The sequence below is a fragment of the Apium graveolens genome, chromosome 7 (assembly GCF_009905375.1).
Source record: "Apium graveolens cultivar Ventura chromosome 7, ASM990537v1, whole genome shotgun sequence".
In the NCBI taxonomy this organism is placed as follows: domain Eukaryota; kingdom Viridiplantae; phylum Streptophyta; class Magnoliopsida; order Apiales; family Apiaceae; genus Apium; species Apium graveolens.
The window spans coordinates 231,128,820-231,200,908 of record NC_133653.1 but is presented as its reverse complement, the minus strand read 5'-3'; the positions used below and the strand labels follow the sequence as shown (position 1 = coordinate 231,200,908).

Below are 72,089 nucleotides of genomic sequence, written 5' to 3'. Positions count from 1 at the left end.
CTAGTTATGCAAAGTTTATGAAAGGTATTCCCTCTCAAAAAGTGAAGCTAGATAATTTAGAGACTGTTGCTCTCACGGAGGAATGCAGTGTTGTGCTGCAACAGAAGTTGCCTCCGAAGCTTAAAGATCCAGGAAGTTTCACTATTCTGTGTAATATTGGAAAAGTGTCTTTTGATAGATGCTTATGTGACTTGGGAGCTAGCATCAATCTGATGCCTTTGTCAATCTTCAAGCAGTTGGACTTACCTGATCCAAAACCGAATTATATGACCTTGTAGTTGGCCGCCGTTCTATTACATATCCGCAAGGTATTGTGGAGGATGTCTTGGTCAAGGTTGATAAACTCATCTTCCCTGCTGATTTCGTAATTCTTGATTTCGAGGAGGATAAGAAGATTCCCATAATCTTGGGAAGACCTTTCTTGGCAACTGGCTGAACCTTGATATATGTGTAGAAGGCTGAGCTCATAATGCGAGTGATGGATCAAGATGTAACTTGTAATAACCCCAATTTTTGGAAATTTTTGAAACCCTTATGAATAGTGTTTTGCTGAATGAGAAAACTTTTCATGCCACACTATGTAGGGGTTCTGATATGGATATTCTGAGATATTATTAGTACTCTATGAAGTATATAAGTGTATGTAAAGATCGTCAGAATCCAATTCCGAACACTTTGGTTTTTCCCGGAAATCCACAAGATACGGAGAGATTTGAGTATAAGGTAACAGGATAAAAAGGATTTAAATTAAAGGATTATAATAGAGGATCATAAAAAGGAATATAATGTATTGAGAAAGGTTAAGGGAACCTAAGTAATAAGATCCCGGGTATGATCCTTCAAACGAGAAACGAGAACGAAAGTTAAGCGAACCGTATAACAGATCAGCGGTCATTAGGCAAACAATTAGAAGCTAATCAAAGGGATTAGTGGGGGATGATGTCATCCAACCAATAGAAAGAGGACAAAGGAGGGGTGATGACATCACAAAGTGATGCAAGCATGACATAAGAGGGAAGGAAATGTGGTGGAATATTAGCCACACAAAATCAAGGGTAAATGGGTAATTGACCTAAAACAAAACAAAAACAACCAACCAAAAATCAAATCAAAGCAAAACCACAAAAATCTCTCTTTCTTCTTCATCTTGCTCTCGGCCTTTTCAAGAAAAACAAGGAGGAGTTTTCAAAAACTCAAGCTACACACCTTCAAAAATTATAAGGTTTGTTTCTTTAGCTTCCATAATTCATAACTTAGTTATGCTATAAGTTTGGATCCAAGAATCCAAGGTTTACCTAGTTAATCAATTCCTAAAAGTTTAGGGTGAATAGTAACTTTCAAGAACAAATTTTTGATTCTTGATTTTATTTGTAAGGACAAGGTAGCTTAAGCATAGATCAAGGCTTCCATGGGCTTTCCAAGGATCTTTCATTGATTAAAAGCTTCAAGAAGGTATAAAACTTCAAACCCTAGCTTTACTTTTGAGTATTAGGAATGGTTTTGATTGTTATAATTCATGAGGAGCATGATCCTTGTATACTTAGAGTGTGGTTGGATTTGTAATGAGTTTGAAGTTGTAAATCTTGATTATTGGTTAATGAACTTAAGTATAGCTTTTAGTTCATGTTTGAGGGTAGTATAAAGTTCATAATATTGAGTTTTGGGGCTGTTAGGATGTGATATGGATGGACTTTGATTGTATGAAGGAATTGGGGTTGTTTGGTGATGGAATTGAATGGTATAAAATTGGGAAATCGCGTAAACATAGCCGTCGTAATGCCCGATTTACCGTAGACTGTTTTTGTTCTTAAGATCAGAACCCTTGAACTCACTGCTAGATTATGACCACTGCCATGATTAGATAGCTCATGTTATGAGCTTCGTTTTGATATGTAGTTCGTTCGATTCCGATGCACGGTTTAGGAGAAACGACCGTTTCAAGTAACGGCGTTTCGCGAACGAAACTTTTTCCCTCGCCTTACTTTGAAAAATAGGTTAAAGACCAAAAAGGGTTAATTAATGTATGAATCATTTATGGTAAGTGTGTTAGGCAGTTGGTAAGACACTCGCGAAGGAATCGGTTTAAAACTCGTAAAGGTTAAATTATTAAAAATGGTGGAGCCGAGGGTACCCGAGTGACTTAAGCAAATCAGTGAGCGCAAAACAAGCGTTAGAGTCTAAGTTAGTTAAAGTATAGATTTACAAGTGACTTTGGTTTAATTCCAACTTACTTGTTGTTTATAGGTTACCAGACTTGCCCCGAGCCTTTTATCACCCCAAGTCGCTCAGGCAAGTATTCTATCCGTTATACTGTTGTTGTGATGTATATGTGTATATGCATGATCTTGCGATAAATGCATATTTGTTATTAGCAAATTCTTGCGATATATTGTAGCATGTGATATGGTATATATGCATGCCTGTTTCATATTCTTAATTTATATATCTGTTGGTTCAGTTGATAATACCTATGCTAGAGGATAGCGGTAGCTTGCATATACCCTTAGTATAGGGACCCAAAGGTGAAAATATTTTCTAAAACCGGGAGTCGAGGATCCCGAGTAATCTTGTATATATGGATATGGATATATATATATATATATATATATATATATATATTTATATATATATATATATATATATGGTTATAGTTTTCCAAACTATTAATCGAATAAGGTTTATTCGATAACTTTAACTTTATTTATTTATTTGAATATTATTTCGAATATTATTCGAGGGCTTATGACTCTTTTATATATTATTATTGAATATTATTTGAATATTTATTCGAGGGCTTATGACTCAGTTTATATTATTTAGTGAATATTATTTGAATATTCATTTGAGGATCTATGACTCCGATTATTTGCTGAAATATATTCTTTATTTTATTAAAGAATAAGGTGTTAATAATCAAACTTATTTTCGATTATTCAAATAAAGATAATACTTTCATATAAGTATATCTTTGGTTATTTAATACTCGTTTCAAGTATAAATTTTAATACTTCTACTTCAATTATTTTTATAAAGACTATTCTTTATGGGAATATTATTTAAATAATAATATTCGGTCATTTTCTAAATATTCTGGGGACTGATTTACTTCATTAAATCAGCTTTACTCCAAACACTCTTTAAAGTGTTTTCGAGTCTTCAAAATGATTTTTAAAAGTCAGAGTGGATCCCAAAACTCTTTTTTTTTATATTTAAGATCTTCCTTTTAAGGGGATTTAAATACTCGCTCAAAACCTGGGGAATCCGGCTCTGTGGTGTATTTTATATTCGCAACGAGGTTGCTGTTTTGAGAAAACAATTTGATTACTTGCCCAATGTTCGGGAAGTAAGTCCATTTGATTGAGTCGACATAAGCGACAGGCCGGGGTACGGTCTATTATTGTGTAAGTGGCTGGGTGGCAGTCCATCAACGCGTGAGGGGCCGGGGTACGGCCTAGCGCGAGGTCCTAATGCGGCCAGGGTGATGACCGGTGAGGAATTCATCCATCTACAGTAGAAAAGGTTACTTATTGGTATCTTTGCCTGATCAGCGAGATATCGGGTTTATGCCAAAATTCTTTTCCTTTCCAAAATTCATTGGATGTTTCAAACTCTGTTCATACTTTACATAACAGAGGTTCCAGGAAATGTTTTAGAGATATATATATGTGGATATATATATATCGGGACTAAATAAAGTATCTCGTAACTTTATTTCATTCAATAATATTTCAAAGATTGAATCTATTTAAATCTTGTCTTGTAGTCTCATCTATGTGATGAACTTTTGAAGCTGATTATAACTTGAACAGTGGTAGTTCAAGTAGTATTGGGAAAGATATAAGTATATTGGGGTATTTGGTAACCTCATCTTTTAAACTTATATCTAGTTAATGATTGTCTTATGAATGACAAAGATTTTCGGAAAAACGTTGAGACAAGGTTAGATATATGAGATCACCTTGCAACGATATTTTTATATATACAGTTATAAACTGGAACTCTGTGTGTATTATGCATGGAAGAGGACTTCCCATATTTTGAAAAGTATATATGTATATATATATACTGAATATTTTGCGACTTCATCGCATTAAGATATCAACTTGGTTCATTTCTTTTGACCAAGACTTTCATGAGTATTATGAGTAGGCTCATATATTGTAAATCATTATACATATTATTTTGGTGGGCTTGCTGCTCACCCTTGCTTTCTTCTTTCATCACACAACAACAGTTAGGAAAGATGGCCAGACTCCAGCAGACCCAGCGCAAGCGCGTGGGAAGCGTCCCGCGTCTTCCCGTTGATGTTGTAGCTGCTATAGCTGCAGAGGTAGATCTATTGTAGATCAGACCATCTACTTTTGAGAATCAATTATGTATAATTATAACTTGTGGCAGATAATGGCAATTAACTGTAAATTTATCAAGTAATCATTTTGGGTTGTAATAACTTTTAAATTGTGGATTCAAAGACTTGTACTTATTTAAATTTCATCTCTGAGACTATAACGGGTTGTGGTGTGTGTTAGTGTGGGGTCACAGCATAAGGTTATTTATTATTAATTAAGTGAAGTGATATTGTGGAAAGAAAGACCGTGACGACCCGGATTCCCGACCCCGGATCTGGGGGTGTTACAGAAATGGTATCAGAGCTAAGCGTTATAAACCTCAGAGATGATGGGACGTTAAGATAATAAGTTAACTAAGATAATAAGAACTCTTGCCAAGTTCATAGTCGGGCTACCTAACGTAGTACTGACAGTTAAAACCCTTATGGGAACCCTTATAAATATCGTGATAGGAGCGTAGTTCGTTATCGTATATGGTAGCGGGACTCCGAACCCTGAGGTTGAGGAGCAACAGCGCGATGATGTTTTATTACTAATTGGAGATCGGATTGTGGATCCGATAGAGCGTCCTAACGCAGGACCGGATGATGTTGATATTGAGGATGTTGTCCTAGAAGGGATAGTTGCTGAGGAGGATCCCATGGAGGATCCTGACAAGAATGGATAAAGGACCACTGATGAATTGATGACCATGGTTAGGTCAACTACCAGAGGTAGGATTGGTCGATCACTACCGGAGGTTCGTTCAAGTTTGTAAAGATAGTAGCCCCCTTTAACGCGACTTACTCGTAAGACTGAGAAGTTCGAATGGACAAAGAAATGCGAGAACAACTTTCAAGAACTGAAGCAGAGGTTGGTGATGGCCCCTATGCTGGCGTTGCCGGATGGAAAAGGATATTTTGTGAAGTGTAGTGACGCTTCGCACAAGGGCTTAGGGTGCGTGCTTATGCAGCACGGTAAGGTAATCGCGTACATGTCAAGACAATTAAGGTAGTATGAAATTCGATATCCCCGCTCATGAGCTTAGGCTCGTGGCAACAGTTTACCCTAAAGATTGGAGGCACTACTTGTATGGAGAGAAGTGCGAGAATTACCTAAGCCATAAGTGCTCTAGTACATTTTTACGTAGAAAGAGCTCAACATACGCCAGAGGAGGCGGTTAGAGCTAATCAAGAATTATGATTGGGAGATTCTTTATCATTCGGGGAAAGCCAATATGGTGGCTGATGCCCTTAGTAAAAAGGAGAGACTCAAGATGATAATGTCTTTTGGAGAGTTTATAAGAGATTTTGAGAAAATGGAAATAGTAGTGAAGGTAACCGGAGCCGGTACCGAAAAGCTGTTTGAAATAGCAATACAGCCTGAATTATTGGAAAAGAACATATTGTGCCAGTAAAAGTGATGAATGAAGGCAGAGAGCCAACAAATAGATATGAGATTAATACCGAGAGAGATGATAAGGGAATAATGAGGTATTCCCATAGAATTTGGGTTCCAAATGTTTAAGAGCTTAAAGATGAAATCTTAGATGAAAGCTAGTTTGAGGAATAAGAGTTAGAGCAAACCCTGAACGTGATAGTCAGGGAGGTTGCCACCAAGACAAAAGGAACCCATAACATGATGAAGTGGAAAATGAGGATTTAAATTATGTAAGATGACCCCAATTATGGGGAGTAGGAAGAAATATTTAGACTAAGGAAACAGAAAGTCGAGCGAGATAAGGAGACCCGAGACGGTACTCCTATACGGAAATTCATGAACCTGTCTAAACAGAACTTAGACTATTATCCCCAACCACCACCTTGAGGAAACAATGTGGTGTGAAATTCTTTCAGGACCTCTAAGTCGCTAAGCTCTCAGAGTTCCAAGGAACAAGCTGGCCCAATCGAGGCAAGAGCCTGGCTAAAGGAAATATAGGGATCATTTGAGATTCTAAATGATTGACGAATCTCAAAAGGACTGTTTTGTCACTTACCCTCCTAAGAGAGAGACCACCCGCTGGTGAAAGACCAAGAAAGGCACGGAGCCAGAGGTTAGAATAAACTGACTTAAGTTCAGTCAATTGTTTTCGGGAAAGTAATTCCCAAAGATAAGGAGATAGTGTTAAAGCTTTGGAGCTAGAACAAAGGCAATAGAGTTTGAGGAATGATAAAGGAATTGGGTATGAGGAAACCCTAAAGACTCGTAGAAATAGAAATAGAAAGTATGCATTCGTCAGGATGAGGGTGATTCACCATGAGTTAAAATTGATGGTTGAAGGCATAAGAGTTATGTATATTTTATCCCCTTTAAGTTGGGAGGATTCGAGGAAACCTTGAGGTAATTCGAAGGATAAATAATGAGACGCGGATAGATTGAGGAGACAAGAAAGTAAGAAATTAAGAAAATTGGATGAAGGAAGTGACCTTTAAGAATGTGAAGTGTAAGACCGGTGGAATGATACCCAGAAAGGGAGACGCCAGGTATGAAAGATATCCCAACATTGAGGTGACTGTTGAGATAAACAATAAAAGTAAATAAGGAATTATTAAGAAGAATTTCACGTTGAACACGACCAATATCTTCCAGAACATCCTTGTTATCGTTACCAAATTAGGCAAGACAAGCGGATGACCATTATTATCTTTTGGAGGCCATATGGATTGACCTCAATATGAATAAGGATGCTATTATGAAGTTAGGTATAGACTATCGAGGTGGGAATGATGAATATGATAATCTATCAAGGATATATGACTTGATTTATTCGTGGAAGGATGCAGGTACCTTTTAAAGGTGGAATTAAGGAAAGAACATTGGTAACTTAAAATGAATCCTAGGGGAATGCATACAGGTTGGCATTTCATCTTTAATAGGGATAGTATGAGTTTTGACAGGGTGAATTGGAAAGGATTAAGGTAATAACAACCTTTAAGAATCAGTGGAGAATTTTTCGGAAGTATATAGACAATGGTTCTAGTAGTAGTAAATGGTATTTTGATATGCCCTGTATCTAAGGAATACAGGAGGAACGATTCAAGGATAACCCTAGAGGTTTTACAAGGAGAAAGGTAATATTCAAAATTTTCAAGAATAGAAATGATTGATAAAGGAAATATGACGTAATTATAATGTTGCCAAGTGGGGCACGTGTTAAACCACGAGAAAGTATGGATCGAACCAGTAATGGTCGAAATTGTTCAGGGCAATTAGGACTTAAGATAAAAGATGTTCTAAGTATGATTAAGAGTCAGTCTTGACAGTGATTAGCCTCTAAAGATTGAGGCAATAACTTATGGAAAAATGGTGATATTTTTTTTTATTTACTCATCAGATATTAAAGAAAAGCATTTTCACATAAGCTGTGATTGAAATAAGGTAGAAAATTTATTTGGAGATGGTTAAAGTGACATTGACTGTAAGGAAATTTTACTATCAGGAAAGGCCAAAGAGGTGGCCGACACTTTAAAGGTAAGAGGATAATTATAGGCGCTTGTGCCAAAAGAATACAGTGATGATGGTTAAAACTGTGAAGGTTGTATTATGGTTTGGAAGATTGACATTCCTTCTGATGACTGTGCAATACCCAGCCGTAATAGTAGTTGGTAAAGGTTTAATTCGTGTAATCGCCATGAGCGGGCTATCTATCTTAGAAGGTATTATCTTGAGAATGAGCCTGGACCATGTTTCAAAAGGACTAAACGAACCTTTGAGTAAGTCTTCTATTTAAGGCATATGATTTAGAATGGTATTAACCTGCTATCGTTGCTTTGATTGAAACTCTTCTAAAATTTTATCTGCTTCATGTCATGTATGTATGTCAGGATCAGGAGTGTTCTTCATGAATCAGAAATGGTGATTATGTTACCTCCTTAGAAGGATTTGATACGACATGTATGGACTCCGTATGGTTAGCTATTAAGATTTTATGGAAAGTGAATGATGACAGTGGGTCAGTGGTGGACCATAGTAAGGCAGCAATGATTCTGCGAGTAACGAGCTGATTACAACCGTGAGAGTTGTATTGGAATGGGTGTTGAGATTGAGTACCACTAATCGGGTCGTGGTAGTGTATAAGTTATCATTGATAGACTAATTAAGTAGAGTATCTACCTAGTGAATTATTATTCTTTCTTATCAATAGAGAGTCATATTATTATACGAGGAAGGTTACGGTGCAAGCATAGAATTCTAGTAACGATGATATCTAGAATGAAATCCCAGATTCGATTTTCGATATCGAGGGAGTTTCAAGGTGATTGTGTATAAGCTCGAGGAAGAGCATGGGTCCATAGAATGATGGACGGAATAGAAATATTTAGGCATGGGAAATGCGATGCTATAATACTTGATGTTGATATAAATACATATATGTTTTGTTCTTCTATGACAAACCTCTATAGTTCAGAGGTAGGTTCCAAGCCAGATATTTTGTGGCAGTATATTTTTTTCATATATACAATTCTCTTCAGTTCGTTCTTTTCTCTTCTTTTCATTTCATGTAAGCTGAGAAGAACAACCCTTCCAGAAGGGGAGGTATTGCCGAATGACTATCTATCTGTGTGATAGAAGCCTAGTAGGATACCATCTATTGTTTAATTGCTTGTCAAGTACTAAAGGCTGGCCACCTTCTGTACTAACTATGCAATATAACAAGTGTTCATGATCATAGTGATCTCTCAACAAATTCCTTTACTTCTATATGATTGATCAAACTTTGGGAAATAGAAACAGCAGAAAAAGGAGTAATAAAGTTGTGGTAGTATTCGAAATGGAAACACATTCGTGATACTAAGGTTGAAGTGGTTATTAAAAGGTTATAGAACGCTAGCGAGCAAAAGTATAACCAGTATAATATTAGGAACGGAAGGTAGTAGCGATTACGAACTGGAAAAGAATGGGTATTGAGAAGCAAAAGTTCTAATGCTAAAAGCTATAATGAGAGTCTGTGCAATAGACTTGAAAGAATTTGGAATGATCATTTAACGCGGATTAAGTTATCTTACGATAATAGATCATGTGTCATTATCGAGATGTCGCCTTATGAGATCCTTGAGGGAAGACAATGTCGATCTCCCTTATGTTAGGATGAAGTTGTAGAGCGCAAGATGCTCGGATCCGCAGTAGTCTAAAGGACCAAGGATATGATAGATCTAATCAGAGGACGGCTGGTAGTAGCCCAAGATGGACATGATAAGTATGTTGATTTGGCACGAAGGGATAAAGAGTACGAAATAGGGGACCTAGTAATGTTATAGGTATCCCTTGGAAAGGATTGATGAGGTTCGGAAAGAAAGGAAAGCTAAGTCTACAATTTGTTGGACCCTCGGATATATTAAGACGTTTGGGAGGTTAGCATATGAGCTAGCCCTACCCCCGAACCTGTAGCAAGTTCGTAACGTGTTTCACGTATCAATGTTAAGGAAGTGTAATTCAGATGCCAGATAAATAGAGGCATATGAGCGCATAGATATGCAACCCGACGTAACCTATATGGAGCAACCAGGAAGGGTTATAGAGTGAAAAGGAACAAGTGCTTCGGAGAAGGATTATCAAACTAGGCAGAGTTTGGTGGTAGAACCACAATGTGGGAAAATTTACTCGAGAGTTAGAAAGTGTAATGCTAAGAAAGTATCCCCATTTGTTTTCTATTTGATTCCGGGACGGAATCCTTTTAAGGAGGGGAGACTGTAATAACCCCAATTTTTGGAAATTTTTGAAACCCTTATGAATAGTGTTTTGCTGAATGAGAAAACTTTTCATGCCACACTATGTAGGGGTTCTGATATGGATATTCTGAGATATTATTAGTACTCTATGAAGTATATAAGTGTATGTAAAGATCGTCAGAATCCAATTCCGAACACTTTGGTTTTTCCCGGAAATCCACAAGATACGGAGAGATTTGAGTATAAGGTAACAGGATAAAAATGATTTAAATTAAAGGATTATAATAGAGGATCATAAAAAGGAATATAATGTATTGAGAAAGGTTAAGGGAACCTAAGTAATAAGATCCCGGGTATGATCCTTCAAACGAGAAACGAGAACGAAAGTTAAGCGAACCGTATAACAGATCAGCGGTCATTAGGCAAACAATTAGAAGCTAATCAAAGGGATTAGTGGGGGATGATGTCATCCAACCAATAGAAAGAGGACAAAGGAGGGGTGATGACATCACAAAGTGATGCAAGCATGACATAAGAGGGAAGGAAATGTGGTGGAATATTAGCCACACAAAATCAAGGGTAAATGGGTAATTGACCTAAAACAAAACAAAAACAACCAACCAAAAATCAAATCAAAGCAAAACTACAAAAATCTCTCTTTCTTCTTCATCTTGCTCTCGGCCTTTTCAAGAAAAACAAGGAGGAGTTTTCAAAAACTCAAGCTACACACCTTCAAAAATTATAAGGTTTGTTTCTTTAGCTTCCATAATTCATAACTTAGTTATGCTATAAGTTTGGATCCAAGAATCCAAGGTTTACCTAGTTAATCAATTCCTAAAAGTTTAGGGTGAATAGTAACTTTCAAGAACAAATTTTTGATTCTTGATTTTATTTGTAAGGACAAGGTAGCTTAAGCATAGATCAAGGCTTCCATGGGCTTTCCAAGGATCTTTCATTGATTAAAAGCTTCAAGAAGGTATAAAACTTCAAACCCTAGCTTTACTTTTGAGTATTAGGAATGGTTTTGATTGTTATAATTCATGAGGAGCATGATCCTTGTATACTTAGAGTGTGGTTGGATTTGTAATGAGTTTGAAGTTGTAAATCTTGATTATTGGTTAATGAACTTAAGTATAGCTTTTAGTTCATGTTTGAGGGTAGTATAAAGTTCATAATATTGAGTTTTGGGGCTGTTAGGATGTGATATGGATGTACTTTGATTGTATGAAGGAATTGGGGTTGTTTGGTGATGGAATTGAATGGTATAAAATTGGGAAATCGCGTAAACATAGCCGTCGTAATGCCCGATTTACCGTAGACTGTTTTTGTTCTTAAGATCAGAACCCTTGAACTCACTGCTAGATTATGACCACTGCCATGATTAGATAGCTCATGTTACGAGCTTCGTTTTGATATGTAGTTCGTTCGATTCCGATGCACGGTTTAGGAGAAACGACCGTTTCAAGTAACGGCGTTTCGCGAACGAAACTTTTTCCCTCGCCTTACTTTGAAAAATAGGTTAAAGACCAAAAAGGGTTAATTAATGTATGAATCATTTATGGTAAGTGTGTTAGGCAGTTGGTAAGACACTCGCGAAGGAATCGCTTTAAAACTCGTAAAGGTTAAATTATTAAAAATGGTGGAGCCGAGGGTACCCGAGTGACTTAAGCAAATCAGTGAGCGCAAAACAAGCGTTAGAGTCTAAGTTAGTTAAAGTATAGATTTACAAGTGACTTTGGTTTAATTCCAACTTACTTGTTGTTTATAGGTTACCAGACTTGCCCCGAGCCTTTTATCACCCCAAGTCGCTCAGGCAAGTATTCTATCCGTTATACTGTTGTTGTGATGTATATGTGTATATGCATGATCTTGCGATAAATGCATATTTGTTATTAGCAAATTCTTGCGATATATTGTAGCATGTGATATGGTATATATGCATGCCTGTTTCATATTCTTAATTTATATATCTGTTGGTTCAGTTGATAATACCTATGCTAGAGGATAGCGGTAGCTTGCATATACCCTTAGTATAGGGACCCAAAGGTGAAAATATTTTCTAAAACCGGGAGTCGAGGATCCCGAGTAATCTTGTATATATGGATATGGATATATATATATATATATATATTTATATATATATATATATATATGGTTATAGTTTTCCAAACTATTAATCGAATAAGGTTTATTCGATAACTTTAACTTTATTTATTTATTTGAATATTATTTCGAATATTATTCGAGGGCTTATGACTCTTTTATATATTATTATTGAATATTATTTGAATATTTATTCGAGGGCTTATGACTCAGTTTATATTATTTAGTGAATATTATTTGAATATTCATTTGAGGATCTATGACTCCGATTATTTGCTGAAATATATTCTTTATTTTATTAAAGAATAAGGTGTTAATAATCAAACTTATTTTCGATTATTCAAATAAAGATAATACTTTCATATAAGTATATCTTTGGTTATTTAATACTCGTTTCAAGTATAAATTTTAATACTTCTACTTCAATTATTTTTATAAAGACTATTCTTTATGGGAATATTATTTAAATAATAATATTCGGTCATTTTCTAAATATTCTGGGGACTGATTTACTTCATTAAATCAGCTTTACTCCAAACACTCTTTAAAGTGTTTTCGAGTCTTCAAAATGATTTTTAAAAGTCAGAGTGGATCCCAAAACTCTTTTTTTTTTATATTTAAGATCTTCCTTTTAAGGGGATTTAAATACTCGCTCAAAACCTGGGGAATCCGGCTCTGTGGTGTATTTTATATTCGCAACGAGGTTGCTGTTTTGAGAAAACAATTTGATTACTTGCCCAATGTTCGGGAAGTAAGTCCATTTGATTGAGTCGGCATAAGCGACAGGCCGGGGTACGGTCTATTATTGTGTAAGTGGCTGGGTGGCAGTCCATCAACGCGTGAGGGGCCGGGGTACGACCTAGCGCGAGGTCCTAATGCGGCCAGGGTGATGACCGGTGAGGAATTCATCCATCTACAGTAGAAAAGGTTACTTATTGGTATCTTTGCCTGATCAGCGAGATATCAGGTTTATGCCAAAATTCTTTTCCTTTCCAAAATTCATTGGATGTTTCAAACTCTGTTCATACTTTACATAACAGAGGTTCCAGGAAATGTTTTAGAGATATATATATATGTGGATATATATATATATCGGGACTAAATAAAGTATCTCGTAACTTTATTTCATTCAATAATATTTCAAAGATTGAATCTATTTAAATCTTGTCTTGTAGTCTCATCTATGTGATGAACTTTTGAAGCTGATTATAACTTGAACAGTGGTAGTTCAAGTAGTATTGGGAAAGATATAAGTATATTGGGGTATTTGGTAACCTCATCTTTTAAACTTATATCTAGTTAATGATTGTCTTATGAATGACAAAGATTTTCGGAAAAACGTTGAGACAAGGTTAGATATATGAGATCACCTTGCAACGATATTTTTATATATACAGTTATAAACTGGAACTCTGTGTGTATTATGCATGGAAGAGGACTTCCCATATTTTGAAAAGTATATATGTATATATATATACTGAATATTTTGCGACTTCATCGCATTAAGATATCAACTTGGTTCATTTCTTTTGACCAAGACTTTCATGAGTATTATGAGTAGGCTCATATTGTAAATCATTATACATATTATTTTGGTGGGCTTGCTGCTCACCCTTGCTTTCTTCTTTCATCACACAACAACAGTTAGGAAAGATGGCCAGACTCCAGCAGACCCAGCGCAAGCGCGTGGGAAGCGTCCCGCGTCTTCCCGTTGATGTTGTAGCTGCTATAGCTGCAGAGGTAGATCTATTGTAGATCAGACCATCTACTTTTGAGAATCAATTATGTATAATTATAACTTGTGGCAGATAATGGCAATTAACTATAAATTTATCAAGTAATCATTTTGGGTTGTAATAACTTTTAAATTGTGGATTCAAAGACTTGTACTTATTTAAATTTCATCTCTGAGACTATAACGGGTTGTGGTGTGTGTTAGTGTGGGGTCACAGCATAAGGTTATTTATTATTAATTAAGTGAAGTGATATTGTGGAAAGAAAGACCGTGACGACCCGGATTCCCGACCCCGGATCTGGGGGTGTTACATAACTTTTAACGTGTTCAATGCTATGAAATTTCCTACGGAAAATGAGGAGCGCCTAAAGATGGAGTTGGTCGATTTTGTGGTTACTTCAGAACTTGAGCAATTGCTGAGGTCTGATGCCTTAGAAAAGGCTTTATTGGGAAATTCAGATAGTGAAGATGACGAAGGTGAAGAACAATTGCAATATTTGAATGCTTCTCCCTGGAAGAGGAAAATAGATATGCCTTTTGAATCTCTTGGAATGGAGGAATTGAAAAAAGCTCCTAAACGCCTCAAGCCATCTATTGAAGAAGCTCCCACTCTTGAGCTTAAGCCTTTACCTGAGCATTTGAGGTATGCGTTTTTAGGTGATGCATCTACTCTGCTTGTTATTATTGCATCTGACCTTTCAGGTAGTGACGAGGAAAAGTTTCTGAGGATTCTGAGAGAGTTCAAATCGGCAATTGGCTGAACTATAGCAGATATCAAGGGAATCAGCCCTTCTTATTGTATGCATAAAATTCTGCTAGAGGAAGGTAGTAAGCCTATAGTTGAGCAGCAAAGAAGACTTAATCTGATCATGAAGGAAGTAGTGAAGAAGGAAATTCTTAAGTGGCTGGATGCAGGAATTATTTATCCCATTTCTGACAGTTCTTGGGTGAGTCCAGTTCAGTATGTACCGAAGAAAGGAGGTATCACAGTTGTTGCTAATGAGAAGAATGAGCTCATTCCTACTCGAACAGTCACGGGGTGGAGAGTTTGCATGGACTACAGGAAGCTGAACAAAGCCACTAGGAAGGATAATTTCCCTTTGCCCTTCATTGATCAGATGCTTGATAGATTGGCTGGTCATGAGTACTACTGTCTTCTGGATGGTTATTCAGGTTACAATCAGATTTGTATCGCTCTCGAAGATCAGGAGAAAACTACCTTTACTTGTCCATTTGGTAATTTCGTCTTCAGACAAGTTTCTTTTGGTCTGTGTGGTGCACCAGCCATATTTCAGAGATGCATGATGGCCATCTTTTCTAATATGATTGGCCAGAATGTGAAGGTGTTCATGGACGACTTCTCTGTATTTGGCGATTCTTTTGATGAATGCTTGCAAAATCTTGGACACGTTCTCAAAAGGTGTGTTGAGACCAATCTGGTTCTCAATTGGGAGAAATGTCACTTTATGGTGCGTCAAGGCATTATTCTCGGGCACAAGGTTTCTAATAAGGGTCTTGAGGTGGACAAGGCCAAGGTGGGGGTCATGGAGAATCTTCCTCCACCTATTTCTGTTAAGGGAATTCGCAGTTTTCTTGGTCATGCGGGTTTCTATAGGCGTTTTAACAAAGACTTCTCTAAGATTTCAAAGCCATTATGCAGTTTTCTAGAGAAAGATATCCCTTTCAAGTTTGATGACGAGTGCCTTGCAGCTTTTGAGACATTGAAGAAGAGTTTAATCACAGCACCAGTCATAACTGCATCTGATTGGAATGAACCTTTTGAGATGATGTGCGATGCAAGTGACTATGCAGTTGGAGCAGTTCTAGGGTAGAGGAAGAACAACATATTTCATGTGGTGTACTATGCTAGCAAGACCCTAAATGGTGCTCAACTGAATTATACTACTACGGAGAAAGAACTTTTGGTTATTGTCTATGGTTTTGAGAAATTTCGATCTTATCTACTTGGGACTAAGGTGACAGTTTTCACTGATCATGCTGCAATTCGTTATCTCATCTCAAAGAAGGACTCGAAGCCTAGATTAATTAGATGGGTTCTTTTGCTTCAAGAATTTGAACTAGAGATCAAGGACAGAAAGGGGACTGAAAATCAAGTCGTTGATCATCTCTCGCGTTTAGAGAACCCTGATGCTACTTCATTGGATAAGACATGGATAAATGAATCTTTTCCCAACGAGCAGCTGTTTGGAGTGCAAGAAGAAGAACCGTGGTTTGCAGATATTTTGAACTACCTTGTGAGTAATGTCATGCCTCCCGACTTATCTTATACTCAAAGGAAGAAGTTTCTACATGAAGTGAAGTGGTATATGTGGGATGAGCCATTTCTTTTTCGTCAAGGAGCTGACCAAATCATCAGGAGATGTATTCTTTACAACGAAATGGAGGGGATCTTGCGAGATTGCCACTCAACGGCTTATGGAGGACATTATGGTGGAGAAAAGACAGCAGCTTGTATTCTTCAAGCAGGTTTCTTTTGGCCGACCTTGTTTAAAGATGCTCACCAGTTTGTTTTGAAATGTGATCATTGTCAACGTGTGGGTAATATGTCTAAGAGGGATGAGATGCCTCTTAATGTGCTTCTAGAGGTTGAGGTCTTCGATGTTTGGGGAATTGACTTCATGGGGCCATTTGTCTCATCTTGTAACAATCAGTACATCTTGTTGGCAGTTGATTATGTGTCGAAATGGGTTGAGGTTAAGGCGTTGCCAACGAACGATGCGAGAATAGTGCTTAATTTTATTCACAAGCAGATATTACAAGGTTTGGAACTCTAAGAGTCATAATCAGTGATGAGGGGTCGCATTTTTGCAATCGCAAGTACACTGCTATGATGCAAAGGTATAATGTGAATTATAGCATTTCCATGGCTTATCATCCTCAGAAAAATGGTCAAGCTGAGGTGTCTAACAGAGAGATCAAGCGTATTTTAGAGAAAGTTGTGTGTCCATCAAGGAAAGATTGGTCTTTGAAGCTTGATGAAGCTGTTTGGGCATATAGAACAACATATAAGACTCCATTGGGAATGTCGCCATTTCAGTTGGTTTATGGTAAGGGATGTCATTTGCCTGTGGAGCTCGAGCATAAGGCATATTGGGCTTTGAAGAAATTGAATCTTGACTTGGATGCGGATGGAAAGAAGAGGATGCTTCAATTGAATGAACTCGACGAGTTTCGACTTCAAGCTTATGAGAATAACAAAATGTACAAGGAGAAAGTCAAGAGGTGGCATGATCGGGGTCTAGTGCTTAAATCATTTGTGTCGGGGCAACAAATTCTTTTATTCAACTCTCGTCTCCGTATTTTTTCCTGGAAAGTTAAAGTCAAGGTGGTTAGGGCCCTTCATAATAAAAACTGTGTTCCCACATGGAGCGATGGAAATTTTTGAGAATGATCTGGTCCAAGCATTCAAGGTAAATTGTCGGAGGTTGAAGCATTACTATGGTGACACGGCAAACCGCGAGGTGGTTAGTGTCGTTCTATTGTCCATTTGAGATCAAGGTTCTACGTCGAGCTAGCAACGTAAAAGAAATGCTTTTTCAGAGGCAACCCAAGTTTGTTGTACATTAGTAGGTAGAGAAAGCAAAAAGAAAGGAGAAAAACACAAAAAAATCAGAAAAAAGAATAAAATTCAGGGCCAACTTCAGTAGCTGAGCGCGCCCGCGCTGATCCAGCACGCGGCCGCGCTATTTTTCCAGTAGCCAGATCAGCGCGCGGCCGCGCCGTTTTTCCAGAAGGTGAGCGCTCCCGCCCTATCCAAGCGCGCGGCCGCGCCGGGTCCTATTCGAAAAAAATTAATTTCAGCAAAATAAAGAGAAAAATCGGAACTTTTACTCCAAAATCAATTCCAACCCGATTTTTACTCTTCCACATCCCATAATTCCCTCTCCCAATCAAAACCATTAGTCCCACGATTCCCATAATCAATTCCCACTTGTATTCCATATCTAATTCTCACCTCTCCACCTATAAATACACACACTTATACACAACTTCTCCACCACTTCACAATTCTCAAACACAAATCTCTCTCAAACACTTAGTTTTTATTTTCTCTTATTCAATCCCAATGGCACCGAAGAGATATAGAACGTAAGTAGGCAGCAGCAGCACCGATTCTTCATCGGCGGGTGGTGTGAGGCCAAGGTTTTATACTCCCGAGGCTAAAGAGGAGTACACGAGGCTTCTCTCAAAGCCTATTGCTAAACAGCGATGTTTTATGCCATTAGGGAAGGATGGTAAGCTGTTGGAGATGATTCTTGAGATAGGTTGGGTTCCTTTTTGTGAGGCTCCCGCTGCTGTGCCCATGAGTGTTGTGCGGGAGTTCTATGCTAATGCAAAGGCGGAGAAGAATGGCTTCACGGTGGTTAGGGGGATTACTGTAGAGTATAGTGTTGATGCGATAAGGAAGGTGATTGAGCAACCCATGAGGAAGCCCGGTCAGGACACTTGGAACGATAAGACTCCCGAGGACTTCAACTTGGATCTGATCGTTGCGACTCTGTGTGTGCCTGAGACTTACTATAAGTTCAAGAGGGGCACTACTGATTACTTCACGTTCCCTGTATCGTGCATGAACAGGTTTGCACTGGCTTGGAACTCGTTTATTTATGCTAACATCATGCCATCTTCGCATGTGCATGAGATTACGGTGGAGCGTGCTCATCTGCTGTGGGGATTCTTCAGGGTGATTATATTGATATGGGGATGGTGATTTATCAGGGGATTTTGAGATTTTTGAGATGAGGTACTACAGATGCTATTCCATATGCGTCAATTGTGATGAAGTTGTGCGTGGTAGTTGGTGTTCATTGGCCCGCACATGAGCAGCTGCAGCTTCCCAGTGCTCCTATCGACAGTTCTACACTGTTGAGTATGCATGAGTGGTATGGAGGGAAGCCCGATCCTAAGGGGCTTGGGTATTCATATGATCATCTGCCAGGTGGTGTACCCATGGATCAGGCTACTGCGGGAGGTTCTCAGCATGCCCGTAGAGCAGCATGGAGAGTGCAGTCAGGAGAGGAGGCTGGTTCGTCACAACAGCAGCAATCGCAGCAGGAGGCAGCAGGAGCAGAGGTTGGAGCTGGTTTGGGTTCGATGCAGTATAGGAATCTAGCACGGAGGATGGATGTGATGCACGACATCCATAGTCGGTTTGCACATGATCTCACCCAGGCACTTGGGACAGCTTTCAGAGCTACCGGTGTTGACATCTAGTGGCCAGTATTTGGTGAGGATTCTGTGTATCCGCCTCCTGACACGCTTGGCACTCCACCCATTGAGGGTGATGATTCTGATTTGCAGTAGGTATGCCTGAATTCCTTACTATTACCTTCACTGAGGACAGTGAATATTTTAAGTTTGGGGGTAGTAGTTGAAGGAATATGTTTTGTGTGAGTCACATTTAGTTGCATGTTCATGATAGTTTAGTATATTTAGTTGCATATACATATTTTGCCATGTAGTATTTTTTTGGTAGTTTTTATGGTATTTTATTCATTTAGTTTCATGCATCTGCATTATAACATGATCTCTTAGATGATTTTTCCGATTAATTGGTGATATTGATGTTAGTGTAGTGATATCGTATTTAGTGATGTTAAGTCTTCTCGAATTGATTTGCATGCTAGAGACACTTGTATTTCACTAAGTCTTATAGGTTGCTAGAGTGCTAGATCATGATCATGGTTTGTTGGTTTATCAAGGTTTAATCGCTTGTTTATATTTAAAATTTTGGATATTCTCTTAATAATAAAAGACATGGATATTTAAAAATTGGAGAAAATTGGATTTCATTGCTAGTTGTTGTGGCTAGGTGTCAAATGGCTAGTAGTCGGCTCATATTTATATGAGTAGTCTAGGGTTGGGCGAGATGGAGCGAAACGCACTCGTTCAGAAATTTATACAAAAAGGAAAGAAAAAAAAAGAAGGAAAAAAAGAATAAGTGTTATGTATAATTGATCACGAGTGGGCTCTTTAGTACTCGAGTTATTAAGTTCTTAGGGGACTTTGCGCCTAGTGACCTAAGGCTTTATAGTCTAGGATCCACTAACCTAACGCTCGCTACATAGGTACTATTGTATAAGTCTTTTGTGGACCTCACTCATTGCACGATCAAATAAGCATACTTATTTTGTTTTTTAGTAAACAAAAGTGTGAATCCATGTTAACTCCGATATAAGAATTGAAGTGTTATAAGCTATTTTGAGTCTAGCTTTTATTCTATTTATAAACTTGCGATTGCTTTGATAAGTAGTGAGTCATGATTGTTGATCTAGTTGCGATATTATATTTGTAAGCAGTTGCACACACGCACGTCTCTGGTTTGTAGATTGATTTGTGAGATTTGATTGACTTTTATGCGAGTAACTGCATTTGCTGAGGTGTTGCTTGTTGATTGGTTTAGTTATTCTATGGGGATCGTTGCATTCATTTAGTTGCATTCATGCATATTTTTTATTTTTTGTTCTTTAAGTCAGTTTATACTTGAGGACAAACATCGATTCAAGTTTGGGGGTATGTTGAGTGGCATTTATGACACTTTATAATGATCTAATAAGCTTTGAATTGATGCGTTTGTACTCAAGTCGTTAAGTGTTTTGACGTGTTTTCTAGTGTTTTTGCATTTCAGGCATTATCTAGGTAATCAGGTGAATTAACATTGTTTTGGTGCTAATTTGATGTCAAGGTGGTGTTGGAATAAAAGCTTGTGGAAAGTCGGCTCAAATCTGTAAGAAAAAGAAAGAAGTCAAGTTTTGGCAGAAGTCTAGCGCGCCCGCGCTGATCAAGCGCGCTGCCGCGCTCGAACTTCAGAGAGCCAGCGCCCGCGCTGATCAAGCACGCGGCCGCGCCAGGTCGGGTTTCAAGAATCATGTTTTGAATAGAAGGCTGATTTTTGGACTTCTCTTCTGATTACGGCTGCTATATAAATAACTTTAGGTCGTTTTTGATAATATATCAAGCCGGAGACATATCAATGAGAGCCGTAAGAAGACCATGTTAGCACGATTCAACAAAGACGAATAATATCTTATTTTTACTTATAAATCTTTGTTCTAAGTTGTAACTTGGATGCTAGTTTTCTTATTTTTGAACCTTACACTTGTTTTGTACTCGGTTTTATTTATTCATTATAAAGACTACATTTATTACACCATGCTTCCATTGTAACCCACATTGATGATGAGTCCGACTATGGGCTAATCATTATCGTGGGGTTCTAGCGGATTTAATTATGGATTTCTTTAGTTAAATTGTTCGATTCCTTAGTTTCTGGTGATTGTATGATAACCTAGTATTGGTTGTGCGTATTCGTCTTATGAGTGTCGCGAACTTATAAGATAGTGTGTTAATTTTTAATGAAGCGAAAGTGAATTTTAAGGATTTAGAACTTGCCATGCTAGCATAGGTTCATATATTTTTTATGCATGATTCGTAGGTAATTTTAACCATCTTACTTGCCCTATGCAATCAAGATAGATAACTTGTGCTTAAACCGTTATGTTGTCAAATTCTATAGACATATAGGGTCTTAATATAATTGGTGTATATTCAGCTTCTATCTCTTTTGTGGATGTCTGGTAGTATGGTATTCGTGCAACGAAAGTTGGCGTTTATCAGTTTCGTGTTATCTGATTAGTGTCATCACCATTGCATGTTAAGGTTAAGAATAATAAGGCTATTGAAGGAAGTATTTAATGAAGTTAAAATCCCATGTTTGTCATATATATTAATTCAATCAATCTTATTCCCTAGTTATAAATGTTAGTTTAATTCTTTGTTATAATCAAACTCAATTTGTTATCGTATTAGCATTAAATAATAGCCATACATTGTTGCTTAAGTGCTTAAATTAATTAGTTAACCAAAGCCAGTCTCTGTGGGAACGAACTATAAAAGATTCTATACTACTTGCGAACTCGTATACTTGCGTGTATTATTAGCGCGTTTTTAGCGACTAACAATGTACAAATGGCTCATCAAAATTTAGTGTGATATCAGGATATATAGTATCAGTATTTTAGGATATATCAGGATTTAGTTGATCAACATATGGTACTTCATTTTCAAATCTAAGATGTTCATGATCATTGACATCTTCTAGACCTGTGATCTTCTTATCATCAAAAGATACACAAATCAATTTCATAACCACTCTTGTTCTCATATTATAAACTCTCAAAGCTTTTGTTAATAGTGGATATCCAACAAAATATCTTCATCATCTTTTAGATCAAATTTTATGAGTTGTTCAAGATGAGTTTTGAGAATAAAATATTTACAGCCAAAGATGTGAAAGTACTTCAAATTTGGTTTCTTTTCCTTTACCATCTCAAATGGTGTATTTCCATGTTTGTTTATCAGAGTTGCATTCTGTATGAAGCAAGCAGTTTGCACAACCTCAACCCAAAAGTAGGTTAGAAATTTTGCTTCTTCAAGCATGGTCCTTGCAGTTTCTCTCAGAGTCTCATTCTTTCTTTCAACAACTCCATTTTTCTATGGAGTTCCAGGTGCAAAAAAATCATGTTTGATCTCTTTGTACTTATAAAATTCTCATAGTGTTGTTCTTGAATTCAGTTCCATTATCATTTCTGATAATCTTCACATTGTATTTTGATCCTTTTTCCAGTTGCCTCACATGTTCTAGAAGAATAGATGAGGTCTCATCTTTTGTATGCAAAAAATATACTCATGTATACCTTGTGTCCTCATAAACAATGACAAGTGTCTATCTTTTCTTGGCTATAGACATTACATTAACTGGACCAAAAAGATCATTATGTAATAAGTAAAATGATTCAGGAATTGAAGATTCAGTCTTAATCTTGAATGATGATCTCTTTAACTTGGCCTTTTGATATGAGTCACATAGGCCATCAGGCATAAAGACAGTATTGGGCAATCATCTCACTAGATCTTTCTTCATAAGTTCATTGATGTTGTTGAAGTTCAAGTGAGAAAGTCTTTTATACCAGTTCCAGTTATCTTCTATTGTTGCTCTACTTAGCAGAAAGATTGCATAGCCGTCAATATTTGTGGAAAGCTTGGCTTCATTTAAATTGTCATGTCTGTAACCAATCATTGCAACATTGCCACTTAAATTATTGACAATTTCACAATATTCATCATGAAAATCCACATGGTAACCTCTGTCACAGTTTTAACTCACATTCATCATATTATGTTTGAGTATTTCAAATAGAGCTACATTCTCAATGATGACATTCCCAAGTTTTATTTTGCCATATCTCAAAGTTTTCTCTATGTTGCTATCTCCATAAGAAATACTTGGGCCTGCCTTCTCCATAAACTATGATAACAGGGCTTTATTTCTAGTCATATGTCCTGAACATCCACTTTCCAAGACTAGGGTATTTTTCCTATTATCCTGCAATCGATTAGACCATTAATTAGAATTTTTAAGGAACCAATTTTGCTTGGATCCTTTGGCCTTATCAAGTTTATTAACAATTACAGTAGAAGTCATTATATCAGAGTTTATGTTAAAAATTCTTGATATTAGGAGATACACATGCATAAATAACTTTTGTTTTATTTAAAGAGGGTTTCAGTTCATAATAATCATAGTACAAACTGTGATACTCTTTACATGTGTAAACAGAATTCCAAGCACTGCCACAATGAAAACAAGGGTGTTGTGGTTTATATCTAACTAACCTGTTCCTAAACTCTAATTAAGGGGGAATAATATTTATTTCTTTATTATCCCTGTAAGCAATAACAAGATGATTAGCACTACCACAGTTTAGTCAAGCATTTCTAGGTGCATTAGGAATTGGTTTATACTTATTTTCCATATTACCACCTACTTTTCCATTTCTGTTTTTCCTAGGCTGTTTTTCCTTATTTTCATTTTAATTTCTTTCAGCTTTTGCTTAAGTTGCTTCTGAGTCATTAAACCAACATTCACCGAGTTAGCCTTAACATCATCAGTTTTTAAGGTTGAATTAAATCCTGATGTCGAACCCTTCTCATTTACTGATTTGAGTCCATCATAATTTAAATCAAACTTAAAAGGTGTTAACTTAGACTTGTTCTTTTTAATCTGTTTATCAGTGTTTACTGGTTTAAGATTCCCATATTCAATTTCCTTTTCATTCTCAGTACTAGGTTTGTTTGCATAACCTAATCATGATCCCCAACAACCACTTTCAATTAAACCCTGAGTTATTTTTCCTGAATTTGTCCAAAGTTTTATTATATCTCTTTCCTTTAACAATTCTTTCTCAAGATAAACATGTTTTTTCTAATAATTTTTCTTTAACATAAGTAACATCATCTTTTTTTTTGGAATTCTTAACATAAAAATCAACTCAGCCTCTAGATGATCATTTCTTTTCTTTAATTCAGAGTTTCTAATTATAATCATAGCATTCTTAAGAGTTTGATCCCTATAGATAACATGCAAAGTTTTTAGAAATAATCTTAACTCGCAGATATCATCAGTATCAAAGGCAAGAGTTGTTTGAGGTACCTTAGTCTCAGTAATCTCAGATTCACTATTAGCATTTTCCCTGAGAGCATAGTTGATATCTTCATCAGAATATGAAGTGTTAGCCCAATCTTTCTTCTTGGTGATCAAGACCTGCTTCTTCTCAGCTCCTGGCTTCCTGCAATCAGTGGCATAATGCCCAACTTCATCACAGTTATAACATTTAAATCTTTGATTTGTCAACTTGTTAGGAATATGTCATAGGCTTGATGATAAGTTCACCAAAATACCTTAGTAGATTTAAAGTAGTGTTTTTGTAGCTTTCAACGAATGATTTACTTTAACATCCGTTGGGAGAATAGCTTATATATTGATAAGTTTTGTAACACATTTCTGCATACCACAATACCTTAGAGATCTAGAAGTTGTAGGATATTCAAAGTCGTGTTGACTACTAGATTGATATGCAAAATTGGTTGGCTAATTGTATATATTAGATGCCTTGTAATTTTGTATAAGTAAAATGGAGTTAACTGTTATAAAAGACTTTTAACGGATGATTGTACAAGATTTCAACGGATGATCCAAGTCACACTCAACAGATGATCTAATGAAGTTTCGACAGATGATCCAACACACTTTCAAAAGACGATCCAATGATATTTCAATGGATGTTCAAATTCAAATTGCAGTTAATAGTGCTTGACAATCACATGGGTTGATTAGATGCAAATGGAATGTGGCAGCCTATTTATAGGTTTTAGAGTACAAATAAGCATTTTCATACTAACTTGAAGATATTCAAAGATGCTGGATGGAGAAATGAAGAAGCATGTAATTAGATCAAGACATTTTTGTCTTATTAGTTTGTCTTTTTATAATGTAACTTGGTGATATATAAATCAAGAGTAGCAAGTAGAAAAAGTAAGTAAGCAATTAACAAGAGAAATAGAAAAGATTGTATCTGTAAAAAATATCTCTGTTCTTTGTAATTCTACTTGTAAGCAGCTGTGTGCAAACCTTGTATCACAGAGTTCACGATTTTATATATATCTCTGGTGGAAAAGTTCAATCCACCAGAAAGTTTTTAAATACTTGTGTTTAATTATTTTGTGTTTGATTACATTAATATTTTCATTCCGCATTTTTGCTTAATCAAACACTGTCATATATATATTTGAGATAGTCAATCTTGAAATAAAAAAGAAACCAGAATTACATTCAATCCCCTTATATAATTCTTTGTTAGATTGTTTGGGAATAACACAACTTTTCCTGACTTGTACTCCTTCTCATCATACTTTCTGCAGTTCTTCTTATCATAGCTTGAAGAACTGGAACCTCTTCTTGAAAATCTCTTTCTTTTTTTGGAGTCCTTGTAAGCCAATTTCTTGAAGCTTTTCACCATCAGGCAGCCATTTGCAAAAGCTTCTCATCATCACAATGATCACTTTTAGAGTCTGTGGAGATATCAATATTTGATTCATCAACAATATTTGATGACTCGGTATCAGACTTTGCAACCATGACATTTCCTCTTAAACGACCCTTTCTCACATATCTTTCCCTTGAATTCTCTTCAGCCTTCAATGCAACTGGTTTTGATTTTGATTCTTTCATTTTGCTTCTTTGCTCCCTCTCCAGTTCATGAGTCTTCAGCATTGCATAGATCTCATCCAAAGATGTATCTTCAAGATTATTGTTATCTCTTATAGATGTGACTTTCAAATCCCATTTTGCAGGAAGTGCAAGAAGGAATTTCATATTCGAGTTTTCTGGATCATATTCTTTGTCCATTAATGACAGATCATTCAACAGTTTTTGAAACCTGTCATAGATTGATGTCAATATAATCATTGGAAATGTCATCATTCAAAATGTAGCTCTGATAGAAGGACTGAAGCACAATCTATTGAGTATTAGTCAAATTACCTACAGAGGATACTATGTTGTATTTTATGATACTCACTGTGAAGTAGTTCATAAAATTACAAAGAAAGTTGTCTTCAAGGGATACATACATGGAAACATCTATGAAGCCAAATTTCATGCAAATACTGATGGAACTGAAACTTGTTTAATAAGCAAAACATCAATAGATGAAAGTTGGAACCGAAACAAGAAATTTTCTCATCTTAATTTTAACAATGTCAATGAATTAGTGAAGAAAGAGTTGATAAGATGTCTACCAAATATGTACTACTCCCCTGATATTTTGTGTGATGCATGTCAGCAAGCCAAGCAAAGAAGAATCTCTTTCAAGAGCAAGTCAGAATCATCCATCAAGAAGTCATATCAAATGTTACATCTGAATCCTTTTCGTCCTGTTAATGTCATGTCAATCAACAAGAAAATGTACACCCTAGTTGTTATCGATGAATATACCAGATTTACATGAGTATTTAATTTAAAAATCCACGCCAATATTTAAAAAAACATACATTACGCACATAATTGTATTTTAAAAAGTTTCGTCTAAAATAAGATCATAATTAATAGATGTACTGACAAATATTTCGATATTTGGTTGGATACTTCGATTATAAAACATAATTGCTAAATGCAGTAAATATTTGCTCCGTGCAGTAATCTGCAATTACTATAATAACCCTCTCTAGCTTTCTGTGAAACACCTGGACATATTATTGCATTTAATGTAACAACTATACTATTCAATGCAATTGATACGTACGTAAATAATGTTTTAATTTATTCGAATACTCTATCACTTGTTTTTATTTAAAATTGTTTTCTCTATTTTTTAAATGACGTTTGATTTTTATGCACACACTTCTAAATATATTGACCGCATAGTTAGAATAATAATTTTCAATTTTTTATTTCTATAAAAATATATAACTAAAACTTTAATTTACAAAAAGAAAATTTTAAAAAATATTAATTTATATATGCGATCAAAGGAATTAGAATTGTGTGCAAGAAAGTCAAATGACATATAAAAAATAGAAAGAGTATCTTATTAATACTAAATAATAAGCATTTAGGTGATTTAATCTTAAAAAATATCTCGAACATAACTAAAATTGATGAAAAATTCAATTCTTACATGTACAAAACAAATAAATAATAATAACTTGTTATTAGTTTAATTTTTTACAAAATCGTAAAATGCGCATTGCCTGATGCGGCATCCAAAATGTCACATTTACGCGGTATTTAGAATAAAAAATTTGAATTGGAGTGTCCGGACATTAAAATTGAAAATGAGATTTTTTGAGTCATCTCCTATTAATTATATACAAAATATAGTTTGTTACTTTTTTGAAGATCCCTTTTTAAATAAAAATTTAAATTCAAATTTATCTTTAAAAATAGTTTAAAATAATTTATCGAACTATAATTATTTTATTACATAAGATTAATGTAAAAAATAAGTGTCTTACGACAAAAATATATGCAAAAAGTAAGTTTATTTAATGATTAAAGTCAAAAGGTACGGGCATAAATAGAGTTATAAACAATAATATTGCACGTAAAATCATGATGTTTGGATTAATATTCATAAATGTGTCTATCTTGATCTCTCCGTCTTGACTTAAAATTTAAAACTTTAACCTGAAACTTTGAAAGAAGGGCATATAAGTAATCTCTCATTACTGCATGAAGTAATTTGTTAATTTCTACCTCTTCTTGTCTATAATTCTCAATTAAACAAAAATTTTAAACATACTTATATATTTTATGCCATATTTTTTAAACCAAGTTTGCTCTACTTATTGACTTCTTGCTATTTATTCAGCTACTTGTAGATTGAACACAAGACTCTACTTGTTTTCCCTTTGCTGTAATCTCTCTCTCAGCAGGTAATGCCCTCCTTTCTTTATTTCTTTATTCTATACTTCTTTTTATAGATGCTCTTTTTTTAATTAATAACAACATATCTATATGTATTGGGGATTTTAATTATGTGCATTTGAATTAGTGATGCCCACATTTTTAAATGTCATTAGTTTGTAGTTGATTCTAATGTTTTTGAGTTTTGGGTTGAAACTGTTTGATGAAAGTCCCCTGTGAATTGTTCTCCCTAAGTATTTGTTGGGACACGCAACGTTTGTTTTACAGAACTACTAACTACTTGGTAAAGCAGTAACCTAACCTAAACAGATATTTTAGATTATAATGTTCATTCTCTCGTAAGGCCTCGTGTTCTTCGACTAATCAAGTAGATTGTAGTTAGGTTAGAGCAACTCCAAGTGTCACGTGGCATCATCCTTATGAAATTATTATTAAATGAGCTCCTAGTGATTTAAGATACAAATTTGTCTTCTCACTCCAACAATCTTCCTCAAATTCATCTTTATCACATTTTTAGTACATGCCGTGGTGGCTCACAGGGTAGAGAAGCAGAAGAGAAGCAATAGAGGCGGGTAAGTCTGTCGGCTAGAAACAAGGCCAAATAAATAAGGTTAGGAGTTTAGGCTCCTTAATTCCGACCTATGCATCATGATTGCTAGTAATGGTCAAGTCTCTATATAGGGATTCTGTATAATTTACCATTAGACGTGTTTCTAGTAAAAATCTGATAGGGTTTAGTATTAAGATCATAATATTTAGCATGAAAAATGGTTATATTTCCATTTTTTTTTAATTCTGGCATAAAAAAACTGGATGGAAAATTTGTGGGTCAGTTCCACGCCTTCTTAATATGATCAACTTATCCAGAGTTTGACTTAGTTTCAAATTCCCATCTCTTTTGTGGTTAAGATAGCTAGGGTACTGATTCTACTATGGGAAATCAACTTATCTTTTACACTTGTACTCTTTCTGTTCCTAATATGTATGTATCATTTCACTGTTATATTTGTCCTTCATAAAATCATGGTGCCATATTAAGAACTAAATTGTGTTTTCATTTCTTTATTCTTATCTACTTTGTTCTGTGTACCTCTCTACCAACTAACTTGCTATATTTTTGAAGACATACATTCTCTATGGTTGAGAACCAGTGGATCTTTAAGTAGATTCAGCTTTCTGTATTATAATCTTCTTACAAATTTATGTTTACTATTTTGGTTTTCAGCTTTGGCATTTGTAGTGACCAAGCTTACTGACCGATTTGTCTTCCAATTAATATTTTAACTAATGTTTTCATGAACCAAACAACTCTATGTTTCCAGATTAGTTTTATTTTATTAGTTTCCTTGTTCTTACAAAATTCTTCATTTGCAATGTATGACTGATTGACTCTGGTCTCTGTAAACCATGTGATGCCTTACCAATTTCTAACCAACTGACAATCTTATGATTTTCGATTTTCAGGTGGTGAAGGTTGAGGCTGAGTGTGTTCCGCTGCTATAAAATGCACCATGCAGACAGTTACAGTTGTTGCATTGCTCTTTTCGCTCTTGTTTTTATTGTCAACACGCTACCATTTTGTCATGGAGACTTGTTAGTCTAATCTGGACCCTGTGTGCTGTATTTACTTTGTTGCTTCGAATAACCCTAAAACATTCCATGGCCATGGAATATTTGTGTGTTTGACTGTATCTCATTTTAATAAACTGTGCAGAATTAGAAGGGCCCTGATTGTCGGAGAGGAGCTGCAGAAGGAAACTTTGCCATTGCAAAGTGGTTCCTGCCTTTACCAGATGAATGGTTTAAAATCAGAAACGTGGTATGAAGTGAAGATATCATATCCAGCTTCTGTATGTATAGAACATATATATTTTTACTTCTTGATATTTTCAAGGGTATTTTAATCTCATTTTCAATAGTTTAACAGATTCCTGCTAGCTTTGCTCTTCAACTAAAGCGAGGTGATTCTAATTTAGAAATGAAACAACAAAGAAAACTACTCAACACTGAGAAGCTAATATTCGAGACTGGTGATGTGAAATTGCTTAGTGAGCAGGTCTGCCTCCCGCCTTTGACTGTCATTAAGTTCTCTTTTTTTTTTCTGAGGAACTCAATTGTAACCTTTGGATAGGGTGGTACGTTCGTGCTGGTTACAGTAGAGCCTGAAGGGATTGTTGCAATACCACGTGTACAAGAGAGGGAAAAAATCATTTATAATATAGGTATTAATACATTTTCTTATATCTGAAACCTGACCTCAGAAATTACACATACATTTGTGACTTCCACGCTTCAAGAAAATCATAGCAAAATTTGATAAAACTTTAGATTAGCCTCAGTTGTGTATGAGTGTTTAGTTTCCATCTAAAGACACAAACATTTTTTCATCTTCCAATTTGTGCATATTTTCTCTATCATCTACAAATCAGTTCCTGGGAGACATTTTCCATGCATTGTGTTTGAGGTAAGATTTCCCTTTCCAATAAACTGGTGAAAATGATGCATGGGTATAATTTTTTTCTTTTTATGTTTCTAAAAAAGTGGTTTAAAACCCTGTCAATATGATTTAAGAAAAAAGGTCTTTCTATTTTGATTTGGTTGTTTCTTCTGCCAACACTTAATAGTGTAATATTTGCTTCATGTAAAATTCCCATCACGGAAGTTTTTTTTGTTGAACTTGTTGATAGAGTCTTTAATCTTGCACTTGTAAAATCTGCCTAGCTGTCTTAGGTAGCAATTTTACTTATTTTGCAGCAGTTCAACTATTAATTAATTTTGAAGAACTATCCGGTGTTTTACGAAATACTTTCTTGCTTCATGTTCCTACTTGGATTCCATCGTATGTAGTTTTCAGATCTACAAGAGAGTACCAAAGTCAGTAATCTGTCACCATTTGTCGTGTTTGTATCATCCAAGGGGCATACTGTAAGTTAATGTTAAGCAACGTAAGCACCTAAGCAATTTCCTTGATTTCTCGTCACTCAAGTAGGCACCTAGTTAAGTTCATGTCTAAGTTATTTGTCCGGATAACTAATAGGCTTGTTTTGGTGATTTAATGGGGACGTGCTTTATTGCTTTGGAAGTTTCTAATTATTGAGAGCAAATTTATTTCTCAAAGTTTCTTATCCGTAGCCAATTTTCAAGAAACAGCGGTTGTTTAGTAAAAGTGTTCTCTAGGATTGTTGGATTGGTTAAAAGGCTTTTAGAAGATTGTTGTTCTGGAGAAGATGATACAAATTAATTATTAGTACTAAACATGGTCTACCAACTTTGGGGGATTAGTAATCATAAAAATGTTTCAGTAATATTTTTTTATATTTAAGCTGCACCACTATGCAGATTATTTACTCCCTCAAAGATTAGAATGTCATTGCATAAGCACATTTTGTAAAGAATAATAAATAATTCATACATATCCCGTAAAAGTGCATTTTGGGAACTTGGTATTCCATTGTATTAAAGTTTATGCAGAGTTTTCTATTGAAATCAGTTTTCACCAATTTCATCTTTTAAACATGTTTGAGGCCATCTCTTTAGAGATTAAGGTTTTACTATTTACAAAATCAATAATTTGTGTTTCCCATGTACAAAATGTTGGCGTACTTCTCTGGTTATAATCTCTCATACTTGGACCTTTTCATTTTGGCAGTTTGTGATGAGCTATTGTTAGGAATCCCACACAAAGCCTGGTGGGTAGTAATCCTGGTAGTGATTTGTTTGGGGCTGGCAGCTGTAGTTCCATATTTTCTTCCATCATATTTGCTGCAAAAGAATCTCCGTCTACAACAAATCAAAGACATTACTTCCAAGGATTCTTGATCAAATTTTGTTGAGCATTTAAGATTAGTGCACAAGGTGAATGTTTGCTGAAACTAACATTAGAGACCTTATCCAAATGTGTAAGCTAAAAGTTGTACCAATTACCTAGTAAATTTTCCTTATTTCTCCTTTTCAAGAGAGGAAAATCTCACATGGCATTCAAAGTTTTAATGTTGTTACTTGTATGGCCAGTAAAGATGTATATTGGTTTCAAGGATACCATAGACTTCTGCCCCCCCCCCCCCCCCAACCCAACTTGCTGAATTTTTTTTACTGTAACACGAACACATGAATTTACGGACAGTTATTTGGTCATGGGTATCAATTGTTGTGAAATATTGATCCTCTGCTTTAAGGACATTATTGGAGGCAGAGGGAATGGTATTCAAGACAACCAAGTAATATTCTAAAACAATAGCTACACAAGGGTAAGGCTCACCAGTCACAGTCCTGCAATGCACCCTGAAGCCACCACTGGTGCCTTCACATGACACCCTTACCTCTTCACACATTTCGAGGTGGAAAGGCAACCCTATCATGATGCCCCTGTGTCCATCTTTCTCACCAACCTGTACATTTCCTCCCTCTATATATACGCACTCATCCCCTAGTATCATCCCATCCCATTCACATCTTATACACTTGCCTATAAACGCTGCTAACTCATGGATCAACGAAAGCCAATGAGCCAAGTTCACCATGGAGGATCACCTCAGAATTCACACCAAACTGTCAAGTTCTTGGCAGCTGCAACATTTGGAGCTGCATTAGTAGCCTTGGCCGGGTTAACCTTAACCGGGACAGTGCTAGCCCTTGTCATTGCCACCCCTGTTCTAGTTTTGTTTAGCCCTATCTTGGTCCCAGCTGGAATAACGGTGTTCTTGGTGACTGCTGGTTTCTTGTTTTCTGGTACGTGCGGGGTGGCAGCGATTTCGTTGTTGTCGTGGATATATAACTATGTCGCCGGGAAACATCCACCAGGGTCAGACCACTTGGACTATGCAAGGTCAAGAATTGCAAACAAGGCTAGGGACATGAAGGAGAGGGCTCAAGAATATGGAAATTATGTGCAACAAAAGGCTACAGAGGCTACACAACACCAAACCCAAGCTTAAAATTATTTTTAAGCTCTCAATCTAGCTCTGTAGTTTGTGTGTGTGTGTTTAATGTGAGTGCATGGTAGATGCATTGTTATGCAGGTGTTTAGTGTTTATGTTGCGAGTCTTGAGCTATGTTTGGGGAATGAGGGCTGGTAATAGACTCTTTTGTGTTTACTGCAGCTGAGAATAAAAGTGACCAGTGTTTGAATGTTTAATTTTTAATTATTATTGTGTTTAAATGTTTAATTTCACAGATTTAGATTTAAGTAATAATTACATGATAAGAGGATATGGAATAATTTAGTGGTGCTCGAAAATAATTACATACATGATAAGTGAATTTATATTATCAATTGTTATTAAGAATAACGGATATCAAATGTAAACCCCGCAAATAATCTCGATTGGTTCCGCATTTATTTCCGGATTACGATATATTTGGAGTCCATTTGAATCGATTTTGTGTAAGTATCAGAAGCTAGCTGCAGCCATTCTTTGAAATTCGATTGTACTGGCATCAGGGCGTGTAAAATGGTTTCGTGATCAACTTTGCATATGGGACAGAAAACATTGACAACCACTCTTTTAACTTTGAAGATGGTCTTTGGTACGAAAGCACCCGTTTACAACCCTCCAAACAAAGAATTTAGTTTTCGCTGGTTGTTTCAGGTTCCACATTTTGTTCCAGAAAGCTTTGTTCCCATGCAAGTTGTCATTCACACTGGTATCATGGATACTTTTTACAGTATTTTAGCCCATTCTTTCTTCATTCCAAAACCAAAAATCCATATCGGTGTGTCGTGAAGGAATTGACAAGATCAGCCTAGCGTCTACGTAATTAAAAATATCATGAATCAAACCAGTATCCCACTCATTCGTACCCGGTCAGGCATGAAACAGTTTTATCCTTGATTGATTCTTGTTCAGTGTGAATATAAGGATCGTCAGCTTGGGGTAACCATGGGTCACCCACAATATTAACATTGTTTCCGGACCCAACTCTGCGATCGAACAACTCCTTTTTTGAATACACTTGGGCTTCCAGTATGCTTCTCCAAACGTAAGTTGGGTTGTTTCCAAGTTTTGTTGTGAGGAAAGAACCAGTTGGATAGTACCTCGCCTTGTAATTTAGTAACCAGACTGTTGTTGTCAATTATTAGGCTCCAACCTTGCTTGCCCGGTAAGCTGACGTAGAAATTTTGTAATTTACGAAAATCCAGTCCGCTTTGTGATTTCCTTCTGCATATTCCATCCCATGACATTCAAGGTATGCCTTTATTCGTGTTGTTAGATGACTTCCACCAAAATCTTGACATAAAACGCTCCATTTATGTGCATATATGTTGATGTAGCAAGAAGATGTTCATAGCATAATTAGGCAAGGTTTGAGCAATAATTTTTAAGAGGAGTTCCTTCCCTCCTTTTGACAGCGTTCTCTTATCCTATCCCTGAATCTTGGCACGTAGATGATTCTTCACATACCCAAAAATGACATTCTTTTTTCTCCCTAGAGTGTTAGGAAGGCCTAGGTACTTGACATTTTCGTCTGCTTTGTTCAACCTAAGAACATTGCATATCTCCCGTCTCATGTCCTGATCCCAAAGAAGCAAGGATACGGGTGCGGGGATGCGGGTGCGTAGTGCGGGGATACATGGATTCGGTAAATAAAATAATATGGGGATTCGGGTGCGGGGGGATACGGCACATATATTTATTATAAATATATATTTGATGTTATTAGTGATGAAATCTATTAACAAAACTAATAGTTTTATGCAAATTGTATCAAATACATGATATAAGCATCTATAACACAAGAATTTAAACTAAAATTACTTATATATGTAGTATAAATATCAAAAAAAATATGTATTTTAGTTGAGAATTTTTGAGAATTTTGAACATCGGAGTGTCCCCGAGAATCCGAGTATCTGATACGGGGGTGCGTGAGGATACGGGAATTCGTTGGGTGACCGAAGAATCCCTGCTTCCTAGCCTGATCCGTGTGTTACATCTGAAAAACGCAGAGGATTTTTCAGCATTTATTTTCTGACCAGAGCCTTGCTCAAAGACTTGCAGCGTATTTATTGATAGCCCTATCCCAGGTCCCAATTAACAAATGAACGAAGGACGCCCGGACACGTGATAACATCCCCACTGTCCAGGTGGCCCGGATCTGGAACCTTCCAACGGTCCGAATCCGGGGACACGTTGGTCCATTACAGTCGTAAGTCGTCCACGCGTTTCTCAATCCAAAACTCAACAACGGCCCAGATCCAAGTTACAAACTGTTATGTCCAAAAATTGGTATAAACATTATTCAGGTGAAAATAACAGAATAGTCAAAATTGAGGTATAAATGCCTAAAATTAAGGAATAGATAAGACTACCTTCCTTATTGAAGGAAAGTAGGCGCGCCCTTTGTATGGGAAGGACGCGTTCTCTATTATGGATGACTGATTGTAGATGCGCCCTATGTATAAGAAGGCGCGCCCTCAACATAGGGAAAAGGCGCACCCAGTTACTTGGTGGAAGATGAGGAATTCTCTGGTAGATGCCCACTTCTGGTAAATCTTAGGGCGCGCCCAGAGTGAATAAGATATCTTAGGAAGGCTTTTAACATGGATGCTTGGATGGGTTCTTTGTAGGATTTGAGGAAGATGGAGATTATTATTACTAACCTATTTGATGTAGTTACTCTATTGAAGAACTCCTTCCTATACTACATCTACAGGAAGGCGGTGTCCGTGGTCAGAGGCCTCCAGGGGTATGTCTGGACGGAAGGCCTCCTCCTGTAGTCAATGAGTGTCCTCATTGGGGATGTGGGGTGATTTCTGGTGTGTGCTTTGGGAGCTCTGTCTCTGTAGTCAACGGGTGTCCTCGTTGGGAAACTTTGGAGTATCCTACAATTTGCACCCAAAAACTTGGGATCACTTGTCCTGTAATCTAGTGAGCGCTCCTTATCGTGGGACAAGGATGCGTACAACATTTGGGATGAACCACGACTATACCTGTGTCCACAGACTAGAGAAACAGCTGATAGCGGAGGGTTATCCTTGGCCAGGGAGATGCCTTATCCATGAAGTCTTGAAGCCGTGGACGAGCCTTGGGCCTTTGTGGTTGGGCCTCATCGGCGGACATTCCTAAATCTAGTAGAAGACAGTTTCCATGGGTTTCCTATTGGGCCTCGGGACAAGATATCTAAGCCCATTAGGTTTCTTGTTCCCCAAGAACTACGTTGGCTTGATTCCCTATAAATAGGGATACGTAGGTAAATTGCAAGAGGTAAGAAGCGAGAGCACAAAGGAGCCACCACTAACCCTAAGCAATCTCAGCCACCAATAACACCACCAAACACTGTTCATCTTTTCCGACGAATACTGTTCATTGAATCCACCGATTACTGTTCACGTTTCCGACGAAGAACCACCGTCACAGATCTTGTTTCCGGCTACGAACCTCAGACTTTGTTGCTCCCAAATTCCTCCGTCAACAAATTGGCGCTAGAAGGAGAGGCTAATCAAGATCTGCATCTAGGAGGAAAGATGTCTCAATACCGTGATGGAAGTTTTTATGATGAAAGCTCTAAAGAAGAATCTGATCATGGCTATGACCACTATGAACCCTACGTTCCACCCATGACTGATCGCCCCACTCCAGACGTTGGGGGTCAGCCGCCTGTACTGATCAGCAACGCTGACTTGTTGGAATAACTGTATCGCATGGGAGATGCTCTGAACGGTTTCGACTCAAGGCTGAGCACCGTGGATCGACGCAAGACCAGAAGGGGCCTTCGCCATAACCGTGCTGCTCACGCACCTGAGAAGGCTCCCATGACTGATAGAGATGCCTTGGCCGGTCGCGGTCGAACTGAAGGTGGACGTGTGCCAATAACCCCACGACATCTGAACTATTCCAATGATGTATCCCTGATCGTAGAGCTTGTGGAAGAGGATGCTGATGGTCGAGAAATACTGCGGGCAGATAACCGAGGGGTTACTCACCCGCACCGATCCGGACGTAGTCTTGAGGAACGTCGGCAAGCTGAGTCCATGCCGGAGAGTGAACAACTAGACTTCGCAGCTTTGAAGGATCGCTTGGGGATCCGCTTGAACGATGATGACCTAAGGATATTGCTGCTAGAATTGTAAAAAAGCGCCGATCGCGGAGATGTGATGCCCTATGGTACAACGCGTGTGCCCCTGAATTCCCACAAGAATCAGGAGCGTCACCGCGATCATGAGAGAGCTCCTCCCCGCAGATTGGTGGACCGGTATAGTCGAGGATATGGAAGTGACCGTTGGAGGAGACCCCAATGGAGGGGAAGAGGCGGAGGTCGAGGTAGATACTTAGATGGATATCTCCGCAACAACTATCGTGGTCGCAGGGATACCCACTGGTATAACCGAGCAGAAAGCGATAACTATGCCGAATACGATGATCACAGGGATGTGGAAAATTATGATCACGAGATGGCTCGGGGTCAAGGAGAAAATCTTGGGGAATATTAAGGTTGAAACCTAGAAGTGATTGTGATACCCGAAGATGCCCAGAACACTAACCAACAACAAGCTCTTCCAGGTGGAAATCAGGCAGAAGTACCTCCGCCTCACCCCCAAGGTCCACAGCCTCACATGCAAACTGTCCCAGGTGTAGGAACCTTCAATGTGGATGATCTGAAAAGGTTACTTAACCACTTGGAAGGAAGAGTAAAAGTCACGGCCGAAATTTCTTCTCCATTCTCTGTGGCGGGAAGAGAGGCACAGTTGCCAGCCGGATATCGCAACACTACTAGCAATCTTCGTTTCCATGGAAGCTCAGATCCTGTGGAATTCTTGGGCCGATTCAATATAGAGATGGACGTGTATCAAGTCCCAGACTTGGCTCGATGTCGGCTCTTGGCGACGACTTTTAGGGGGAGCGCCAATCAATGGTTTTAGAAGCTCGGACCGGGAGTGATCACTTCCTGGGACCAAATGAAGACCATGTTCCTGACCAAGTTCCAAGCCGCCGTAAGGTATGCTCCCTCTGTTACAACTCTTGCCAATGTTAGAGAAAGGGAAAATGAAAGCTTGACATCCTCCTTTAAAAGATTCAACGCTGAGTTCACCAGCGTAAGAGGGGCTTTGGATGAAGCTTTGAAAAGCTTTTTGATAGCTGGGATAAGGCTCAGATCGGATTTCTGGAAGCATTTACAGGGAAAAGACCCAGCCACTCTAGCGGATGTCTTTGCTTTGGCAGAGTCATTTAAAGCCATGGAGCAGTCTCTGGAAGAGGTACAACCAACTTCGCAAGCAAGTCAGAGAAGCAAAGCAAGGAAGAGGGACAGATCTCCAAGCCCAAGATATAGAAGGAGTAGTCGAAGCCCAAATCGGGTAAATACCACGACCACAAGGAGGGAATGGAGCCCTCCCTTGAGCTATGACTACAGAGCAAGCAGGTATATGCCTTTAGCCGCGTCTGTTGAACATATCTTTGAGGTAAACAAAAATAGAGGGTTATTTAGAAAACCTGAGGCTCTGTCATCTTGGCAAAGTAAAGATAAGAAGAAATATTACGAATACCATGAGTCATCCGAACATAACACACATGAGTGTCGGCAACTGAAGGATGAGATTGAAGCACTTATCAAGGAAGGATATCTTGGTGAATGGGTGGTTAAGGAAGTATGGAGGCATAAGGATGGCGACGACAGAGTAAAGGAAGAAGGAGGCCAAGTCCTTCAAGGGTTGAATAATAAAACTTTGGAGGAAAATAAGTTCATCAGGGACGACAACATCCGAGCAATCTACGGAGGAGATCAGGGGATGGAATGCAGTAATAGAGCCTTGGAAAGGTATGTAAGGGAAGCCCGGTTCAGACTTCTAACCGATATTCATAGGGTGGAAACTCGACCACCCAAAGTATTTAAGGGCGAGTCCATGGACATCACCTTCAGAGAATCAGATGCCCGGTGGGTGCATCACCCCCACAATGATACACTGGTCATTTCCATCCAGATCGGGACCAAGAATATTCATAGAGCTTTTATAGACAATGGAAGCTCGGCAAACATCCTCTATTACAACACCTTTAAGAAGATGGGGCTACATGATCGGGACATGTTGTGAGAAGACTCTTGGGTCTATGGTTTCTCTGGCACGGGAGTTAGAGTTATGGGATCAATTCGATTGCCGTGTACCTTGGGGGAGAGTCCGTTGTCCGTGACAAAGATGCTCGAGTTCAAGGTTCTAAATCAGGAGTCGTCCCACAACGTGCTGCTCGGGCGACCTTTTCTTAGGGAAATGAGGGTCATCACTTCGATCCACCACCTTACCATCAAGTTTCCAACCCCAAATGGTGTGGGCAGCATAAAGGGTTCTCAATATGACTCTCGAGAATATTACAGGCAGGCTATGAGGGGCTTTAGGAGAAAGGATGCCTACAATGAAGATGCGTCAGATGATGAGCGAGAGAAAAGCATCGAACAACCGATCGAGGAAATCCGAGTCCATTACTATGTCTAGTAAGAAGACGAGCGTCCCTCTGAGTTACCTCCAGCGATGTTGTTCTTAGAAGACACAATCAGGATTGAAATATTGGAGGAAGAAGAACCCCCAAATGACATAGTCCAAGCAAACTTCAACGGAGAACGGCTTGAAGGAAGATTTGATATCTTACAAAGTCTTGGACAAGATGTGCATAAGGTAAAAGCCCCTCTCCCTGAGGGTGCACCCTTATCTTCAGTAATTTCAAAAGAAGTTGATGCTCTTTTCCAAGAGGATGCGCCTTCTAAAGAAGTTGATGCTCCTCTCCAAGAGGATGCGCCTTCTCTACAGAATGATGAGGATCGTAATCAGCTCGACTTAGATCCACGGATACCAATGCCAACAGAAAATATGAGGTCGTCGGAAGACACAATTGAAATCCCTATTGATGAAAAAGATCCAGTAAAGTTCTAAGAATTGGATCTCAATTGGCCCCAAGATTGAAAGAAGGGCTTTCAATATTTCTCTTGGCAAACCTTGATGTATTTGAGTGGGACCATTATGATATGGTGGGAATTTACCCGAAATTTATGTGCCATCATTTGAACATTGATTCCAAGCATAAGGGGATCAGGAAAAAGCGGAGGGTCGTAAGTGGAGAAAGGGAAGTAGCCTTGGCAGAAGAAGTGGATAGACTCTTGGATGTAGGACTAATTAGGGAATCTTTCTACCCAGATTGGTTAGCAAATCCAATGTTAGTGAAAAAACCTAATGGCAAGCGGAGAACATGTGTGGATTTCACCGATCTGAACAAAGCGTGACCAAAGGATAACTTCCCTTTGCCAAGAATTGAACAGTTGGTCGATGTCATGGTAGGACATGCCTCGATAAGTTTCATGGATGCATACTCCAGGTATAATCAAATTCCCATGTATTAGCCTAACCAAGAGCACACCTCTTTTATTACTGATAGAGGGCTCTATTGCTATGTTGGGATGCTGTTTGGTCTGATTAATGTTGGGGCCACTTATCAAATATTGGTAACAAAATGTTAAAGAAATAGATTGGGAAGACCATGGAGGTATACGTAGACGATATGCTTGTAAAATCTAAAAGGGTGGAAGACCACATAGCGGACTTGGCTGAGATGTTCCACATTTTGAGAAAATATAGGATGAAGCTGAATCCTCAAAAGTGTGTATTTGGCATGGAATCAGGAAAATTCTTGGGATAAAAGGTTAACCACCGAGGGATTGAGGCGAACCCGGCGAAAATCAAAGTTTTGTTGGACATGAAATCTCCAACTAGTGTTAAGCAAGTGCAAAGCCTGACGGGAAGGATTGCGGCTTTGAATTGATTTGTCTCAAAGTCATCGGAAAGGTGCAAGGAATTCTTTAAGGCAATCAAAGGGATGGGGAAGGATTTCATGTGGACCTCGGATTGTGAAGAGGCTTTTCTGACAATCAAAGAGCAGTTGGGAAATCCTCCTATGCTGGTCAAGCCAGAAGAGGGGGAAAGATTGATTCTTTACTTAGCAGTTTCAGAATACTCCGTTAGCGCGGTGTTGGTGAAAGAGGAAGGGAGTCATCAATTGCCCGTGTACTACGTGAGCAAAATGTTGCTAGACGCAGAGACTAGATATACCAACATGGAAAAATTGGTGTACGCCTTTATCCTTGCGGGACGAAAGTTAAGGCCATACTTCCAAGCTCACCGGATAGAGATTCGCACCGCTTATCCTCTCCGGTATATTTTGCATAAACCAGAATCATCGGGAAGAATGTTAAAGTGGGCGATAGAGCTGGGACAATTTGATGTGGAATATTTCCCTCGTACAATAATCAAGGGACAATCATTAGCTGATTTCATACTTGAGTTTGACTCTGAAGTAGACAACAAGGCAATAGTGTTGGCAGAACCTTCCTTACAAGAAAATCCTCCTGTTGACGTGAGAGAAGAGTTCCCACACCCTTGGTGGATCTTACATGTTAATGGGGCTGTGAATAATAATGGAGCAGGCGTCGGGATTATCTTAATCACCCCGGAAGGGCATCATTTGATGAGTGCCATCCACTTCAAATTTTATGTCACTAACAATGATGCTGAGTATGAAGCATTGATCAATGGTTTGAAAATAGCTCTGGAGGTGGGGGTTGTGAACTTGATTGCTCAGAGTGATTCTGAGTTAGTTGTAAACCAAGTCAAAGGAGGTTTCCAAGCCCGAGGACCTCGAACATAGTTATATATGAGATGTGCGTAGTGTCTACTGGAAAAGTTTGGAAGTGCCAGGCTAGAAGGTGTGCCTGGGGAAGAATATAGTAATGCAGATGCCCTGGCAAAGATGGGGTCACAAATGGACAGCGTCCAACTTGGGCAAATTCCTTTAGGAATCCAAGAAATCCCAAGTATTCCAGAAGTAGGGATGCTCCAGACACAGGAGATCCTACGAGAAAATTGGATGACCCCCATTCATAACTATATTTGAATGGGAGCTTTTCTAGAAGACAAGTTATAGGCTCGATGCCTTCACTACTAGGCTGTAAAGTACGTTGAATATGATGGGGTATTGTATAAGAGATGGTTTAACCAACCACTGTGGACCTGGATATAAGGGAATTATATCCTCAGGGAGGTGCACGAAGGAATTTCTGGAAATCACTCGGGGGGTGGTTCGTTGGCATTAAAAGTCCTCAGACAAGGATATTACTGGTCAACAATGAAAGAAGATGCCTTCAAGTTTGTTCGGACTTGTGACCGTTGCCAGTGATTCGCTAATTATTCCAATGCCCCTACAACGTCTATTACTTTATTGGAAAGTCCTTGGCCTTTTGCCATGTGGGGGATTGATCTCATTGGACAATTGGCCAAAGCCAAGGGGGGTGTGAAATATGCCGTGGTGGCTGTTGATTATTTTACTAAATGGACGGAAGCCATGCCACTGGCCACGATCACAATGAAGAAAATAAAAGACTTTATTTTCAACTCCATAGTCTGTAAGTTCGGTATTCCATATAAACTCATCTCAGACAATTGAAAGCAGTTTGACAGTAAAGAGCTAAGGAAGCTTTGTGAAGACTTGAACATCAAGAAAGAGTTTGCCGCGGTCTATCACCCGCAAAGTAATGGTCAGACAGAAGCCATAAACAAGATTATTAAGCACAGTTTAAAGGCTAAGCTGGAAGAAAAGAAGGGAGATTGGCCAGAGGAGATGCCCATGGTCCTTTGGTCTTACAACACAACTCCCAGATCAACCACAGGAGAGTCTCTATTTTTGCTGACTTATGGGTATGAGGCTATGGTTCCCATGGAAGTAGGAGCCGAATCCCTATGAAGGGATTTGTTTGTTGAGGAAGATGTAGAAGTTAACCAAAGGCTCCACTTGGATTTGCGAGATGAAGCCAGAATGAACTTTCAATTGAAGCTTGTTGCATATCAGCTAGAATTTCAAGGTATTTTAATAAGAAAGTGAAGTTTGTGCCATACAAGGTGGGAGATCTTGTGTTGCGAAAAGTTATGCCAAACACCAAAATAGCTCAGCATGGGGTGCTTGGAGCTAACTGGGAGGGACCATACAAGGTCAAGTTGTTAGGTCCCGAATTATCGTAGAAGGGGGTTTGAATACGATAATCACTAAATTATAAATTCTTTCGAATCTTTAGCGGATAAAATATTTAGTGCTTGGTTAGTGGTTTTGTGTTCTTGAGAGGAATAGTATTTGGAACGATAAAAATGAGGAACACAAGATATTTGGGGGAAATATATATTCGTATATAAATCCTCGAGGGGTGTTGCTACACTCCGAAAAATAAAATAACCGGCTACAATCTAAGAACAACAAAGTTCCTAACTACTACAAAGATTTACAAATCAAATCCTATACAATGATCTAGCTTTAGTTTGTACTAGGATTTAATTACCGGGTAACGATTATAATGCCCCTAAGAATATACAAGAGTTAAATTGGGCATTATAACATTACTCCGGTGAGAAGTTAAACGGATATACAAATAGCTTGAGCTTCTCTGTAAATCAATACTTCTATTTTCACTTCTCTTTTGGGAGAGAAGATGAACAAAAAAATAATGAATGGCTGATTATCTTCTGCTGCAAAGTGTAGACTTTATACACAATAAAATTGTGTGGCTGAGAATTGAGGAGCTTCTGCGGCGACAGCTTTTTCTCTGGCGACCAAGTAGTTCTGTGGTGACAGGAAGGTACATGAGGGAGGAGTAATATTTTTATTTATTATTCTAACTCACATGTGGCGACCACAGGGGGTACTAGTACATCTTGTACTTAACTAATAAACCACACTACATCTGTGGCGACAATGTCCCCCCTTGGTTTCTTTATTTCTTTTTTTCTTTTCTTTCTTTTTGATTTTCTTTTGTTTTCTATTTCTTTTTCTTTTTCTTTTTTTTCTTTTTTTTGTTTTTTTTGTTTTTGTTTTCTTTTTGTTTTTCTCTCTTTTTTTTGTTTTTCTTTTCTTTCTTTTTTTTGTTTTCTTTTCTTTTAATTTAAATTGTAATTAAATTAATTTATAAAATTAACTTAAATATAACTTATATAAATAAACTAATTTAGATTTATAAAATAAACTTATTTAAAGTTTATAAGATAAATCAATTTAAGTTTATTAAATAAATTATATTAAAGTCTATTAAATAAATTTATTTAATTTAACAATTAAACTTTAAATTTCGCCAGTCCCTTGAGCCGCTTAGCTGTATACTCCGCACACCTCTTCTCGTACTTTAACAGATAAACGTTCAATCCAAGTACGTTCCTCAACTTAACAATTCTTCTATAAATAATACCCAGATTCCTTTCACGAGCTGTTGACGCCTAGTGCAACTGGTCTGGTTCACAGACGACTAACCTCGATTCAGGTCTTCGTATTATAGCCTTGATTACATTATTAAGCTTGCCTTAACTTTATTGCTTCGAACACTGACTTTTAATAAACAATTATACTTTCACTGGAATCCTTTCTGGTACTTTAGACAACGTCTTCATTAACCTCTGTCTATACCCTGTCTTCAATTCTTCAGATTCCTATGCTTCGAACACTGTCTATCTTTAATCAATGCCAATACACTGAAATCTTCCGGTAGCACTTGTATACTGAATCTTCAATATTTCTAAAACCCTGAAAGTCTTTAACCTTTGTTCTTCACTGAGGCATGATCATATTAATGAACTTCTTTCAGTGACCTGTAGACAGACTTCAGGCTTTCTTCTAATCTTCTGATTATTTGTATTTGCCTTGTCTTCGTTCTTCCTGATTTTTTGTGTAGACGCAGTATTATTAACCTGTCTTGTTCTAGTGTTGTTATTGTGTTGAGTTATCACGTAACTGTTCATACAGCTACGCAGTCTCACCAACAATCTCCCCATATTTGATTGTTAAACTTAACAAACAAATTAAATAGAGAGGATAACTCAACTAACAACTAGAAAAAGTAATGTACCAGGACTTGTAAATAATGCTACTAGTTTTCTGGATCAAATACCGCATTTCCAGATTTCTTGAGTAACTGAAATGAAAGATGGTTGTTCCTCTAGCACTGAACTGATCTTCAAGTAGTTTTATCTTCATTTCCTTGGTTCTTCAAATCTCTGCCGGATAGTACTTCTCAGTCTTAAAGTAATCATCAGCAGCTTCTTTTGTACAACCACATTTCCTGTTGAGAAGCGCATATCTCTCTTGCTTCCCCCCTATGAGAATCAACTGCTTAAAGGAGATCACCTTCTTCTACCACCTCTCCCGTACAATAGGATCCGCAGATAAGAACTAATGGTACTCCCCTTTTGGAAAACAGCTTCTCCTCTTATGAAGAATAGTGATGAACCAAACCACTTCTTCTGATTACTAGGAAATCACCTTGTGTTTACCACCTCTCCCGTATAATATGATCCGTAGTTACAAACAACAATGGTATGGTGTAGTGTACATGTGCTTTACCTTTTTCTTTCCTCCCTGCTATCTCTCCCCCTTAGTTGAGGAATCCTTCAAACTATTATATAAGCTTTTATCTCCCCCTTAAAGAAGGAATGTATGCTGTTATCTGAAGGAGTTCTCATATGTTACTTGGTTGGAAAAGAAATAACTCTGATCAACCATGTCCCTTTAAATGCTGCAAGTATGACTTCATTGTTGATCATCATGTTCACCAATCTTCCCAACTCTTTATACCTCCCAACTGTGAGATCACCAATTGTTACCAATTGTTAGCTCCCAAAGGTCCCGAAGTATTCTAATCCAATCTGTAAATGTTAGGTCCCTAAGAGTTAGGTTATAATCATAAACAGATTCGAGACCCGAAGTATCAAGAACCATGTTTAGGGATAGGGAATGAGATATGGTGTTTCTGTCTTTCTTCCTCACTGTGAGTGTGTGATTCTGTTTCGTGTACCTCACAAGTGTTTCACTCTTCTCTCCACTCGTATTTACACTCATTCTCACAAGTGTATCACTCCTCTCATAGCTCCAAAATCCAGCTGTACCTGCAAGGAAAATCACCTTAACCATCCTTAAGGAGGTCACAGGTGGTGCAATGGGAGTTCGTAAATCCCCATCCTTGTTAGACTCGTCAGATGAATCTGAGTCATAATCTACAAGTTTCTAGTTTCCCTTTTAGGGTTCCAGGTTTGAACTCTGGGAAGGTAAACAATAATCTAAATAATTTAGCATAAAGATCAAAGTTCCCTTCTAATGTCTGTGAAGACATTTCCTTGTGACTCATCAGGTAATATCTGAATCATTGTCAACAAGTTGTCGATCTGCACCTATGTCAGATCCACTATCTGCAGATGCATCCAGGTTTATTAGTCCTGGGGAGGTAGACACTGACCACTGGCATATGGCTATTGGATCAGTATCCTCTCCTAACACCTGTAAAGGGAATTGGTCCATGAAAGAACCTTGAACAATCGAATCTGACCTTAAAATGGTCGAAACTCTTGTTTCTGTCAACTCATCCTTTGTGTGTGTAACCTTTCCTTGTGCATCAATAATTGTTTATATTTGAGGTGGTGACACTACATCGGATACCCAGGCCGATAAGAGAATTTCAATAGACGCACCATGTTGAGAGGATGAATCTAGTAACTGCTTTTGTGCCTTTTCAACCATTACATCTTTTTGAGAAGATGTATGAGGGCTAGCAGTTGTCTTTGTTTAAGTACTACTCATTTTTGGAGGAGACAGAGCTGCTGGGTTGACTTCAGAACCTTCCTTATGTGGTGCACTAAGGCACTTTCTCCCTCCCGCTCATTCATATATCATTTTAATAGTAAGAGAGTGTTGGTTGGTTCTGTTCTGTGTTTGTCTTTACAGTCTGGGATAGAAGTTGTGGGTTTTCAACCTCATGACTATCAATGAAAGAATGCCATTGGAGACTGAACCTGCATCACTGAACATATTGCAATGTAGAGATAAAATGCACTTAAGATCTATAATGAATGAAAATTATGCATTTAATCTTTTTGAGAGAAATGATGTTCAATAGTGATTTCAAATTTTTTTAATGAAATAAGAAATCACCACTGTAAAAAGAAGTTTGATTTTCTCCTAAAACTGTTCGAGTGCATGAGTCTATTTTTATACCTAAAAAGATAAATGATTTGATAAGACATAGACTGATGACCTAGAAGTATTAAAAAGAGAAAGAAAGATTTTGTCTTTTAATATGAATGAGTTTTTGTAAAAGTATTGATCACTAAGGGTAAAGTCTATGCAATTCTCATTCATATCAAAAGCTCCATAATCTATCTTTATAAAATTATTATCAATAACATTGTGTATTGATAAACAATCTTAACAAGAATGACTATGCTGCTGATTTTAAATTATAGTGAATCTGTCAGATATAACAACTCATATAAATTCACTAGAACTTAAAGTCTCACAATTATCTGTAATAAAATATTAACAGTATATCATTGACTGATACTTGTCAAGTATTTTAGATACCAATAATTATGTTGCATCCTATTTTAAATATTAAAATAAGATATCAATGAATTAAATACCAATTATCTATCAAAAAGACATCAACATTCAATTTCATATATCATACAATTGTTAACTCCTAACAACTGTAATATCTCAAACAATATTGGTTCGATAAATAAAGCAACATTAACCGACATTGACTTGTTTGCAATCTTAGAAAAATATTCTAAGTTCCATATACTTTGATCCATTGAGTATTTCATCTATTATCAAAGTGTTTAGAAATTTGCAAATAAGTATAGAAATTATTTTTAACTTGACAACATATAGTTACTTCTAATAAAGCAATCAAACATTTTAACCATAGTTGTACTCAAGAAAAATTTCCACACTTTCTATATTAGTATAAGTGACTGAAGATAAGCATTGATTACTTAGAGGAGTTCTAAGTAATGTTACCAATACTAATACATCATAATTAGTTCATACTTGAACTCTTAACTGAATATCATTAACTGATATTAGTCAAAAATTAGCATACAACTAATCATGCTACAATCATGATTCTGATTTTAGTGAATTCTTGAGATGTGAACATTGCTAAATTCACTAAAACCAAAATCTCATAATTAAGGCAATGCAAGGGAAGCCCCATACACTACTTTTTTAATCTAGCGAAGCCTGCCGCCTTGTGATACACTTCTTCGATTTAGGTTGTAGCGGCTAGCATGCACGTCTAAGCAAGTTGGCCGGCCTATCTTCTTTCTCTTTGAACTCATCCCGGAATGGGCATTATAGCAAAGAACAAGAAGAAGACAGTTACAATCAATATACTAGATATCAATTGTTGACAAATTTAGTTATAATCAATCATGCTGCTTATTTATTTTAAGTTAGTTTAAATTATGGAGCAAATAAAATCATTGAATTGCTTCAATTTCCATAATCCAAACTACCCAAAATAAATACTTAAATAAATAAATACTAAATATCTATGAGTTAGATACTAGCACTTAAATATTTATAATTTTAGAAATACTTTCTAAGCATATAAAATATTGAGAGTTTTATACACATAACTTAGAAAATAATTCAACTTTCAATATTAGTGATTTTAGAAATAAGCATTGATTACTTAGAACAAAAATTCTAAATAATATCACTAATACTAAAAGTATCACAATTATTCGTACAAGATACAAATAACTATGCTGTATATTATTTTAATATAATTCAAATTATGAGATTGATATGGAAGGAATTGTCTACAGTCATAATTTAAATCAATTAAAATAATATTCAAACTTAATGCTATACTATTTAACTACCACAAATGTATATGACATTGTAATCATGATAATCAAGATAGTAACACTAAGTACGAGGTGTTGGATTACTGATAAATTCACAAGTCCTTTAAATATTAAAGATTTAATACTTGTGAACTTATATGAAGAATTCCTTGCAGATGGGATTTCCAGCTAATATGAAATGAATGGTATCCTACACTTACAAACCAGTCTTGAAAAATTAACTTTATCAAGTAATTTAATACATGTTTCTGCAAGTGACTCTTTGACTAAAAGACATGCTCTCTAAAGAAATGATACCTAGTATGAAGGTTCCTTGTCATAGAGTGTTCCACAGAGTTATTGGATTTGAAGTTGTTTCTTATTATAATAAGAAATCAATCTTCTTTCACGAAGTTGACAACTTCCTGATATGCTTCTCCTGTCACTTAGGTTGACAGCTTCAGAGATGCTTCTCATGTCTTTCTTACAACCTGTGTAATCTATATCTATATAGCCAAACATGTTAAGCACAATATCTTTAGGGTACTTTACTCCAAGAGTTGGTAGTCCCTTAAGATATCTAATAATCTTGTTAATAGCTATAAAATTGGATTCTCTAGGATCCACTTGGAACCTTGCACATTCGAATCTTAAGAACATTACATGTTGTCTATTAGCATTTGAGTAAAAGGGTGAGCTTGTCATACCTCTATAGCTTGTCATTATACCTGAGTTGCACTAATCAAGCTTTAGTGGTTTCTGTTGGTAAGTAGTCTTGGCATGTTCAGAATCTTCCAAATTTTGCATCTTCAAAAGATCCTTAACTTACTTGTATTGCCGTCATTCTTTTGGTTTACTTGTGCTCCTAAAAGAATTATTCTTTTGGCTTGCTTGAGCTCTTAAAAGAATTATTCTAATGGTCTGCTTAAAGTACTCCCAAAAAGAATTACAACTTTTTCGACATGCTCCTCCATACCTACTCTGCAATTACTTAGCAAATAATCTTGCACAAGTTTTTGTTAGTAGACCAACATATAACATTATCATTATATCACTGCACATATAAAACAATATGTTTGTGCCTAGTGATAAGAGAGTTATTAGTATAACGACTCTACTAGTTTATATTAAACTTGTAACTTCAGTTATAGTGTCATATCATGTCCTTGATGATTGCTTGAGTAGTATACTAGTTCATATTAACCTGAAGTGAGATTTTAAAGAAGATATATGCATAGTCCAATAGATCTGCAACTGCAAAGTCCATGAAATATGGTGCATTGACTTCCTCTTTTGACTCACCAACCAGGAGTGCACTTGTACATATCTACTAGAGTCCAATTCCAAGTGTAATATGCATCAGGTTCCTAATATGTCATAATATCCTCAAGTCTCGTCATTGGTGCTATCTGTTACATACTGCTTCCTGATAATAACCTAGCATCAAGTCTGGCCTTGTCCCTCGTAACAATGCCATTGTCGTCCAGTTTGATTTCTGGTTATCCTTGTACCAATTACAATACTGTCATTTGGTTTGGATACCAACTTCCCTTCAATCTGCTTGCTGACTGATTGAGTTCATCTTGCTTTGTAATCACCCAATCAATCCAGATCTATCAGAGCTTCTGTAACTTTCTTAGTTTCTTCCTTAGATAGAAAACTAGAGAAATTATCATTCGCACTCAGTAGCCCTGCTAATCATTACTCCACCATCTAGATCACTTAAGAACTAGACTCTGGGAATAATATTGACATCAAACCCTTTGTCTCAGCAGATATGTTCTTGTAGTGTCCTCTTGATATTCAATGCGGTGTTGTATCTGACTAGCTGATCCTTCTTTTGTTGCTCACCCTAAGCTGTTGTTGGGATTTCCTGAAAATTCTTACCCTTGCTGACTGGCTTCATTGAAATAATGAGTTATGTTATACACTTCCATTCCACCGCTTGGATATGAATCATCAATACCATTAATTTCTCCTTTAACAGCTTGGAGTATTGAGTTGTTGAACTATGCACTTAGACTGTCTATCATCTTCTGTTGATTAACCACAAATGCCCTATAGATTATATACTCCACTAAGTAGCCATGGAAAATATCCTAACTTGTCTTAGCTTCAAATGCCAAGATCTTTAAACAACTAAAAACATTTTATTGTTTGCTTTTGTAGAACATTCTCTTGTTGGTCATTGATTCATTAGTGGTCTTCATGTATACACCTTGATCAAGGCTTGATCTAACTTGTTGCAAACTGTCTTGACTGCTCCAGGCCTTTTGTATTTAGGAAGTCTTGATTAGCTTGATATTTTCCTTGTAGCTTTAATCAAGTTATGTTCATTCCTTTGTACCACTCCATTCTAAAACGGAGCTCCCAATGCTGAATATGTCTTAAAATATTCTTGATGTTACAGATATTAATCAGAACTACTTTTTGAATTCAGTCCCATTATCTGACCACAGGATCATTTCTTTTACAGCTGCTTCCAGCTTGATCTTGATGTGATCAATCACTATCTGTGATGTCTTGTCTTGAGAACGCACGAACAACAACTTTGTTTGATAAGAGTAGTCAACCACCATCACTGAGGTATATCTTTACTTTGATGTGATGTTGTCTTTGACTTCTCTTCTTGACATGCCTCACATTTATCATCCTTCTGAATTCCAGATGAGGCAGTCCTCTCACTAACCCATTTTCACAAAATAGTTCCTTGAGTTGATGTTCAAGGGTGAGAGCTTCTAATGCCAGAGCTAAACTTTTGTCAGATGGAGCTTTACGGTAGACACCATTGACTTCACCTTTTCAGAGTTCCAGTCTAGCCACGAGCATTTCCTTTCCTTACTCTAAAAAGAGCAAGCTTCTCAATCTTCCTGCTTCAGATGAAATGTTAATCCTTCATTAAATTGACATTTTGTCCTTTGATGCAGAACTGTCTGATAAGAGGATTTGTGCCTTGATTCTTCAGCAAGGAAGTTGCTTCAATTGTTATCAATGACTCGAATGATTAGTTGTTATCAGTGATACCAATTGTTCAATTCATGCTGACATCCCTTCTTCTGTATAGCTTGTCCCGTAATAAAAACCTTTGTTGTCATCTCCAAAGATTATTGATGAAATAGCTTTTCTCAATCACATTTGATTGTGAAGCTCTTTCTTTGAAAATATGCCTTGAGTATGAATTACCAAGAATACATATGAATCAATTAACCTGTTATGTCCTGCACTCACAAATGGATTAACAGTTCTTGGTACCCAACTTATCAGTTTGGGTCCAGATGGATTAGAAATATCATTATAATCAGAGATAACAACAGCTGCAACCTTATCATGCTAATTCTTATCTTTGACTGGCCATTTTCTCCATTTTAATACCCTTGACAAAATTGTCTCTAGGCTAGGGAAAAATGGTTCCAACCTTACATTGGAAGGACTAGCAGTCTTTACCCTATTGTAATCCTAAACATGCCTTTTCTACAATTAATGCAAGTACTAAGAGATGCATTCATGACATAAAGAATAAGCAAGCATTGTGTTAAGAATACATGGCATTCATTCAGAAATATTACACATAAGAATTAAGCAAGACAGATATGATATGGAATAAACAGAATTAACAAATAAATCACTAATTCTATCTAGTCCAATCCTGTTGATGAATCTCATCTATCTATCTCAATCCAATTATAAATTAATACCTCTTAACAAACAATTCAGTTCAAATGAATAAATCACAATGTAATAGGATACAAAGAGTAAGCATTAACAAAGGTATTATATGCTAGAAAAACATATACCTCACTAAAGCAATTAATCATGTTCAACAAATATTCAAACAATTATTTAAGATCATCTAATGTAATATGAACAAGTTAAACATCAATCCTAGTTACCATAAAATAATCTAGTGAACTAGTTCAGCATTATCTAGGTGTGATGCTATCATGCTTGTGCGAGTGTTAAACATTTAAACACTAAGATCTTATCATACATTGAATATTGAGAGAAAAGTATTGCAGTGGTTCAAGAATTTGAAACCTGAGATATGTGAGTTGGACCATCTTCAAAGATTGCTATGAAAGCAAGATATTCATGATTCTCGTTATCTGATCCATCCCAACTCTTTCCCGTGCACTATAAGCTTTGACTGGCTGCTTCCCTAAGAAAACATTCCACCTTTGTCTCAAGTCTTCAACTGAATCCCTACTCATCCTTGGTTGTCAAGCTTCTTGTTCTGTTGTAGCAAACCCCTGATAGTTACTTGACACATGTTGCTTGTCAAACTTGTAGCTATCAAATCTTGTTTATGTCCCGTTCTCAGTCTGTAACCACCTCTTGAACAGAATCTGTAAGAATCTCTGCTTCAGAATAGATAGGCTTGATCCTTGGATATAGCTTATGTACTCCTTGTGAATCTGATGTAACTAAACTACCCTGATAAGTGAAGCACTGCCCTGACGTCCAGTCCCTCAAGTACTTCTACCTAAGCTTCTTCTGATTCAACTATCAGTGACTTCTACATTCTATCCCGAGGCTCCAATTATATTGCATGTAATTGAGATGTTTGTTTGTCCCCACTATTCTCTCTGACCTCCACAATTCCTACCTCTTTGATCTCATTGATTCCCCGTAGAAATTTCATTATATTCCTGCGTCTGAAAACCCAGTGGTATCCTATGAAGTAAGCCTTTGAGGAGGTTCTACAATTTTCGTCTGTAGGTCTTAAAATCAGTTTCATTGGAGTAAGAAAACCATTATCTATAATTTTCGTCTGAATAGCACATGGTCTTCATTTTCTTCAAAAGATTAAAATCCACTTTAAAAACCCAGAAGAATCCTGAGTCTACCAATATTTGAGTGCCCTTAATTTAATATTTAAGAGAAATTTAAATTTCCAATATTTTTAATTTTCTTAGAAAATAAATTAATCAAAAATAAATATTTATGAAAAATTGAATTTTCAATATTTTCGAATTTTCTTAAAAATTAAAATAAAACGTAAATTATTATTTAAGAAAAAATTAATTTATGATTTTTAAAATTTTATGGAAAAATAAATAAATAAGAAATAATTAATTTTCGGGTTTCAAAAATTTGTTAAGTCATGTGTGGCGACTAGCAGGCTGTGACGATTAGAGTCACCTTGCGCCGCCTTTTCCTTGCTATCTAGCGACCTTGTATCACTCAGAGAGCCGTCGCAACAGAGAAATTGACTTTGCATTACCATTTAATTCCTGGCAGTATATGTTCCTTTCTCTGGCGACTAGTAATTGTTTTTGTGTGGCGACTACAAGGTGAGGAGTACATGCCTTGGAAATCAAATTATGTACTAGGGCTGCCTGTTAATCCGTGCGTGAAATAAAAGTCCTCCCGCGCGTGACAGCACATGCATTCCTGAGGTTCCTTTTCCCCGCACGTGGCCACCACAATCGAGCTGCAAACAGCTGCAATTCCCGCGCGTGACATACACAGAGGCTGCCAAATACAACTGTTGTTCCCTTGTAAAGCTGCGCGTGTTACACTTGCCCTGTTCTGCGTGTGAGCTGTTTTGAGAAACAGGCGAGTGAGACTTTGCTGCCATGTACGCTTTTGAAAGAGCTGCCAAATCACATTTCAAATAACTGGCAAGTTGAACAAAGAATCCGAACAAAACAATGGCAGTAATTAGGAGCTTTAATCTGTCAGCAAAATCAATTCGGAAAATAAAATAAATTAAGAACTTTTATTCACTAAAATTTAAGTAGTAAATAAATTTAGTTAAATTTATAAAATAATTTTATTTAAATTAAGTTTATAATAAACTTATTTAAATTAAATTTATAAAATAAATTTTCTAAATCAAATTTACAAATAAATTTATGTAAATGAAAAATTAATAAAATAAATTATTTTTAAGATCCTGATTTGTATATCAATCAGTCAGCTCTGATACCAATTGTTAGGTCCCGATTTATCGTAGAAGGGGGGGTTGAATACGATAATCGCTAAATTTAGAAATTCTTTCGAATCTTTAGCGGATAAAATATTTAGTGCTTGGTTAGTGGTTTCATGTTCTTGAGAGGAATAGTGTTTGGAACGATAAAAACGAGAAACACAAAATATTCGGGGAAATATATATTCGTATATAAATCCTCGAGGGGTGTTGCTACACTCCGGTAAATAAATTAACCGGCTACAATCTAAGAACAACAAAGTTTCTAGCAACTACAAAGATTTATAAATCAAATCCTATATAATGATATCGCTTTAGTTTGTACTATAATTTAATTACCGGGTAACGATTATAATGCCCCTAAGAATATACAAGAGTTAAATCGGGCATTATAACGTTACTCCGGTGAGAAGTTAAACGGATATACAAATAGCTTGAGCTTCTCTGTAAATCAATGCTTCCATTTTCACTTCTCTTTTGGGAGAGAAGATGAACAGAAAAATAATGAATGGCTGACTATCTTCTGCTGCAAAGTGTAGACTTTATACACAATAAAATTGTGTGGTTGAGAATTGAGGAGCTTCTGTGGCGACAGCTTTTTCTCTGGCGACCAAGTAGTTCTGTGGCGACAGGAAGGTACAGGAGGGAGGAGTAATCTTTTTATTTATTATTCTAACTCCCATGTGGCGACCACAGGGGGTACTAGTACATCTTGTACTTAACTAATAAACCACACTACATCTGTGGCGACAATGTCCCCCCTTGGTTTCTTTATTTCTTTATTTCTTTTCTTTCTTTTTGATTTTCTTTTATTTTCTATTTCTTTTTATTTTTCTTTTCTTTTTTCTTTTCTTTTTTTTTCTTTTTGTTTTTGTTTTCTTTTTCGTTTTCTCTCTTTTTTTATTTTTCTTTTCTTTCTTTTTTTATTTTGTTTTCTTTTAATTTAAATTGTAATTAAATTAATTTATAAAATTATCTTAAATATAACATATATAAATAAACTAATTTAGATTTATAAAATAAACTTATTTAAAGTTTATAAGATAAATCAATTTAAGTTTATTAAATAAATTATATTAAAGTCTATTAAATAAATTTATTTAATTTAACAATTAAACTTTAAACTTTGCTAGTCCCTTGAGCCGCTTAGCTGTATACTTCGCGCACCTCTTCTCGTACTTTAATAGATAAACGTTCAATCCAAGTACGTTCCTTAACTTAACAATTCTTCTATAAATAATACCCAGATTCCTTTCACGAGCTGTTGACGCCTAGTGCAACTAGTCTGGTTCATAGACGACTAACCCCGATTCAGGTCTTCGTATTATAGCCTTGATTACATTATTAAGCTTGCCTTAACTTTATTGCTTCGAACACTGACTTTTAATAAAAAATTATACTTTCACTGGAATCCTTTCTGGTACTTTAGACAACGTCTTCATTAACCTCTGTCTATACCCTGTCTTCAATTCTTCAGATTCCTATACTTCGAACACTGTCTATCTCCAATCAATGCCAATTCACTGAAATCTTCATGTAGCACTTGTATACTGAATCTTCAATATTTCTGAAAACCTGAAAGTCTTCTGATTCTTTGTATTTGCCTTGTCTTCATTCTTCCTGATTTCTTGTGTAGACGTAGTATTATTAACCTGTCCTGTTCTAGTATTGTTATTGTGTTGAGTTATCACGTAACTGTTCATACAGCTACGTAGTATATATGATTACGAACCTTGGAGCTAGAAGAAGGAAAATTTTTTCAAAGAATTTCCCTACAGAGCATAGTAGCCATGGGACTGGTGTAATTTTTATACTAGAGCACATTATTAATAAAAGGAAAAAGTTGATTCAAATTGCTTTAATTGCCTGGCATATAAACTGTAAGTTAGGGCGCACCCTAATAACAAAGCCCATAATATGGAAAAATATATTTATGATGCACTAATAGAAGATATCCACGATATGGTATGACAACAAAACTCTATTATTGTACTAGAAGATATGCCCTCTAAACCAGAAGTTGTAAAATATGCTATCTAAGAAAATATGTAAAAAACCAGAGGCGCGCCCAGTTGGAAAATTGTTAATTCATGGATGCAAAAACACGCCTCTATAAATGGACGCACCTCAAAATTCTATACACTTAGCAAATCTCGTCAAAAGAAGAAAGGTGTGTGGTTGTTTGGAAAAAACTAAGGCAAAAACCTAAACAAAACAAGGCGCACCCTAGAGGTAGAGGCGCCTTGATAGTTTTACCCTTGAAAAGAATGTTTTAAGATAAGTCTTATTCATCAAGGCGCGCCATCAATTTGGTACTTGAGAAGATTTTGCAGAAGAACTACTTGGTAAGAAAAATAAAGATAAATGAAACATTAAATAAAAGAGTAGTAAAATATAGTCATACAACTTTGCACAGCATCAAATGAGGGTTGGCTCCTCAAAGTATTAGAAGACTTAGTTCAGATGTAGTTTAAACATGATAATAAATTAGGGCGCGCCCTGATTTTCACCGGTTGGAGGAATGGATTGGAGAGGAATAGAGGGATCAACCTCAGGCGCGTCCTTCTCAGGCTCATCATTAGGAGCACCCTCAACTTCCTCCAACCCAAGCTCAATCCTTTTTTTGGATCTCCTTGGCAAACTCCCTCTTGAACTCTGCCATCTCGATAATAGTTTCTTCGCCAAACTTCTCGAAGCTGTACTCAGGATCATTCGCCATGAACCCTGTCCTGTAAAAGTGGAAACCATTAGCAAAGGCTTCGTCTGTGATGATCCTCCTATCCTCCATCCAACCATTCCTCTCCTGGCCTTCAAGGTATTCAACCCTCGCTTTGACTTAAGCCAACTCTTGGTGAAGAGATTCGGCTGTCTTGTTAGCTATTTCAAGCTGAGAGGTTGAATTTGCCACTTTGCTCTTAAGGAAAGAGATTTCAGAATCTTTGGATTTTATATCCTTGGCATGAAGGAAGTCTTTGTCCTTCAGGGTATTATGTAAAATATTGTTGTCACCTTGTGTTGGGAATATGTTGTGAACTTGATAATTTCATTAACAAAACACCTTAGTAGATTCAACTTAGTGAATTATGTAGCACTCGGAGGATAAGGAATATAGTCCCGACGGATGACTCAATATAGTCCCGACGGATGATAATTTGATATCCATCGAGTGAGTAGCTTATGTAACAATAAGTCATGTATCACATTTCTGCAAACACCTTTGTATAGATTTTGTAGTAGCTTATGAATCATGTAGACTGCTAGTAGATATGCAGAATAGGTTGATTAAATGTAAATAGATGATGTCTTGTAATTCTGCACAAATGAAATAGAGTCAAGTGTTAAATGGCTACCCGACGGATGATTAACAAAGCTACCCGACGGATGATCAACAAGGCTACCCGACGGATAACAAGCATGTACCCCACGGATGATCAATTCAAACATCTGTTGACAGTGACAACACAGTCACATGCGTCGAGTGTTTACAAAAGGAATGTGGCATCCTATTCAACTGGGTTTTTGAGAACAAAGAAGCATTTCCATTTCCATGCTATTATGAAGATATTCAAAGATGCTGGAATAGAGTAATGAAGCAGCATAGTATTAGACTTGATAGGTTTTGTTTTATTATCTTGTCTTATTACTGTGTAATCTTGGTGATATATAAACCAAGAGTAGCAAGTAGAACAACGGCAAGACTAAGCAATACATTTCTCAAAGAAACAATTATAAGTTGTATCCTTTAGCATTTCTCTGTAAGTTTAGTTGTTCTTATTTGTAAGCAGCTGTGAGCTATTCAAACTTCACAGGGTTCTCTCGATATATATATATATATATATATATATATATATATATATATATATATATATATATATATATATCTGGTGGATACATTCAAATCCACCAGAAAGTTTTAAAGACTTGTGTTTTTATTACTTTGTGTTTTGATTCATTTTAACTTATCATTCCGCACTTTGAAAATCAAAACACCCATACATATATTTTGAGTTAGAACATTTTATAATTCAGAAAAAGTTTCAAGAATTCCATTCAACCCCCCTTATGTAATTCTTGTTGCATTGTTAGGGATTAACAATTGGTATAAAAGCGAGCTCTTGAAGAACAAAGAGTTTAAAGATCACAACAAACAGCAAGATGAACAAGAAGGATGTTGAAGTCAAGATTCCTTTTCTGGACAAAGATAATTAATATCACTGGAAGGTAAAGATGCATCTTCATTTACTTTCTCAAGATGAGGCCTATGTGGATTGCATAGAGAGAGGTCCTCATGTACCAATGAGAGCTGCAACTGGAAATGAGCCATCAGTTCCCAAGCCAAGGCATGAATGGTCAGATCCTGATATTGAACAAGTCAGGAAAGACAAGAAGGCCATGAATATTCTGTTCAATGGAGTTGATGGTGACATGTTTGACAACATCATAAATTGCAAGATAGCCAAAGAGGTTTGGGACACCATTCAAATAATTTGTGATGGCACTGAACAAGTTAGAGAAAACAAGATGCAGTTACTAATTCAGCAATATGAGCATTTCCACTTTAAAGAAGGTGAAACTCTCACTGATATCTTTAGTAGATTTCAAAAGCTACTAAATGCTCTGAAGCTGCATGGAAGAGTGTACCAAAGCAAGGATTCTAACCTCAAATTTCTGAGATCCCTTCCAAAAGAATGGAAACCAATGACAGTCTCCTTGAGAAATTCACAAGAATACAAGGAGTTTACATTAGAGAGACTGTATGGAATTCTAAAGACTTATGAGCTTGAAATAGAGCAAGATGAAAGAATGGAGAAAGGGAGAAAGAAAGGAGGGTCCATTGCACTGGTTCCTGAGTTAGAGAAAGAGAAGGAAATGAAGATAGAAGCTGTTGAGTCTACTTCAAATGTCTGTGAAAATAAGGGCAATGGGCTGGTAGCAGAAAATGAAGATTCTTTGAGCCAAGATGATATGGATGACATTGATGAACATCTAGCATTTCTTTCCAGAAGATTTACCAAGCTCAAGTTCAAGAAGAACTTTGGAGCAGCTAAGCCAAACAGAAACATGGTGGATAAATCAAAATTCAAATATTTCAAATATGGCTTGGCAGGGCACTTTGCCAGTGAGTGTAGAAAGTCAGATTCCAGCAAGAAGAAGTTTGAGCCTGTGGATTATAAACAGAAATATTTTGAGTTGCTCAAACAAAATGAAAGGGCTTTCATTACACAAAAAAATGACTGGGCAGCAGATGGTCTGGATGAGGATGAAGATGTCAGCTATGTCAATCTAGCCCTAATGGCCAAGTCTGATGAAACAGAGACACGTTCTTCAAGTAATCAGGTAATCACCACTAACCTTGCACATTTATCTAAAGCTGAGTGTAATGATGCAATAAATGACATGTCTATAGAATTATATCATTTGTGTCTTACACTTAAGTCCCTCACTAAGGAAAATGCTAAAATCAAAGAAAACAATTTGTTTTTAAGTGGGAGAAATAATGTGCTAGAGTCTCAGTTTATTGAATTTGAAAAACTGAGAATTGAGTGTAAGATTTCTAAGGATAAATTAACTGAGTCCTTGAAGAAAGAAGAGATTTTGAAGAAGCAGCTTGAACGAGAATAGGAGGTGATTAAGGCATGGAAAACATCTAGAGATGTTCATGCTCAAATCACCAAAGTTCAAGGTATTGAGTCCTTTTGTGATACAGCCTGGAAGAAGAATAAGGAGAAGCTGGAATCCAATTTGGTTGAAGGATTGCTAACAGATATGGACTCGACGGATGATGACAGCCATCCACCGGATAACCAAAAGGATTATCCGTCGAGTGACATAAATCCTCATCCGTCGGCTGTAAGCAAACCTGTGAGTAAAGCCAAACTTGCTAAGTTAAATGAAAAATATGGATTAGTTTCCAAAAACTTCATTTCAGGAGAAACTAGTCAAGTGAAGGAGAAGAAAGTGAATGTCGGTCATCTGTCCATCAAGCAGTTGAATGATAGACTAGAAAAGATTGAGGTTAAAATAGAGGCTAAAAAGAAAAATAATAGAAATGGTAAAGTAGGGATTAACAAACATAACAACTACACACCTGACAAGTATGCTCCTAGAAAAATCTGTGTTAAGTGTGGTAGTGCTAATCATTTGTCTGTTAATTGCAAACTTGCATTGCCTACTCCTTTGTCTGTACCCTCCCTTTTTCCCAACATGAATGCCATGCCTTCTATGCCTATGAATGCTATGTCTACACAGAATATGAATGCACAATTTTCTAATATGCCATTTGCACCTAATCCTATTATGCTGCATTTAGTATGCCTCCAATGCCATTTAGCATGCCCTAGTGGAATAACATGTTTGCTAATAGCATGCCATTTCATGTTAATCAAAATGTGCATGATAATTCTGTTTTAATGAATGGTTTCAAAGGTCCAACTCAGATGAATAAGGATTAATCTGATATCCCCAAGTCAAATGAGATCAAACCTAAGTTACAGAAGAAGAAAGCTAACAAGGCAGGACCCAAGAAAACTTGGGTACCAAAATCAACTTGATTTGATTTTAATGTGTGCAGGGAAACAGAAAAAATCTGTGGTACTTGGATAGTGGTTGTTCGAGACACATGACTGGTGATTATACCCTGCTCACAGAGTTCAAGGAGAGAGCTGGCCCAAGTATTACTTTTGGAGATGACAGCAAGGGTTATACTTGGGAAATGGCTTGATTTCAAAAGAAAATGTCATCATTGAGGAGGTCAACCACAATTTGTTGAGTATCAGCCAGCTTTGTGATAAAGGCAATTCAGTGACCTTCAACTCAGAAGCCTGTGTTATGACAAACAAGAGGAGCAACAAAGTGGTTCTCACTGGAGTGAGAAAAAGAAATGTGTAGCTAGCTGACTTCAACTCATCAAATGCAGAATCTGTTACTTGTCTTCTCAGTAAAGCAAGTCAAGATGAAAGTTGGCTATGGAACAAGAAGCTATCCCATCTAAACTTCAAGACCATGAATGAGCTCGTAAAGTAAGAACTAGTTAGAGGTATTCCTCAAGTGGAGTTTTCTAAGGATGGACTGTGTGATGCTTGCCAAAAGGTTAAACAAATCAAAGCATCAATCAGAAAGAAGCTTGATTCAACAATTGAAGAACCTTTGCAACTACTGCACATGGATTTGTTTGGACCAGTCAATGTGTTGTCCATCTCTAGAAAAAGATTTTTCCTAGTAATTGTAGATGATTTCTCAAAGTTCTCTTGGACATATTTCCTTAAGTCTAAAGATGAGGCTAGTGAAATCATCATCAATCTCATAAGGCAAGTCAATAATCACCCAGATTTCAAAGTTAGAAGAATCAGGAGTGACAATGGAACTGAGTTCAAGAATTCTATCATGAGAGCATTTTGTGAAGAAAATGGGATTTTGCATGAGTTTTCAGCAGCAAGAACTCCACAACAAAATGGAGTGGTAGAAAGAAAGAACAGATCACTTATTGAAGCTGCAAGGACAATGCTTGAAGAATCTAAGTTACCAACATATTTCTGGGCTGAAGCTGTAAATACTGCATGTTACACTTAGAATATTTCTTTGGTTAATCAAGCAAAATGCATGACTCCCTACCAATTGTTCAAGAACAAGAAGCCAACTCTAAACTTTCTTCATGTCTTTGGCTGCAAATGCTATATCTTGAGAAATCAAACTGATCAGAATGGGAAGTTTGATGCTAAAGCAGATGAAGGAATTTTTGTTATATATGTTGTTGGTAAAGTATACAGAGTCTACAATCTGAGAACCAACATTGTTGTGGAATCAATACATGTTGTGTTTGATGATAAAAAGATTGAAGGAATACAAGATGGAGATTACCATGAGAGCCTCAAATTTGACAATGTGGAGATGGTTAGTGATGACAGTGATGATGAAAGTGATCAAGAAACAGTATCAAAGGATAATGCAGAAAAATCTACTACCAATGAAGCACAAAATTCAACATCTGTCGAGTTGCAAAATGTTTCATACGTTGAGAGACAATCTGCTTTATCCGTCGGGAGACAACCAGCTTCATCCGTCAGTACTCAAACTTCACCATCTGTCGGGTCATCAAAAGAAGCTAAAAGTCAGAATAGATCACTTACAAAAAGTTCTCCTTTCTCAAATCAAAGATTCATAAACTCAGGGGGAGTTTCTAATAATCAAAACTCAATCACACATCAAGACAACCATGAGGCCTCTTCATCTAGAGCTAATCTACTTCAACAAAGGAAATGGACAAAGGATCACCCATTTGAGCTCATCATTGGTGATGAATCTTGTGACGACAAAGAATTTTACGACGTAATTAAGTGAATAAAGTGTAATTTATGTGCTGTGATTATAAATTATGTGATTAAGTGTTGATTAATTAATTTTATTGTATATAAGTATCTGGGAGCATAGATAGAAGTATTCCAATTTAAAGAGTCAGCTTAGGAGTTAAGCTGTGTTGTCGGGTCGCCAGGTAGAACGGAACCCGTCCGAAAAAAGGGATAAATATTTAAAATGTGAAATATGTGTTATTATGTGAAATGAAATATCTGAGTAAAGTATTGCGTTCTAGTGACGAGTTGGTCGGTAAAGGTAATTGTGAAGCGTAATTGAAATGCTGAGCGTCGGTGAAAGGCATATGTCATAGCTAATTTGTTTATTCGAGGATTTAACTCAACTCAAATAAGAATGTAACAAGTAAATAGTGGTTCTATCGTCAAAGAGATCTCTCAAAGTAACATCTATCAAAGGATTAAGAAACAATGTTCATCTACAGACTTGAGGAATTACTTCACTGGAAGAAGTTCAAGAAATTGATCAAGCCTGAGTGATATAAATCAAGATTGTGGATTTAATCAAGTGACGGAGATCTTGTCAGGGTATCAGATAATTACAGGGATTTAATCTGAAGAAAATCATGTTATCAAAGTCAAGACATGAAGAAACATCACGGAAGTTAGTCACTCATGAACCACACAGTACATCGAGTGTCAACATTGAAGTGATGGAATTGATTCATAATTTTCAGTGATTTTCAGAAGATTGTCAGAAGAGTGGTTGTTGTTTAAAAATTAGTATTAATTCTCTATTAATTAAATAAATCATATAATTTAATTAAGAAAATAAATTATATCTGCAAAGATTAATTTATTAATTAATTAAATTAATTGGTTAATTAATTCTGAATTAATATTATGTTTTTTTAGAATTGATTTTGAATTAATATTCAATATTAATTCAGCAAGACAATCATTTGAACTAGTATGACAATCAATTGTCATACCGAAAGTCTTTCCAATTCATTTAATTGTCATACCGAAAGTCTTTGCAGTTCATTTCATTGTCATACCGAAAGTCTTTCCAGTTCATTCAATAGTCATGCCGATTGTCTTGCTAGATCAACGGATTATCTCACCGACTGTCTCGCCAGTACAATCCAATTCTATTGATTGAATTAAATGTCAACAGCAGTAGATCATTGAAGACGATCATCATTATTTTCAACAACACAAGAACAAAGAAAAAATAGAGCAGCAGAAAACTTTTCATATTCAACTGTAATATTTCAGAACATTAATTTCTAGCATTTATAGTTAAATCTAAACCACTAGAAATCATTCTCTTGTTCTTGTGTAACTATCTAGCGGATCAAAATCCCTAGAACTTAATCTCAAATTGCTTTTAGCATTTGATATTTTTATTGCAAAAATAGAAAAAGTTCATGTCGAATTTATTCTAGATTTATAATAATTTATTTGAGATTAATCCCTTGTAAATGAACCGTTGTTGTAACACCTTTCAAGTTTAATAATAGTTTTATTTAACTTGAATTTTGTTTCACTTCTTATTCCGCATTAAATTTGATTAAACGGTATAGTTTGTATTCAACTCCCCCCCATTCTACAAACATATTGGGGCCTAACAATTGGTATCTGAGCCTTCTGATTAACAAACAAATCAAGATCCTAGACTTTTGTGATTCTTCCACTCCTTGAATTTTTATTTATTCAAAAATTCATAATGACTTCACAAAAAGTTGGAACCGTTAAAATCCCACTGTTTGATAAAGAAAATTATATTATGTGGAAGAAGAAGATGCTCTTGTTCTTAGAAGTTGCAAATCCCAAATATCTGGATGTGTTAAAGAAGGGTCCAAAAATTCCGATGGTTATTGAACCAGAGGTTATAGAAAATGATGTTGTAATTACCAAAGCTAGAACCTATGTAAAAGATTCTGAGGATTTTTCTCCTGCTGAAAAAGAAGAAGCCTCCTTGGATGCTAGCCTTCAATTAATTTTAGTTGATTCCCTTGATTCCTTGATGAACAGACATGTGATGAACTGTAAAAATTCCAAACACATCTGGAAAACTATTGAGGTGATTAATGAAGGCACAGAGGAAGTTCGGGAGAACAAGTTAGAGATCCTAACCTCTGAGTATGAACATTTTAAATCCAATCCAGGAGAAGGAATTACTGAAGTATTTGAGAGGTACAATGCATTGATCAACAACCTGAACATAAATGGAAAATATTATTCAATCAGGGAGGTCAATAAAAAGTTCCATTTAACACTGCCAACTCATCTTGAACATAGAATCACTGCCATAAGAGAAGCGAGAGATCTGAGTGAGATTTCTTTGAAAAGGCTCTATGGTGTGTTAAAAACCTATGAGTTGGAGCAGATTCAGCAGAAGGAAGTCTATGGGAAAGGTAGAGTGGTCAGCACGTCTACTGCTCTAGTAGCTGAACAACAACAACAACAATCTCAACAATCAGAGAGAATGGTAGAGTCTTCCAAGGCTGAAGAAAATGTGATAGTAGCTGAATTTGATCCTCCTACTACAAATCAATCCGGTGATGAATCTTACTCCTTGGAAGAGCTATAGCAATTGGAAGATGAGTCAATGGCCCTGATTGTTAAGAGATTCTCCAATATCAGATTCAAGAGGAATCCCAAGTTCAAGTACAAGTCCAACTATAACAGATTCCAGAAAGGCGGATCTTCATCCTCTAACACCAGCAGTGGTGGATACAAAACAGGGATGGTTGATCGGAGCACCATTCGATGCTTTAACTGCAATGAGTTGGGACACTTTGCCACAGAATGCAGGAAGCCAAAGCAAGTAAGGAAGAACTCTTATGATTCTAATCAGAAGAGTAAATATGAAAGGGCTTACCTGGAAAAGGGAAGAAGCTGGGATGATACTGACAGTGAAGATGAAGAATTTGGGAATCTTGCTCTTATGGATATTGATGGAAACACTTCATCGTCAAGAAAATAGGTAAACACTACTAGAAAAAGTATAATAGACATCGCTTCAAAGACATCGGTTGTTTTTGGCGCCGATGTAAAAGGTGTTTTAGACATCGGTTTTGAGCAACCGATTTCTTTTGGTTTTATAAACATCAGTGTTATAGCTGAACCGATGTTATATATCTATTTTAAAAAAAAAAATCAGCGCGCCTTCCCCATTTTCCCCCTAGCAAATATTTCATTCCCTCCATGTTTCCCCCCTCTGTTTTTTGCCTTAGCCAAATTCTCCCCCTCTTTTTCACACACATTTTCCCCCTCTTTTCAATTAAAAATAAAAAACTTAAAAACATAAAACCAAAAACAAAAATAAAAAACTCAAAAATATCTCTCTTCACTTTATTCTCTCTCAAGAACACCCACATGACCTCTTTTCTCTCGAATCTCGATTATGCTATCTCTCTCTCTCTCTCTCTTCACTCTCTCCTCTCTCTGAATTTCACCAATCTCTATCGAGTTTCAATCCCCTAATCTGCATTATAATTTTTATCCGATTCCGTCCGTTCACTTCTCTCGCCAGAATTTCATTACAATGTTCATTTGGATTTTCTTATCAGCGTATCCCAATTAGACATCACAACGATATTGTCCATCTCTACTATTTTGTAATTACAATCTCTCTCACTCCCTTGATGTTATATTAATGTTTATATGTTTGTGCTTACGTGTATTTGATTTCGATATTGTTGATTTTGCAAGGTTTTCGTGACATTGATGGCGAATAAGAAAGTAATATAGAGGAAAAGAGGCTCTGGATCTGTATTTGCTGTTGCGATTCTTGTATCATTTTCGATATTAGCTAAGTTGAAGTTAAAGCTTGAATTTGGTAAGTTTTGAACCCTAATTTTAGAATTGGGGGTTTCAATTTGAAACCCTAATTTTTTATTTTTTAATTGGTTCAAATTAAGCTAAGTTGTACGCTCTTTAATTGTAGAATTGTAAATTGTTGATTTTTCAGTTGGATTAATGTTCAATTTATTCGATTATTTGACTTTTGTATTGGGTATTGATTGACATAATTGTTGGTTGTAGTGAAGGTTAAAAGTTAAAAGTATGAAGGTTATGGAGTTAAATTTGAGAACGGAGAAATATTTTTTGTTTAAAATAGCTTCTGTTGTTTAAACGTGTGAACTCGTAACTGTAGAAATAGTTTGTGTGACCTCTTGGTGCTAATTAACTTCAGTGAAAAAGCCTCTAGGCTTTTGCTAGGGCCCCTTATTAATTAGTGCAATTGTTGTGGTGAGTGGTAACCGATTGGTATGTGAATTTAGGCAAAAGGTACCTTGTACTTATTTGGACATTAATAATTTGTTTTTCATGGAATAATTATCTTCTAGCTAAAAACTATCACTTGGTTAGTCTTGTTACCAGTACAACATTTTGATAGGAAAGAAAGTCTTGTACCATATATCTTGTCAGGGGGTAGAAGATTCTTCCAGTTTCATAATCCTCGCTTTTATACTTGTTTCTGTGGAAGTTAATTGGAGATTAATGGTGCTTAATTAATATCATTAGTAGAGCTGAATCAGACTATATCTAAATTTGGTTCTGGGGCTGCTAAATCTGAGGTGCAATACTTTTAGAATATTGATGCCGATTAATGAGGTAATAAAACTTTTGGAATTCTGATCCAAGTAGCTAACATAAAAACTGGATTTTTTCAGTATTAAGTAATATCTTAAAGTCCAGAAATTTCTTATTAAACCTACAGTTCTAGATCCGAGAACCTGTATGTTTTTTCTTTTTGCAATCTTTCATTTTATGTTCCTAGACATAGAAGAACTTACATTGTGCTCTCCATATACATGTCATCGCTCCTCTCATATTACAACACTCTACTAGTCTTGGTAGTTCAGATGTTATTGACCTTTGCCAAGAATATGTGCCTGTATCAAAGCTAATTGCCTGGTAATTGTTTTCCTGTCTAGATTTATCGATGAAGAGTATATTGAAGTATTCGATGAATTCATGGAGGCTGTATTCACTCGCTGGCATCACGTAATTGTACAAGTTGATATTTGATGTACAGACTTACTGTCTTACATCATTAGATAATGTCATATTATGAATCATGAGAAATGTGTATATTTCCTTTTATTCTTTATTTCAAGTGAAATTTGTGGGTTTATATCATGGCACATTTTTCACTAATTAATTAATTAGTAGGTGTTAGTCATGACTGTGATTAGTCAGAAGAGTTAAATTATAATGTTTTGTAACAGAAGTAAATTCTCACCCAAATTTTGTTCCCCAAACATGGCTGTTACTCTATAAATTTGATATTTTTAAGAAAAAGAATAGGGCAAGAAACGAGTGAACTGGAAGGTATGTTCATCTAAACTTTTGTGAAGTGCAAGTAATCAACATAATCTATCTTTGTACAAAAAAGTTACCCTTTCTCTATTTTGTAAATACCATAATGACTTGATTTTATGCAGTTCGAAGATTTTCAGAGCAAGCGGGCCTTCAAACTATTGCAGCGTTATAGAGACACCTACAGAATGTTTAATGATGATGTCCATGTAAATCATTAAATGTTCTAGTATATTCTGACTTCTGACCTTTATGTATGTTCTGTAGCTTAAGGGTGATTAATTTATTCTAGTTATCTGATTCTGCGACGCCACTTGAATGGGTGACTCAGAAGATAGGTATAACAATGCCCTTAATAATTGAATTCTGATGTAATGAAAAAATTACTTTGTGTTCAGAATTGGTCTGACATTTTGGGGTGCTCTTTCCCTCATGTTGGACCAAGTATGGAAATAGGAGAAAAGCTCACCCTGTGCTTTTTCCGTGGTTTCTTGATTTGCTTTGAAGTGTATAGATGTACTTTTATACTTATTCTAGTGACGTCTGTAACATTTCCCAGCATGGATGTTAATGGATTGACCTTGCATTCTTAAGAAATATTTTTTGTTTCCTTTATGAGATCAATTTATTGTTGTCAATTAGTTCTCTTCTTTTGTTATCTTAGCAAACCTAATATTAGCTTGCAATATAGGGAACAGCCGGAGTTACCATTGCTGGTCTATTAGGAGCTGTAAGAGCACAATGTGATAAGCAAGGGTTGTTTTTGGATGTGGTTTAATATTTTAGTAAATCAATCTCTTGCTGTATTTTAGTTTCCTTGGGAACGTATTCTACTATGTGATCTTTTGACTCCCCTGGTTGTCTCTAGTAATGAATCCCCTGTGGTTTTCTGATGGTAATAATATGTTGTTGCCTGCTATTCCTGCAGAAGTTTCAGGAACATCATTAGCAGCTTTACTTCTATGAGATGGATGAAGTGTATGTTAATTTTTGACATGGGCCACTGGTATATATATTTGTTTTAAAACTTGAAACTATGATAGCTAGTTAGCGGATTTGTTGTACATGTACCGACTATATCTATCTACTTAAGACTCTTTTGAGTGGATTGCAGTATCTGTTAGATTATAAATTATAATTCAATGCCTTCTTTATTGAAACTCTAGTTTAAAATGTATATGTAATGACTGTTTCAGGAACGACATTGGACTTCTCCTGGGATGATGAATGCAACTGTGTGTACTTTAATTTTTCTATATATATAAAAAAAGTTGAATTTTGATTATAACTTGAGGTTTGTACTTGTAGGTTTAAAAGAGGCTCCTAGAGTTTATGCTTGCTGCATTTCATTGAAATCCTGATTTCATAGCATTACTGAAGGTATTCTTTACAACTCTAACTATACATTACTTGTTAATTTTAGACAGGTAATGTTTAGACCTCATACTCCACCCTTTTTTTTAAAAAAAGTTCTTATCCGATGTAATAGACTTTTAGTGAGAGTGAGATTTGTAATTTTTCTTTCTTCTAGAATTTAAGGGTTTTTTAATTGGCTGCTTTGTTTGATATCTGCAGGCGATATTAACATTAGATGAATTGATTTTTGACCTTGACGTGCCCAGAAAAATAACACTCTAGGGAAGGCAGATGCCCATATTTTTAGGACTCAATGACCCAGCTCAGCTGCATTGATACCTGAAGAACCAGTGACCAAAATACATTCATTTGAACAATGTATGGATAATATTTCATTTGAGAAATGTATGAATGATATTATAGGGGTAGCTATGAGAATTTTAAGTTTTTGGTTTTTTCATTGTTGTAAGACTTGACTGGTTTAATTTGGTAATGATAATTGGAGTTTGATTTTAATAGTTTCTTCTTTTGACAATTTTTTTGGCATCTATATTTTTAAAATGTGCAACATGATTTATTTCAATGAAAAATGATATTAATTTAACATAATAACATCAGTCCTAGTTGACCATTAACATCAGTAAAACCCGATGTCAAATACTATAGCAAAAAAAAATCTTAAAACAAAAAACTGATGTTATTAAGCATCATAGACATCAGTTTGCTACAAATAGACATCGTTTACCAATGAAGAACCAATGTCAAAGGTATCGTTAACATCGGTTTTTGATGAAAATTGTTGTTATTGGTACTAGTAACATCAGTTAATTGGTTAAATTGAAAGATTTTGCTTAGCTCACATATATTTAAATTGATAAAAATATCATATTCTGATGATATATGAAGATTAGATATGCATGAGAAATTTAATATCAAGATCTAGAAATTGGTTTTAAACATGAAACTGATGTTATATGCTCTATTTAACATCAGTTTAAAACCGATGTTAAATGGGGGGGTCTTTAACATCACCCACGAAGACATCGGATTTTTGCATACATAGACATCGGTTTTTAGCCGATGTCTATTGACGTTTTTCTAGTAGTGAAAATTTACTGATGCTGAATTAGTTTATCATCTAGGAGGCTCCTTAGATTGTGCTCGTCGTGATAATGACAGGTTAATTCAACAAATCAAAGACCTTGAGAAAGAGGTCAATGAATTAAGACTTGTGCACATTAATCAAGACAAATTAAAAGAACAAGTATCTTTTCTAGAGAATAGAGTTGACTGTTATAGACAACTCGAAACTATTCTCAAAGACAAGATCACCGGTCTTGAGACTAAGGTTAAAGCTTACTCTAATTCTTGCTCGAAGGCTAAAGAGTTCTACAATAAGCAAGCTATTAATCAAACATCTGGAGTAGGTTATAATTATAATGTTGCTATTGGAGAATTAGGCATAAACTCCCCTCCTCATGTCTATGCTAAAGGTAGGGAAGTACCACATGTGCTTAAGGGTGTTGATATACCCCTCTATAAAGAATCAATTGTTGAACCATTTGATGAGACCACCTTTATTATTCAAGAAGAAATACGTGCTGCAGATCTTGCTAATAAGAAGGTTGTTTCCAAGCCAAGTGTGTCGAAAGTTCCAGTCAAAGTTGTGAAAGCAACTAAGACTAACTCAGACACACCTGAGTTGGATAACAAAAATGCCATGCCTACCATGCATAATTTTCCTATTGTTAATTCCTCTCACAAAGTATGTGGTGTTCCTAATTGCATGTCTTGTGCTTTTAATTTGATGTATGCTTATTTTAATGGTAAGCATGTTTCTAGTGATAAGAGTACTCCTTGTCGGCATGTGAATAATAGGAAGCATAATAGGTCTAAGACTGCTAGTCCTCCTAAAGCTAGAAAGGAGACATTTGTGCCTAAGCCTAAACAGAAATTTGTCAAGGCTATTCATGTTGGATTTTTAACGCAGCGGGGTCATGGCAAAACACTTTTACACATACAAAATCCAAATAAAAGCATATAAATCGTGAATAAAAATTCGAGGGATCGAATCTAACCTTTAAAAATAATTCGGAGACAACGATCAGAGATCCTTAGCAGTTGCTCCTCAAGTGTGAAGCACTCCACCGGTATCCACCAAGAAAACGATGTTAAGGAGGAGGAAGGAGGTGGAGAAAATTGGGTTTTCCAAACTTTTTGGGTTTTGTGTGGGTTCGAATAAAATAGGGTCTATAATAGTGTATTTATAGGCAAAATTTTCAGCTGAAATTTTCCCATAAATATTATTATTATTATCCCATTTATTATTCTCATTAATAATTAAAACACCTTTTAATCATTAATCCTTTTTCTAAACACTTTAGAAATAATTCTCTCTCTTGATTTA

At 36.4% G+C, this 72,089-nt stretch overlaps 4 protein-coding genes across 5 annotated transcripts; all 4 read left to right on the top strand.

Annotated features, from left to right (window-relative positions):
- The first annotated feature begins 27,986 nt into the window (after positions 1 to 27,986).
- On the top strand, positions 27,987 to 33,263 carry LOC141670479 (uncharacterized). 2 transcript variants are annotated; one of them, XM_074476350.1, is made up of 6 exons: positions 27,987 to 28,130; positions 29,587 to 29,715; positions 29,837 to 29,972; positions 30,050 to 30,178; positions 30,254 to 30,344; positions 31,772 to 33,263. In XM_074476350.1, the coding sequence occupies exons 2-6, from the start codon at positions 29,627 to 29,629 to the stop codon at positions 31,939 to 31,941; spliced, it is 615 nt and encodes a 204-aa protein (XP_074332451.1). In that variant the 5' UTR covers positions 27,987 to 28,130; positions 29,587 to 29,626; the 3' UTR covers positions 31,942 to 33,263. The 2 variants fall into 2 exon arrangements, with proteins under 2 accessions (XP_074332451.1, XP_074332452.1); XM_074476351.1 differs by lacking the exon at positions 27,987 to 28,130 and adding an exon at positions 28,477 to 28,694.
- LOC141674546 (oleosin Cor a 13-like) lies at positions 32,607 to 33,056 on the top strand. Its single transcript, XM_074481252.1, has one exon. The coding sequence runs from the start codon at positions 32,607 to 32,609 to the stop codon at positions 33,054 to 33,056; it is 450 nt and encodes a 149-aa protein (XP_074337353.1).
- A 4,754-nt stretch (positions 33,264 to 38,017) lies between the features above and the next one.
- LOC141674544 (uncharacterized) lies at positions 38,018 to 39,151 on the top strand. The gene has a single exon (XM_074481251.1). It carries the CDS (start codon positions 38,018 to 38,020, stop codon positions 39,149 to 39,151), a length of 1,134 nt encoding a protein of 377 aa, XP_074337352.1.
- A 1,768-nt stretch (positions 39,152 to 40,919) lies between these two features.
- LOC141674543 (uncharacterized) lies at positions 40,920 to 41,747 on the top strand. The gene has a single exon (XM_074481250.1). The coding sequence runs from the start codon at positions 40,920 to 40,922 to the stop codon at positions 41,745 to 41,747; it is 828 nt and encodes a 275-aa protein (XP_074337351.1).
- The last annotated feature ends 30,342 nt before the right edge of the window (positions 41,748 to 72,089 follow it).

Coding starts and splice junctions, on each gene's coding strand:
- LOC141674546 (XM_074481252.1), top strand. CDS start 32,607: ATGGATCAACGAAAGCCAATGAGCCAAGTTCACCATGGAGGATCACCT.
- LOC141674544 (XM_074481251.1), top strand. CDS start 38,018: ATGAAGACCATGTTCCTGACCAAGTTCCAAGCCGCCGTAAGGTATGCT.
- LOC141674543 (XM_074481250.1), top strand. CDS start 40,920: ATGGGGAAGGATTTCATGTGGACCTCGGATTGTGAAGAGGCTTTTCTG.
- LOC141670479 (XM_074476350.1), top strand. CDS start 29,627: ATGCACCATGCAGACAGTTACAGTTGTTGCATTGCTCTTTTCGCTCTT. Junction 29,716..29,836: donor CCATTTTGTCATGGAGACTT/GTTAGTCTAATC, acceptor TAAACTGTGCAG/AATTAGAAGGGCCCTGATTG. Junction 30,345..31,771: donor AAAAATCATTTATAATATAG/GTATTAATACAT, acceptor TCATTTTGGCAG/TTTGTGATGAGCTATTGTTA.